This window comes from Theobroma cacao, chromosome 10 (genome assembly GCF_053813885.1).
Source record: "Theobroma cacao isolate CCN51 chromosome 10, ASM5381388v1, whole genome shotgun sequence".
In the NCBI taxonomy this organism is placed as follows: Eukaryota; Viridiplantae; Streptophyta; class Magnoliopsida; order Malvales; family Malvaceae; genus Theobroma; species Theobroma cacao.
Window position 1 is genome coordinate 20411249 of NC_142648.1, and position 72089 is coordinate 20483337.

General features: G+C 33.3%; 2 protein-coding genes across 2 annotated transcripts; both read left to right on the plus strand.

The window, feature by feature from the left end:
• The first annotated feature begins 12916 nt into the window (after positions 1-12916).
• Positions 12917-14014, plus strand: OFP13 (ovate family protein 13). Its single transcript, XM_018128667.2, has one exon. It carries the CDS (start codon positions 12929-12931, stop codon positions 13772-13774), a length of 846 nt encoding a protein of 281 aa, XP_017984156.2. The 5' UTR covers positions 12917-12928; the 3' UTR covers positions 13775-14014.
• Positions 14015-37037: 23023 nt separating this feature from the next.
• On the plus strand, positions 37038-39310 carry LOC148760407 (uncharacterized). Its single transcript, XM_088810483.1, has 3 exons — positions 37038-37088; positions 38611-39186; positions 39245-39310. The coding sequence occupies exons 1-3, from the start codon at positions 37038-37040 to the stop codon at positions 39308-39310; spliced, it is 693 nt and encodes a 230-aa protein (XP_088666609.1).
• Positions 39311-72089: the final 32779 nt, after the last annotated feature.

The following is a 72089-nucleotide window of genomic DNA, read 5'->3' on the forward strand; positions in this document are numbered from 1 at the left end:
TTGTGGAATGTCCGAACTTTCCAATATTCTCCTCTATCAGGTAACTTCGTTGCACGAACATTGAACTTGCATGCCTTGTCCTTGCAACCAACCTCATAACGAGCTTTACATGACCTTTTTACTCTTATCGCAAACTTCTCTTTTATAACCAACATGTTTAAAGCTCGTTTCAACTCAACCTTCGACAAAAACATTCTTCCTTTGTATAAGTGATCTTCGGCACATGTCGACTCCTCAGTGGTAATTGTTTGGAAGGAGAACCTTTCTGCACCTGCAATTACCCACGTACGAGATATCCCTGCATTTCCCCTTTCTTGATCAATGTCATCGAGCAATGTATCAAGGCAACGAATCCCGTTCTCACCAGCAATGGGGTTATTGTATATGGGGTCATCACACTGAACATCTCCTTCATCAACACCTCCAACAAGTTTCGTTTCGCCTTCAACATTATTGCAAATTGGAATGTCACTATCATAAAGGCAGTTATCGTCTGAACTGTCATCTTGCGATTGTTCAAGCCCATCATCTGAAGTGTGATCAAATCTACCTTCACCGACAGCGAACAAATCCTCATTTCCTTCATCAAATGCAGTATTATACTCCAGCATCGCAGTGTCACCCTCAAACCTCACATTGTTGTCCTCAATGGTCGTATTCTCATTTGACAATGGCATTACACACTCTACAGTTTCACCCGATCGTTGCATTTGTTCAAGAGAATCAAGAAATTGGTTTGATGCACATTCTGATCGGAATTGTGCAGCCAACTGTTCTGTGAATGTCGTTTGTCTATCGGGCTGCACAAACTCTTGTGCATACCTCAATTGCCATTGCTGTGGGTTACGGACCAAATGCTGTGGTATATGTGAAGCATTGTAAATCTCATTTTGATTGAGTTGATTACCATGTTGTCCAACTTCTCCATGTGACATAACATTTGTTTGGCGTCCCTTAATGCTGACATACACAGCCAAAATATTCCTCTGTTCTAGCAAAATTAATGCAACATCCTCATCGTCCTTGATAATTGGCCGTGATAGCTTTCCGGGTGTACTGATTAATGCATGTAACTCAATCTCATCAATTTCTGAGTTTACCCTAACAACCTCTTCAACCAGCTTCATCAAGCCCACAAACGACAAATCACTCCTAACCCCGCGCATTCGTGACTCACCACCCTTGTAAATGCCATCCACCCACTGACCACTGTATCTTATCACAAGTCGCACAATTGGAACTCCACTGAAATTTTGAAAAAAAAATATTGTTAATCATTTTACACAATACATGTCGTGATCAAAAATTTGTTAGTCGTGTTGTTACACGCCATGCATATAATGTAAATGTTGTAACACGTCATGCATATCAAGTCAAATGTCGTGACACGCCATGCATCAGTATCATTACACGCCATGCATCACTGTCGTGACACACCAACAACCCAAATAACTAGTTAACCCACAACACGCTAGGAACAGTCGTGACACGCTAAAATAACTCTAACTCATGTTATAGATGCATGACGTGTAACAACTTTGGGCAATGTTTCTAATCGATCTTATCATTTACACCAAATGTTTCAGAAATTTAAGTGTGTTGCAGAAATAAACCCAATAACAGGTACCTTGATGTCATCTCTGCTATAGGGTGTGTTAATCTACGACAATGTGGTCAGATGCCGAGAGATTGACCATAGCCTGATGACGATGGTGCTCAACAGAGAGTTGACAGAGCTCATACAGTTCAGAGATTTGAGAAAGCTGACAATGATGGTGCTCAACAAAGACTTGCCAGAGTTGAGACAGAGAAAGATGACCGAGCCTAAACAGCTGCGCGCATTTATTTTTAATGTTTTTCATTTTCTCTCTAGCGGGAGGCAGATAGCTCAAACAACTGAGCATTTATTTGAAACGATGTTTTTAAGGGCATTTTGGTATACTCATGTTTATTTTTGGGTAAAAACAGATAACTTTATATGGGTGGTTATTTTTAAAATCACCTTATCACGAGGTCTTTTTCTCACAATTTCCTCTAAACTCAAACCAATAGATTGAAATACATTGTTACATAGCTAAAGCATATAAATTTCAAAAAAAAAAAAATTGAATAAGTTTTGATATTTTACTTAAATATGTATTCTTATTAAAAGTTATGATAAAATTTTCATCGATTAATATTATTTATCAAATTTTGGATGCATACAACATTTTCAATTAACTTTTTCCATGTTATTAATATTCTAATTAAATTCTATTAATCTATTGATTTTGATTTTCAAAATTAATTTTTATTTAATTGTTTTTATACAAGTTTTAACTCATTTCGTTTGAAAACTTGCATCCATCTGGGACACGGACTGCCACTAAAGAAGTACAAGCTACCCTCCTTTGAATTTAAATCATTTGTATTGTTATGGACATGTTTGATTTTCATAACGGATAGAAAGAGCTATTTCTTGAGAGTAATAATAGTTATTATGTGATTTGGTTAATGAAATTGAATTACCATTATGATATTATTTCAATGTTTTGTTGAAAAATTAGTTTTGAAATAATAAAACAATAAGTAATAAAAAGACATAAAATACCCTTTCTTATAATTTAAGGTTTTTAATTTAAAATATTTAGTTTTCTAATAATTTATTCAAAATATTAATAAATTTTGATTAAAAATTTTATACAATTATTTATTTTATTTTGTTTTATTTTTTTCTCTAATTTCATATTTTAAAAAATTAAAATTTTAAAAATCTATAATTAAAAATTTAATATAATTATTTATTGTTAATTTAATTTAATGTTTTCCTTTTAATGCATTTGTTAAATATATTAAAATATTAAAATTTTATAATTTTTTAAAATTTAATTCTTTATAATTAAAACTTTAATATAATTTTTTAGTTTAATTTCATTTTATTTTGGCATAATATTTTCTAACCCTTGAATTGCGCAGAAAAATTCAAATAAACCTTTATTCTTTTATTGTATTCGATAAAGTCCTTATATTTTTATTTTAGACTAAATAGGCTTTTCAAACTAATTAACTACCATTAGTCAAAATAACTGTAAAACCCGACCCTATAAATACATGTCATGATATACATGCATTGAGTAGCATGTTATTACGCTAGAAAAGCACCTAAAAATGGACGAAACCCGATATTGTACCTAACGGTACACTTAAATTGATTTAACCTCGAACTAGTTCAAATAGGAATTGTAGGATGAAATTTAATATTTTATAGTCCAGGAATGACTAAAAATGATTGTTCGGAGTTCGAGGGTTCATTTGGGGTAAAATTAGAAATTTTGATATTCAAGGGAAAAATCGTCATTTTGCCACCTAAGATAATAATTTGATCATGGAGTGAAATTTTTGACGAAGATTAACTATTTGGAGTATAATTTAATGATAGGAAGTGAAAAAGTTTAATTCTGGTGATTTTTGGAGTGTAGGGGCAAAATCGTAATGTTGCCACCCACGGACAAAATTTGAGATTTTGAGAGAATTTATATCAAATTTGACAAATTGGAGAATGGTATGAGTATAAGGGATGAAAAATATGTCTATGGGCAATTTTTCAATTTTTGGGGTAAAAATGTAATTTTTGACTTTTATGGGGGCAAAAGTGTAAATTTCAAAAATTACTCCACCTAGACTTTGGATGAGTCTGAGAATTTTATCTAAGCTATGAATATATGAGACAAGTGTATGGTGAAAATTTGGAAACAAATGGATGAAATTTTAAAAATGGGCCAATGGGAAAGTGACATGTGGCATTTTTTAATGATATAATATTATTTTAATGAAAAGTCAGCCCATTTAAACCCAAATTTTAAGTGCTGGCCGGCCATAAGGAAGAACAAGAGAGGAAATAGAGAGGAAAGGAAGAAAAAAAGAAAAACCAAAGAGAAACAAGAAAATTCAAAGGGAAATTCGCGGTTTTCGACCGTTTACGCGTCTAACGGTAAGATTTTTCGATTTTAGCTTGATTTCTACCTTTCCTATGCCTTTATTTCCATTTAGCATGCTTGAGGAGAGAGATTAAAAAGTGATATCAAGGGCTGGACGAAATTCTAGGGGAGAGAAATTGAAATTTTTAGGTTTTGATTTTTAGTTAAATTGATAGTTTTAGTTAGTTAAATGTGTTTAGAAATTAAATTGGGCAAGAAATCATTGAATTTTCACAATACCCACTCTTGGCTGGATGCTCAATGCTGTACAATGATGATGAATTGATTTTATTCTAAGGAAAATGAAGAGAAAATGATGAAAAACGATTAAACGTGATAGAAAAACAAAGTAGAAAATTAACCGACTTAATGTCCCATTTTTGGCCGAATTTTCCAAGGAAGGGAGTGAGCTGATTTTGTTGTTTTTAGAAGGTTATTGGCTGATATTTAATGGTTAGAAATGTTGGAGAGAGAATGGGATGATTTAGAGCTAAAATGGAGCGCGTTAGCAATTTATCGAGCAAAGTGCCAAAAATGGGTTAATACCGCGTTTAAGCCGTTTTAGGCTATTGCATTTCACACCATGTATTAGTATAGGATTTAAGTTAATTATATAGTGATTTAGCATCAATGTGATGAATTGTGTAAATTTTTGTAATGTGTCTAGGAGGAGAGTCTTTCTGAAAAGGCAAAGAAGTCGTACCCGACGAGTAGTGATCGGGGCACTTAGAAAGCTTTTAGTTTGTACAAATGGTGAGTAAACTTATTATTATTGTAAATTATCTAGAGTTTATTTTAAATACCCTTTATGTATTTTATGAAATGAGAACGAGATTAAAACGAGATTTTTGATGTTTTAGGAATAAATGTGACAAATAAAAATATATTGTATTGATTATGAAATTGAGTAATTGGAGGCTACAAATTGACTTGAAAAATATATATTTTCCTAGGAATGGCTTATGAGAAATGAGTATATGTGGCTATATTTTGTTAATGCATTGGGAAATTTATGTAAGTTGTTTTACTATGTAGGCTGGATAAATAAATAAAAGCCACGTTATACTGTCGAAATTTTATTAAAATTGGTGGGTTAGTCACTGCAGTGACGGGTTTCAGTGGATTACCTATTAGAGGGGCACGGTAAACTTAGTTATATAGTTACTCCGGTTGTAGAGGCGAGGAGGGTAACTCCTAGGGTAGTATTAGAGCTCACTTTACGTCGAACCCCCACGTGAATGTGTAACTCGCCCAACGCCAAGGAACGACTGGTTTTTAAAAATAAAAATGTGTTTCACGTGTGAATATTTTAACACCCTTGGTGGACTCGGTTAGATGCCTCGGTCAAGGTATCCCCGAGGATTAGTTTTGGCTTGAGCCTTGTTTTAATAAAAGACATAAGCCTTAACAATTGTTTTGGTAAATTACAAATATTTTATGGTTTAAGAAATAAATTGAAAACATTATGAAATGGGTTGAAATTTGTTGTTTAAACTTGCCTCCATTTTACTCACCTTTAGATATTTATGATAATGTCTGTTTACTCATTGGGATTTTATAATCTCACCACCCTCCTTTCCACCCATTTCAGGTTTAGTATAGACTGTAGATAGCTGATCTCATCGAGGACTACCATTGGATATGCATTTTCCAAACCGTAGGTTCACAGTCTTTTTTACTTTTGTTTATTCGGGGGCCCTCTTGTTATTGTAAATTAAATTAAATATTTTGGCTTACTGTATTTCAGTATGTATAAATTTATTTAGCTTTTACGCTATAAAAATTATTCACGTATAACTCTATAAATATTGTTTTATAAGAAAATAGAATATTTTCCTTAATATTTCTTTTATTTTCTTATTATATTCAAATAACCGTAATTTCGTTTTAAATGAAGATTTTAGACTTTTAAACTCATTTTGAATATGAATTATGTGTTTTGTACTTGTATATTACGTTTTAGCCAGTTTCAAAATTTTTGAGAAAAAAATGACCAAAATATCCCTGTGTGGCGAAAATTTTATTTTGATTGTTTTTGATCTAAAATAGTGTATATTCTCTAAAAACTAGATATTTAACAACGATTACTCACAGGAAAGGAAAGAAACTGATATATAAGCCTTGCGGGGTTCCGGTTGGCATTTCGGATAATGAGTGTCAATCAGGGACGTTGCGGCGATTGTCATGGGTCTGAGGGAGGTTCCGGGTCGTGACAATAACATATATCAATTATACCCATATAATGTTGACATGGCATGTTGACTTATTATAGTAGAAGGTAAGATTGTCACGCAACCATATCGTTATGTTACATCAACATGCCATGTCAACATCCACTATGACAAGTCAAAATAACATATTATGGTCACATGACCTAAAATAACAAATGTCATTTTCAATAGCAGGTGTTAGTCAAATGTTAGTTATAAAGGTTTATTTGATTCAAAATAAAAGTATAAGTGTCATGACCCGAAACTTCCATCTGGTCCATAACAACCGCCGCGACGTCCCGATAGGCACTCATTACCCGGAATGTCGATTGGAACCCTGCAAGGCTTAGCATCAGCTTCTGCATCTCCCCGGTGAGTGACAGTTATTAAATCTCGCATTTCAAGAAATCACAAGTCATTTCCAAATAAAAACAATACAATATTATTTTTTGGCTCATAGGGGCATTTTCGTTATTTTTTTTCAAAAATACCAAAACTTGCCAAAAACATGGTGTGTGGGTGAAAAACGCATGTTTCATAATTAAAAGTAAATTTAGATGTCTAAAATAATTATTTGAAATGAAATTATAATTGTTTGAATAAAATAATAATATTTAATAAAATATTTTATTTTCTAAAAAAAATATTTATAGAGAAATTCGTAAATAATTTCTGTAGTGTAAAAGCTAAGTATATTCAGACGTACTTTAAAGTAGAAAACTGAAGTATAAAATTTCGTTTACAGTGACACGTGGGCCCTCAACTAACCAATAAGGTACGAGTATGTGAACCTACAATTTTGTCGATGCAAGGCTAACTGAAGTCCTTGATGCAATCAGCTATCTACTAGCTATCTCGAGCCTGAAATATAGGGAATTGAGGGTGATGAGATTATGAAATCCCAATGAGTAAACAGATACCATCTAAACCATCTAAAATCGAGTAAATGGAGACAATTAAAATAAGTCATCATACTGTAATTTCATTACCTTACAACTCATTTCAACCAAATAAACAACTAGGCTTATGATTTCCTGAAAAGCTTGGCTTATGCCAAAAATCATTCTCATACTCAGTTATCAGGGATGCCTTGATAGAGGGCTATCCCAACCGAGTCCGCCAAGATTGTTAAAAAGGTCATGTACGTATAAATTATGTTTTTATTTTGAAAACATAGCCGTTTGTTGACATTGGCTGAGTTCACCCTCACGTGGTGGTTTGGCGTGAAGTAAACTTTAAAAGTGTTAGCCTCAAGAGTTATCCACCTGCGCCTCTCATATTGAGGTAAGATATAATGGGGTTTACCGTGCCCCTCTAATAGGTCGGTCCATGAAAACTTGCCCACTGCAGTAAGCTCATCATTATCCCACCAATCAATAAAATTCAATAACATGATATGGCAATTTTATCATTATCTAGCCTATCAAGGCAAACAACAGTTTATACATTTAAACACAAATACCAATTCAGCCATTCATGCCAATATTGTCATAAGCCATTCAATTCAAATCATGAATTTACAACATATGAAAACAGTCTCCAATTACTTTATTTTTCAAACCGTCAATTCATTTCAAGACAATTTACAAAATCATTTTATTAAATCACATTTTAATTACAAATCACAAGGATTTACCATTTAACTCATTTTTCATAAAATTCACAAAATCGAATAAAAACCTCTCTAGATAATTAAGACGATAGTAAGGTTACTCACAGTATCAGGAGTAGAAATACTCCTAGTCCCGGTCTTTGGTGTAATCTCTTTATCCTTATCAAATAGCTCACCACCTATACATCACACATGACACAAAATTCAATAATTTGTGTCAATTTGTTATAAAATATTTCAGGCTCTCTAAATCTAAATGAATGCATGCGATGGGATGCAAAATGTTCGATTAATCGCTTAAATGTGATATTCGACCTAAGTCACACTATACTCGGTCTAATCGGCTAAAATCTTCAATTTAACTCCAAATCAATTCTTCTCACTTTCTACACTCCAATTATACCTAAATTACCTCAGTGATTGTGAATGAGATTCAATTTATCAGTCTCGGGTCAATAATCACACATGTCTATACGTTGAGCAAAAATTCAGATTTTCAAACCAAAATTTCCCATTTAATTTCTAACCTCACCAAACATCAAATATCACCAACATATCATGAAATATCATCAATTTCAGCCTCAATATTCTCCCTAGAAAATTCGGCCTCTTATGGGTAACGGGAGAAAATGAATTTTTCTTGTTGGCTTTTCTTGCTACACATCACTAACTAACTAAAAACACTAACATAACTTGAAATCAAATCAATCCAATATCATTCTCTCTCCATACCTATTCGACCAGCCATGAATTTACCATGAAAACATAAAATTTAACCATGGAAAATAAGGAAAAATGCATGGGAAAGGTAGATCACAAGTCAAAATCAAGAAATTTTACCTTTGATTGCTTGATTACTTAAAATCCACCAATTTTCCCTTGAATTTTCCCACCTAGGGTTCTTGTTCTTCTTTTCTTCCTTTGTTCTTCCTTTTGTTTTCCTTTGGCCGGCCATATGAAGAAAATGGGCTGATTTTGTGCTAAATTTAAAGTTAAATAATAAATGGTTATAAACTTGACACATGTCATCTTATTATTGGTCCATTTGTAATTTCTTAACTATCAAGCTTTCTCTCTCCACTATATAAATTTCTTCAATTATCCATGATAATATTGGGTAAAATTCATGTGCTGGACAAGTGTTGGTGGTGTAAAATTAAAATTTTACCACTAGGGTGGCAAAATTATCATTTTACCCCTATGCTATGAAAAAATGTCGGAATTAAAATTTTTCACTTCTCAACCTCAAATCATACTCCAATAAGTCAAATGTGATCAAAATCTTTCAAAAAAATTCTCATTTTGTCCTCGAGTGGCAAAATTACCATTTTACGCTTGGATAGTGAAATTTCCGGTTTGACTCCAAATTAATCCTCGAACTCCAAATCACCATTTTAAATCATTCCTGGACTGTAAAATTTTCAATTTCACCCTATAATCTCTATTTGATCTAGTTCGAGGCTTAAATCAACTTTGTTGTACCTCTAGGTACAATACCGATTTTTGTAAATTTTTCGAGACTCTCTTAGCATGCAAACATGTTATCCATCACATGTATGTCCTGTCAAGCATTTTATAAGGTCGGGCTTTACAATAAGGATTTGATCAAACACAATAAAAAAAAGAGCTTATTTGAATTTTTCTAAATAGTTCAAGGCTTTTTTAAGTATTATGGCTTTTTTTTTCTTTTTTTTCTTTCCACTCTGTTGACCGATCATCCGAGATATGGTTGACATAATGAAGCACCGATATGGTGCTCCCTGTGGCTGATATTATGGATCCGTTGAAAGACAACGACGATAGATGAAATTTAAAGAGACAAGTGGAGTGGCGGACAAAGTAGAGAGAGAAAGAAAAAGAGGAAAATGAAGAGGTTTTAAATGCTAGTGTTAGGTTTTATTATATATAAGGTAGTGATTTGACAAAATGGTTAAGAATATTTTTGTCCTAAAATTTTTAATTTTGTTCCATGGCTTGTGGAATAGTTGTTACCGAGGGGATTAATAATAGTTACTCTAACTTCTTTTGGAATGACCATTTTATGAACCAAACAAAAGAATAAGGAAGGAATAAAGAATAGGATGGAATGAAATAATCATTCTTCAACTTTCATGAAAAAGGAAAAAAGAAAAGAGGGGTTTGCGCCAACTGTTGACAATATTTGAATGGTGTTTTGATTACGTCAAATTATGCAAAAAAATGTAATTAAGGATCGAGGAGTCTCTTAAATCTCAATCAGTAAATAAATGGGATACAAATCTAATGGTCAAAAGGGAGTAAATTAATTTGACGATTCTCAATTTTTGAGTCGCATATCATTTTAGTCTCTATAATTAGAAAAAAAACTTATTACTCCTTGTATTTTTAATATTGTAACGCGATGATTTTTAATAACTCTAAATAACTATGTAATATATATATATATATATATATATATATATATATATATATATATATTAATAAGAGGATTATTTCGTTATAACATTGGAAGTGCATAAAATCAATAAAATACTTTTTAAATTCTAAAAACCAAAATGATATGCACGAGTGAATGTAAATTACTTTTCGAAGGTTAAAGAAGGAATGGGTTAAAGGAGCAGGAATGGTTCGTGCTATGCTTTTTGGGTCGTTTTGCAGAATATTTAATAGGCATGAGTCATGGGACAGAATAAGGGGGAACATGGACGAAGCAAAGCAAACCTCATAAATGAGACTATCTTTCAATGTCTCAATCTTCTCCCTCTTAATTTATGAGAAAGGACAAGTGTGTGTGATTCAACCGTTGCTCTTTCAACAACTCACATGAATAATATCTTCGATTGATTTTCCCATTTTTTTCCACAACCATTGAATTGTTCGAAATACCCATTATGTCCTTTCTAAAGTAGTGTAATAACCAAAACGGGTCTAAAGTCTAAAGCCATTTTACACTTGCAAAACTATGCTCTTAATAAACACATTGCCTTATATCTAATAAAGGAAATTATAAGGAATAACCTTTCTTGATAAGCGCATTTAAAAAATAACCATCAAAATAAATTTAATTATTTTTAGTTATATTTAGCTATGATTTGACAAAAATACTTTTGAAACTATTTTAAATAAATTAAACCATTTATCACAATTTCTCCCTATTTGTGCTTCCGATTTTTCTCTCTCATCATCCCACTTTCTCTAATTTTATCGATTTTTCTCTTTGGCATTCGTTTGTTATGTTCTTGATTTCTCTCTCCCGTATTTTCAGATTTCTTTCTCCTGCATTTTCAGATTTATCTTTTCTGCGCTTTCAAGACACTAAGCGATGGTTTTGATGTGCTTGGGTGAATGGTTATTTGAAGAATTTGATTTTTAGGTATTTTGGATTAAATTAAAATGGTAGAAATGATCACAGATGTTTGAAATAACTTTTAATTAAATCAATTCGAGATCTAAACACTAATAAACTCAAAAATTTGAAATTTATAAATCTAGGTTTTCAAAAGAAATTTTTTTTTATTTTTAATTGAAATAAGTGTTTTAGATAAGAAAATTTATGTTTTAATTTATGAAAATATGTTAGAAACACTTTAATTAGTGTCAAATTGTCAAAAAAAAAAAAAAGAAATGAAGAGAGTTGAGAAGATTTGAAGTTTTGGTTCGTAATTAATAACAACATTTTAGGCATTAAAGTATAACAAAATATTTTTGAATATGACATGTAACAATAATATTTTTTCTACATAACGTGAAGTAACAATAATTTTTTTTTCAATATGGCATGTAACAACCTAACCATGGTGTGTCACATGTTTTTGTATATGACGTGTAACAACCTAATCATGACTTGCCACATATTTTTGTAAATGGTGTATAACAACGTAACCATGACGTGTCATATGTTTTTGTATATGACATATAACATGTTTTTGTACATGGTGTATAACAATCTAACCATGACGTGTCATATATTTTTGTATATGGCATATAACATGTTTTTGTACATGATGTGTAACAATCTAACCATGGCGTGTTACATATTTTTATACATGACATGAAACAACCTAATCATGATGTGTCACATATTTTTTTATATGGAACATAACATCATAGCGTGTAATTTCATTAAGAGTAATTTTGTCCAACTTGATTAAAAATAATTAAAATTATAAAAATGATTATTTTTGAAAATATTTTATCTATAAGGGTTACTTTTAAAAATACCCCTATCTAATATGAAGGGTTGACAAAGTTATTATGCTTGTATCGCCTTTCACCTCGCAACATAAGAACCGTCATTTTAGTTTTAAATGGCTTGTGTGGAGATAATCACTGCAAAAAATATGTTAGCGTTTTTTGTTTCGATTGATTTTTTTTTTTTTTAGGTTTTGTCTGTTGTAAGGGCACTTATGAAGGTGGGTTTATATAAAAACTCATATATTTTATTGTCTAGTCAATTTTTTATTTATATATGTAAATATTTATTACAATGTATTTATTCATAATTAATTAACATGTAATTTATATTTAAAATGTTTTTTTTCACCAAAATTATATTAAAATCATTCATTAAAATAAATTTCGTGTCGAGTAGAATTTGATGCTAAGTTATAAATATTTCTCTCGACTTGAGATTGAATATTAAATCATAGAGTGGAGTTAGGTTTTGAGTGAGTAAAAAATTACCCCACCGTTATCATTCCTATCGATTACACATCCTCAGATCCTTTTGAAAAGACTATTACCAACCATCAGAAATAGTCAAAAAATATTTTAATTAACTAAATATCTTAAAAATAATTTTTTATTCATTATATAAACCAAAGTATAAAATAATTATTTTCTCTCTATTGTAACGCTCCATATTTTTTTTATTTCATTTCCCAAACCAAAAATACACTGAATGTTTTATAACAAGCCAAGCCAGTATCTTTTCTACCATGTAGGTTAGACTTCTAATTAATCCTTTTTATAATATGGTATGTGCCCTTCAGTTACAACATAAAGGAAACAGCTAAAGTATATAAATTATCAGTTATTTTTATAATTAGCATAAAAAATGAGTTGAACAAAATATAAAACTGAAGTTGACAAAAATACTGTTATATTTTGTTATTCTGAGGGTGGACATTAAATGCTATTGAATTCTACAAACATGAATATTTAATACACACATGATAGGTCCTACCTGCAAACCATTTCCTTTCCATCTTCCCTTTCATCTTCTCACCTCTCCTCTAAAACTCAGTCCTTCAATTCTATCGGCTCCCATTAATGCCCCAACCTCAAAGGCACAGCTACTCACAAACCAAACCAAGAAAAAGAAAAGAAAACCCATTTTAATGGGCAAGAAAATGAAGCTCCCTGCTCTATTCAAGCACAAAGAAGCAAGGGAGCCTTGGCAATGGCCCTCATGCAAGCACCCCAAGACCCTTTCCTTCCGAGCAGGAGATGATGTGTTCAAGACTGTCAACTCAGTGTTCTTTGAACCCATCGACGGGGTTGAAACGCCGGAGTCATGGTTCACAAAGTCTCCGGAGTCGGCAAGCTTTTCCACAGAGTCAGATCAGGAGTTCGATGGGGAGTCATTGGAGATGGTTGTACGAGGCGCGCGATCAGAGAGGCTGTTCTTCGAGCCTGGTAGTGACACTAGTTCGATCTTGGAAGAGGCCAAAACCGGAGGGCTTCCATTCAAAGAAAGTGTAGTTCTAGCCATGGAGTCCGCTGATCCGTATGTTGACTTTAGGAAGTCCATGGAAGAGATGGTGGAGACGCATGGGCTGAAAGATTGGAAGATCTTGGAAGAATTGTTGGGGTGGTATTTGCAGGTGAATGGCAAGACCAATCATGGATTCATAATCGGTGCCTTTATCGATCTGCTTGTTGGTCTCAATGCTACTTCTTGTTCTGATTCCACTAGTTATTCTTCTGCTGTTTCTTCTTTACCTTCATCTCCTTTGTGCTCAACTCAAGGAGATGATAATGAGATTGAAGAGGAAGAAAACGTTCGTTTGCCTTAGCTTTTCTTTCGTAGTATCATTCCTTTATGTATATTGTTGCTAGTAGTACTAGGTCATCAAAAACTATATAGTATATAAACAAAAAGAGATAGCACAGCACTTCATCCCCTCCCTTTTTCTCCTAATTTCCAATCCATTTTAGGCTGCATTTTGTAGGAACTGATTGGATTATGGTGATTACGTGAGATGTAAAATCATTTATGTTGCAGCTGAAAAATATTTCCAACTGTCTTTGAGGAACTGTTCTTGGAACATGGCAAGGACCTTGTTGGGATTAGATTTTCCTGATAACCAGGTATATGTGTGGGGATATCAGGAATGGTTGTTCTCTATCTTCTGCTGACTATTACTAATTCTCTCTGTTAACCAATTGGCAATTTTGCAAATGCAATTTAAGAGGAATAACCTCTGTTTTTGTGTATCATATCCTCCATGGATAGGTAGCAATCTTTTAAAGAAGAAAAAAAAAACCTCTGTTTTTATGACTTATTCCCACAAAACTAATTAGTCAATCTACCCCTTTTTTTATCGTTTCCAATGTTTCTCCTAAAGGCAAAGATTAAGTCAGTGCACTGTTAACTTAATGTAATAAATTAAGAATAATTATTGGAATATGATGTCATTTGTAAATTGTAAATTTCATCCTTGAGATATATTTTCACATTTATGCATGTTTATATATATAGGATTTATATAATTTGATACGGTCAAAATACTTGGGAGATCCCAGTATCCATGTCTCTACTCCAATTTGAAACAATTTTGTCCCTCAATTTTGAAAATTGCTCTAATTTAATCTTTTCTCTAATAGCATCCAATTTAACTGTTAAATATAATGACATTAGTACCATGTCAGCACTGATGTGGTACATTTTTGCTGACGTGGTGATGTGGGATAATGGCATGTTGATGTGGCACTGCCACGTCATCTTTTTAAGCATGTTGGAGCCATGTGGCATGTTAATAGGCTACCACATGGCCTGCCAAGAGATTGACACGTCACTCTCCTTTTCTCCAAAATATGATATGCTCTTGTTAAGGTTCAAACCAAGACTTCTAGCAAAAACACCATAATACCTAAGGCCTTACTTTTGTTAATTTTTATTTTTGTTTTTGTTTTTTTTCTTTTTCTTTCTTAAACCCATGTTGTTTTTGAGCTTTCTTACACTACCCAAATCTCTAGCTATAAAAGCATCTTTTTGTTATGAAAAATAACTTAAAAGAACAAATAAAGATAACTTGAAAGAATAATTAAAGAGAAGAAAGAAAGTATTTAGAGGGAGAAAAGAGATCTTATTGAAGTGTGTGTTTACAAATGAACTGAGGGAGCCTATTTATAGACAAATAACCCCCTTATCTTGATAGAATTTACAAGATGAAGATAACACTTAGAGATTAGATGGATTAAATTCTAATCCAATCTAATTTACATCAAATCTAGATATAGATAGAATAAATGGATATTCACAAAAATATTCATAACACTCCCCCTTGAATATCCATTGTATTAAGAATATGCCTCGTTAAAACCTTACAAGGAAAAAACCTCATGGGAAAAAATTCGAGTGAAGGAAAAAGAGTACATAATTCTTTTCAAGAATACGCTTATGAAATACTACCTCATTAAAAACCTTATCAAGAAAAACCTAGTGGGAAAAACCTTGATAAAGGAAAATAGTACAGTGCGTATTTTACTCTCCCTAATGACTGCATTATAGAGATCTTTAAAATGATACATTCCAACTTTTCAAATGTTGCAATTAGAAGGGCTTTGGTGAACAAATCTGCTAGATTGTCACTTGATTGAATTTGTTGAACAATAATTTCACCCTTTTCTTGGAGATCACGAGTAAAGAATTTTGGTGAACTATGTGTTTTGTTCGATCGCCTTTAATATATCTTTCCTTTAGTTGTGCTATGCAAGCAGTATTATCCTCATATAATGTTGTTGCAATTTTCTTCTTGGTTGACATGCCACACGTTTCTCTAATATGTTATGTTACAGAACTTAACCAAACGCATTCATAACTTGCTCATGAGTTGCTAACATTTTTACATAGCTAGAAGAAGTAGCAACTATAGTTTGTTTTATAAAATGCCATAAAATAGCCATACCTCCATATGTGAACAAATAACCTGTCTGGAATCAAGCTTTGTGTGGATCAGATGAATATTTTGCATCTGCATAACTAATTAAATTTTATTTTGATGCATTTAAATTATATAAGCCATATCCATTGTTCCTCGGAGATATCAAAGTATATGTTTAATTCCATTCTAATTTCTTCGAGTTGAAAAGAACTATATCTTGCTAATAAATTCACAGCAATTGCTTTATCAAGTCATGTATTGCTAGCAAGATACATTAATGCTCCAATTTCAATAAGATATGGTACTTCAGGACCATGAAGTTCTTTATTATCCTCACGAGATCAAAAAATGTCTTTTTTCACATTTAATGACCTTACAACCATTGGTGAACTCAATGGATATGCTTTCTCCATATAAAATCGTTTTAGCACTTTTTGCTATAAAATTAGATTAACGGACAAATATTCCATTTGTCAAGTGTTTAATCTAAAGACTCAAACAAAATTTTGTTTTTCCATGATCTTTCATATCAAATTCTCTCTTTAAATAATCTACGGCTTTTAATAACTCTTCAAAAGTTCCAATAATGTTCAAGCCATCAATATAAACAACAATTATAATAAATTCATATCTAAACCCTTTTTATAAAATACATGGGCATATAGGATTATTACTATAGCCTTCTTTCAACAAATTTGCACTAAGGCGATTATACCACATGTGTCTGGATTACTTTAATCCATATAAAGATTTTTATAATTTAATCAAGTAAATTTCTCGATAGTTCAAATTTTATGCTTCAGGCAACTTAAATCCTTCAGGGCTTTTCATATAGATATCGATATCAAATGAGCCATATGAATAGGCTGTAGCTATACTCATTAGACGTATTTTCATTTTCTCATTTATGCCAGACTAGTTAATATAGAATTGTAATTGTATCCACCACAAAGAATATATCTCTTTTCATATTTAATACCAAATCTTTGGGTAAAACATTGTGTGATAAGCCGTGCTTTATATCTCATAATCTCATTTTTCTCATTTCGTATTCACACAAATACCCATTTATATCTCACTGGTTTTACACCATTGGCGTACGGTGAAATACCCCATACTTTGATATGGTGATAAATAAAGTTGATCGAATACAAATTGAGGTCAATTAAAATGTTTAGAAGTGATAAAAGACGAAAGGAGTAGTTTAGGATAAAATATTTCGCAAGTGAGAAAATAATAATAAAATAATAATAATTTTATTGAAGGAGAATTTGTGAGATAAAAGGCGATTTGGAAGTCAAGTGAGGCATATTAAGGTATTTTGGGTACCAAGGAGACAAGATAAAATTTTTAGAATAAAATAATATTTTGTTAATGAAATAATATTAAAATATTAATATTTAGCCAGATGTCGAAATCAATCAAGAAGAAGGATCATATGGTTGATCCAAGTGGGGGAGAAGATGACAAGCCCCACTCTATAAAAATATTTGTCATGACATAAATGTGATGGATAGCATGTTTGCATGCTAGGAGAGTCTCGAAAAAATTTACAAAAGTCGGTACTGTACCTAGAGGTACAACAAAGTTGATTTAAGCCTCGAACTAGATCAAATAGAGAATTTACGATGAAATTAAGAATTTTAAAGTCCCAGAATGGTTTAATATGGTGATTTGGAGTTCGAGGATCAATTTGAAGTCAAACCGAAATTTTCTCTATCTAGGGGCAAAATGGTCATTTGCCACCTAGGGACAAAATGGGAATTTTAGAAAAGATTTTTTTGGTCCCATTTGACTTATTGGAGTAAGATTTGAGGTTTAGAAGTGAAAAATTTTAATTTCGGTATAATTTGGAGTAAAAGGGTAAAATGGTAATTTTACCATCGTAGGGGCAAAATTGTAATTTTCCACCACCAGGACATTTTTCCAGCACATGGTCTTCCTTTATCCTCATTTTGACCATTGACTAATTGTGTGGTGGAGATAAAAAGGATTAAAATTTTAAAATTTTAAAAATGGACCAATAAGAAAATGCCATGTGTCATACCTTTATTATTTTATTGTTTCTTTATAAAAAGGTATAAAATCAGCCCATTTTCTTCATATGGCCGGCCAAGCAAGGAAGAGAGAGAAAGAGAGGAAGAACAAAGGGAAAAGCATGAAAACCTAGGTGAAAATCCAAAGAAAAAGTGAAAAAATCAAGGAAACAAGCTAGGTAAGTTAGAATTTCTTTAGTTCTCCTTGATACCTAGCTTACCCATGTTTTTGTTCTTGATTTTCATGGTTGAATATTGAGTTATTATGATGAATTCAATTCTGCAAAATGGGTTAGGAGAGAGAAAATTGTTAGATTAATTTGATTTTAAGTTATGTTGTGTTTTAAGTTAGTTGAGCATATTTAGGAATAAAATAACAAGAAAAGAATTTATTTTCCTCCATTACCATTATTGGCCGAATTTTCTAGGGAAATATTGGCTGATAATCTTGATGTCTATTTGAGGAATTATGATGAATAATGATGAACTATGAGCCTAGAAAAATAATGAGAATTTTTGGAGCAAAAATACGATTTTTTACCCACTAAGGGTATTTTCGAAATTTGCTATCGAGACTGATAAATTGAATCTCATTCATAGTAACTAAGGTAATTTAAGTATAATTGGAGTGTAGAAAGTGAGAAGAATTGATTTGGAGTTAAATTGGAGATAATAGGCCGAATTAGGTTAGCACCGCATTTAAACGGTAGTCTGATAAGTTGTATATCATATTATGTATATATACCGAGCTTGAATTGATTTTATAATACTCAAGCATTGATGTGATGAATTATGTATTGTACATTGTGGATAGGTGGTGAGCAAAGTACACTGGTAAAAGTACATAAATTGTGCTTGGAGACTGGGATTAGGAGTATATCTACTCTTAGAACTGTGAGTGAACTTATTATCGTCTTAATTATCTAGAGTGGTTTTATACAATTGTGTGATTTTATGGAAAATAGGTTTAAATGGTAAATTGCTATGTTTTAAGAGAAATTGTGATTTTATAAAATAATTTTATAAATTTTCTGAAAAATTGAATACTGATTTTGAAATAGAGTAATTGGAGACTGCCTGCTTGTGTTGCAAATTTATGATTTTGAATTGAATGGCTTATGACAATAAATGAGCATGAATGGCTAAATTAATTTTGGTGTTAGAATTATTTAAACTGTGTATTCAGCCTTGAGAGGCTAGGTTGCGATAAATTGCCATGTTATGCTAGAATGAATTTTATCGATTGATGGATTATATATTAATTATTCACTGCAGACGAGGTTCCGTGGACCAGCCTATTAGAGGGGCACGGTAAACTCCATTATATTATTACCTCGAACGGAGAGGCGCGTAGGGTATCTCCTGGGGTAAAGCTTAGGGTTCACTTCACGCCAAACCACCACATGAAGGGGAACTCAGCTAACGTCAATGAACGACTGTATTTTTCTCAAACTAAAAATATATTTTAAGTGTATACAAAAATTTTAACAGCCTTGGCGGACTCGGTTGGATGACCTGTGCAAGGTATCACCGAGTATAAGTTTTGGCACGAGCCAAAGTTTTAAGAAATTCATAAGCGAAGTCGATTACTCGATTTTTATGGATTGATTTTATTTGGTTGAAATGAGTTGAAAGGTAATGAAATCACAGTATGATGATTTATTTTAATTGTCTCCATTTACTCGACTTTAGATAGTTTAGATGGTATCTGTTTACTCACTAGGATTTTATAATCTCACCACCCTCATTTCCTCAAATTTTAGGCTCGGGAAATTCCATAGTTAGCTAACTTTGACAAGGACTTTCATTTGAACTCGAATCGGTAAAAGCTGTAGGTTTTCAACTTTCGATGCATTTTGGTTAGAGGTGGGCCCATGTGTCACTGTAAAAGAAATTTTATGCTTTGGTTATTTGCTTTATAGTATATATGAATATAATTAACTTTTATGCTATAAGAATTATGTATCGATAGTTTTATGAAAATTATTTTACAAGAAAATAGTTTATTTTATTGAATATTTTTATTATATTCAAATGGTCAAATTTTCACTTCAAATGAACGTTTTAGATACTTAATTTGTTTTTAAATCATTATATATATATATATATATATATATTTTCGACTTACCTACTACATTTTTAGCAAGTTTTGAGGTTTTTGACAAAAATGACGAAAATGCCCTTGTGAGCCAAAAAAAAATAATATGTTATGTTATGATTTGAAAATAATTTGTAATCCTTCGTATTTTGATATTTGATAACTATTGCTCACCGGGGACGTGCGAAAGCTGATACGAGAGCCTTGCGAGGTTTCGATCGATATTCGGGGTGAAGAATGTTTGTCGAGGCTTTGAGACGGTTGTCACGGGCTCGATGGGGAGTTCCGGGTCTTGACAATTTAGATTGGTATCAGAGCATGGTTTAAAGATCAAAGATTTTGGTTTTAAAGCTTTGGATTTTAAAGTTTTTGATTTTAGGGTTGTTTTAAGAAATCCACACTGACACTGCATGGCCCCAAGTCCAGTTAAGTTAGGTTAGATTGAATAGAATGCATGCATCTACATATAGAAACCTACCTACTTTTGGGATACATGAATGATTAAGTAATTACTACTTGGTTGCGTATAGGTTTTGAGGTGCGCTGGTGACACACACACCATGTCTAGGAGAGACGGTAGTCCCGACGCCTCTCATAGTATTAGCGAGGGATCGCTAGATTCTACTACTAAGAGCTGATGGCAGCCCGAACCGAGTAGTCCAAAAAGTACAGATAGTAATAATATTAATGTAAACATAAGAGGTTCCCTTTTGAGAGAATCTAAGGAATATGCTAAAGAAAGGGAGAAATTAAGGATAGCCGAAGGAGGTATTCGTTCTAGGAAGAGCGTAACAGTAGTCCGACACTTTCCACCAGGTTGTGGGAGAAATGTAAGGGAACAACCAGAAAAGAATAAAGAGAAATTAACAGTGGTAAGTAAACCCCGTAGGGGGGTGAACGTTGTATGACATTTTCCTCCTAGTTGTGGAAGAAATGCTGCATCGATAAGTGATGAGGAACGTAGGAGAATGCAACAAGCCTGGATTGAAGAACAAAGGAGAAAAGCTCAGGAGGAAGAGGATCCATTGATGTGCCCGGATCAAGACAATGAGGAACCTAAAGAAGTTTAATACTTTAGTTGAAGTTGTATTATCATAAATCTAGGCAAGTGTCGTTTAAGGGAAAATGTGGTAGTTACCTGTATAAAGGAGTTAGGGGTGGCTTTTATTTTGTATGACTCGAACGAAATGTAAAATAGCTGTTTAAATAATTAGATATGTATGGGAATCTTTTAGTATAACAGAGATAAATTGATAATATAATTATTGAGGAAGGTTATAGAAGGAAGCAATAAGATTATAAATGACATTCGAAATGGGTAACATGATTAAGTTGATGATTGTAATTTAAGCATGAAAGGGATTACTCAGTGATGCCATGATACTATGAGGTAATAATTGGGCACAAATATACCCCAATGAAGTTAAATTACGGAATATGAGGAATATAAAATTTTGATTCAGTAAGGATTGTGGGAATAAAGTTAAGAGAAAGCTGGGCTGTTTTTGTAGTTAATTATACCGAAAGTCAATAAAATTATTGGCGTATAAGACAAAGAAGATAATTGGATAGGGATGACAATAAATTTGAGGAAAGTTGTAGATAGTAAGCAACTTATGTGTGGAGTGGTATATGTATCATGAATTTATTACACTGTATGGAAAGGATGTTTTGAGGTGGAATTTTATGAATGTTGATAAAAGTCTAAAGATGACATAAGATGAAAGTATTAATCTGGCTTAGTGTGTAGGACAAGAAAATAGAAGGTACCTATACTTATGGAACTCATGATATATATCTAGAAGGGAAACCACTGGTTGAGAATGATTGATGTGGTGACTTTGAATGCAGACAAATAGCTTTGATGAGAAAATTTCCAACAGCTACAGTACTTTAGCATTGACTGTTCAACGTTGTAATGCTTCGAATACCTCACGCTTATGATGCATGAGCAAGATGGGAATGACATGATAATGAGCTTACAAATTGAATTTTGGTTATTGGTCATTGTGTTTTGTTATCTGGGAGTGTTGAATATTCTGGAGAATGTTTACCCAAATGAATTGAAAAACTTCTTTATTGCCTTGTATATAGGCATATAATTAAAAGAAAAAAATTGAAAGATTTTTGAAGTGACTATATTGAGATGAGATACCAAATAATGAAAGTGTGAAGGAAGAATTACGAGACTGGTATAGGAAATCAGTTTATATAGAATATCATTACGAGAATTTGTAATATCTGTTTTGATACAGTAAAATGACAAGAGTTAGGAACAACATGAGGCTAATTGTGTGACACCCTAGAAACCTATGAAGATGAGTTAGGGATGGAATGGATGAGTATGTATTTATATACCTTTAAGATTAAGTGTTTTAGGAATACATAAACATCTTTGAGAAGAGATTCTAATCATACACAACAAGTATGAAACATAAAATTTTTAAAACTCGCTGAGAAGCCTAACGGCTAAATCACAAGTTAAGGGATCACATGCTGTGAGACATAAGTTTAAGATAGATATTCCCAAGGAAATACTCAAGAGAAGTTTTACTCTGGATCTCGTTAAAGCAAGCACTAAATTATGTGATTATAAAAAGGAAGCTGTAAGTTGAGAGCGATCTTAGTATTAATATTGAAAAATACTTAAGGAGAATCTAGTTTTAAGTTTTACAATTTCAAGTACAATTTACAAATTGGTTAAGGAAGAATGATGTTATGTTCATATGAAGGAGTGGAACAAAGGATGATAAAGTTGACCCTAAAAATGAAGTCAGATAATGAAACTTTCCTAATATATATTATGAAAATTGGAATTCGAAAATGCTTGAGGTATACATGATTCAAATGAGTTTGAGTCTTAAGTGACAAATCAATATCGTAATGCAAGAAAGATACAAGGTAATATAGAGGCATGAAAGATGATTAAGGACAAAAGGATGACTCTTAGGAATTGTGGTATTGCATGAGATGCAATGATCAAGTTGAGATAAATCTTTGAGGCATCAATAGGATTATAAAGCATACAAGCATAATAGATTATAATTCAATGGAGATGACATTGTGATGAATGATATATAGTATAAGGAAACTCAAACATATGGTTGGAAATGATATGAATGATATGAAGTTATACACAAGTATAATAAGAAGGTTGACATGCACTATAAGAATTATTATATTGAAACTAGATTGGGATACGGATGAATAAAAGGGGAATGTAGTCTAAGGCATGTGAACACATGGATTCCTATATATAAAGAGAGATGTTGACATTTGAAAATGCATGTATATATGTATATATGAAATTGATAATTTTACTAACTAAAGTGAAGAATGGTTCTCGGTAATTGGGAGATTTTGAAATAGTGTCCAGATAGGTTAGTGAGCTAAAGTGTTAACGGACATGTAATGAACGATTAAAGTTATGAATGACTTTGAAAGTAAACCTTGAATTGTTTAAGTTCTTAATGGAACTCTATTAAAGGAAGGGTATGGACCAGTATAAGATGGATGAATCAAGGTTAAGAAATTTGGTATGGAGCAAATTAATAAAACGATGAATAGGTATACATAAGTAAGTATGATATGTGATCGAAATCGGTATAATTGAGATGAAGTTATGGTTCAAATTTAATAATGGTGATAAAGGCATGCTTAGTATCTCGATATAAGAGATCATGGTTGTGAAAAGTATTACTGATCCGGTTCCAAAGGATGATAATTGCCATAAATAAAGCATTTAATTGAACTGAAGGTGAACGAGGTAAATAAATTGAATGTCCCCATAGAAGGAACAAGGAGTAGGATCATAAAAGGAGATTGATAACGCAACATCGACGGGAATTCGAGGACGAATTCTATTTAAGTGTGGGAGATTGAAATACCCCATATTTTGATATGGTGATAAATAAAGTTGATCGAATGTAAATTGAGGTCAATTAAAATGTTTAGAAGTGATAAAAGACGAAAGGAGTAGTTTAGGATAAAATATTTCGCAAGTGAGAAAATAATAATAAAATAATAATAATTTTATCAAAGGAGAATTTGTGAGATAAAAGGCAATTTGGAAGTCAAGTGAGGCATAATAAGGTATTTTGGGTACCAAGGAGACAAGATAAAATTTTAAGAATTAAATAATATTTTATTAATGAAATAATATTAAAATATTAATATTTAGCCGGATGTCGAAATTAGTCAAGAAGAAGAATCATATGAGTGATCCAAGTGGGGGAGAAGATGACAAGCCCGACTCTATAAAAATATTTGTCATGACATACATGTGATGGATAGCATGTTTGCATGCTAGGAGAGTCTCGAAAAAATTTACAAAAGTCGGTATTGTACTTAGAGGTACAACAAAGTTGATTTAAGTCTCAAACTAAATCAAATAGAGAATTTACGATGAAATTAAGAATTTTAAAGTCTCAGAATGGTTTAATATGGTGATTCAGAGTTCGAGGATCAATTTGGAGTCAAACCGAAATTTTCGCTATCCAGGGGCAAAATGGTCATTTACCACTTAAGGACAAAATGAGAATTTTAGAAAAGATGTTTTTGGCCCCATTTGACTTATTGGAGTATAATTTGACTTATTGGAGTAAGATTTGAGGTTTAGAAGTGAAAAATTTTAATTTCGGTATAATTTGGAGTAAAAGGGTAAAATGGTAATTTTGCCACTCCAGGGGCAAAATTGTAATTTTCCACCAGCAGGATATTTTTCCAGCACATGGTCTTCCTTTATCCTCATTTTGACTATTGACTAATTGTGTGGTGGAGATAAAAAGGATTAAAATTTTAAAATTTTAAAAATGGACCAATAAGAAAATACCATGTGTCATACCTTTATTATTTTATTGTTTCTTTATAAAAAGGTATAACATCAGCCCATTTTCTTCATATGGCCGGCCAAGCAAGGAAGGGAGAGAAAGAGAGGAAGAACAAAGGAAAAAACAAGAAAACCTAGGTGAAAATCCAAAGAAAAAGTGAAAAAATCAAGGAAACAAGCTAGGTAAGTTAGAATTTCTTTAGTTCTCCTTGATACCTAGCTTACCCATGCTTTTGTTCTTGATTTCCATGGTTGAATATTGAGTTATTATGATGAATTCAATTTTGAAAAATGGGTTAGGAGAGAGAAAATTGTTAGATTAATTTGATTTTAAGTTATGTTAGTGTTTTAAGTTAGTTTAGCATATTTAGGAATAAAACAATAAGAAAAGAATTTATTTTCCTCCATTACCATTATTGGCCAAATTTTCTAGGGGAATATTGGCTGATAATCTTGATGTTTATTTGAGGAATTATGATGAATAATGATGAATTATGAGCCTAGAAAAATAATGGGAATTTTCGGAGAAAAAATACGAATTTTTAGCCACTAGGGGTATTTTCATAATTTACTACCGGGACTGATAAATTGAATCTCATTCACAGTCACTAAGGTAATTTAAGTATAATTGGAGTGTACAAAGTGAGAAGAATTGATTTGGAATTAAATTAGAGATAATAGGCCGAATTAGGTCAGCACCGCATTTAAATGGTAGTCTGATAAGTTGTATATCATATCATGTATATATACCGAGCTTGAATTGATTTTATAATGATCAAGTATTGATGTGATGAATTATGTATTGTACATTGTGGACAGGTGGTGAGCAAAGTACACTGGTAAAAGTACATAAATTATGCTTGGAGACTGCGATTAGGAGTATATCGACTCTTAAAACTGTGAGTGAACTTATTATCGTCTTAATTATCTAGAGTAGTTTTATACAATTGTGTGATTTTATGGAAAATGAGTTTAAATGGTAAATTGCTATGTTTTAAGAGAAATTGTGATTTTATAAAATGATTTTATAAATTTTCTAAAAAATTGAATACTGGTTTTGAAATAGAGTAATTGGAGACTGCCTGCTTGTGTTGCAAATTTATGGTTTTGAATTGAATGGCTTATGACAATAAATGAACATGAATGGCTAAACTAATTTTGGTGTTAGAATTATTTATACTGTGTATTCAGCCTTGAGAGGCTAGGTTGCGATAAATTGCCATGTCATGCTAGAATGAATTTTATGGATTGGTGGATTATATATTAATTATTCACTGCAGAGGGGGTTCCGTGGACCAGCCTATTTGAGGGGCACGGTAAAGTCCATTATATTCTTACCTCGAACAGAGAGGCGCGTAGGGTATCTCCTGGGGTAAAGCTTAGGGTTCACTTCATGCCAAACCACCACGTGAAGGGGAACTCAGCCAACACCAAGGAACGACTGTATTTTTCTCAAACTAAAAATATATTTTAATTGTATACAAAAATTTTAACAGCCTTGGCGGACTCGGTTGGATGCCCTGTGCAAGGTATCACCGAGTATGAGTTTTGGCACGAGCCAAAGTTTTAAGAAATTCATAAGTCAAGTCGATTACTCGATTTTTATGGATTGATTTTATTTGGTTGAAATGAGTTGAAAGGTAATGAAGTCACAGTATGATGATTTATTTTAATTGTCTCTATTTACTCGACTTTAGATAGTTTAGATGGTATTTGTTTACTCACTGGGATTTTATAATCTCACCACCCTCATTTCCTCACATTTCAAGCTCTGGGAATTCCATAGTTAGCTGACTTTGACAAGGACTTTCATTTGGACTCGAATCGGTAAAAGTTATAGGTTTTCAACTTCCGATGCATTTTGGTTAGAGGTGGGGCCATGTGTCACTGTAAAAGAAATTTTAGACTTTGGTTATTTACTTTATAGTATATTTGAATATAATTAGCTTTTATGCTATAAGAATTATGTACCGATAGTTTTATGAAAATTATTTTACAAGAAAATAGTTTATTTTATTGAATATTTTTATTATATTCAAATGGTCAAATTTTCACTTCAAATGAACGTTTTAGATACTTAATTTGTTTTTAAATCATTAAATATATATATTTTCGACTTACCTACTACAATTTTAGTAAGTTTTGAGGTTTTTGACAAAAATGACAAAAATGCTCTTGTGAGCCAAAAAAAAAAAACAATATGTTATGTTATGATTTGAAAATGATTTGTAATCCTTCGTATTTTGATATTTGATAACTATTGCTCACCGGGGAAGTGCGAAAGCTGATACGAGAGCCTTACGAGGTTTCGATCAATATTCGGGGTGAAGAATGTTTGTCGAGGCTTCGCGACGGTTGTCACGGGCTCGATGGGGAGTTCCGGGTCGTGACATACGGACTGCAGGTCCAAAAACTTCACATTTTGCAATTGAATTCAATTCCATTTTGATTGTGTCTTTCCACATTGGCCAATCATTTATATGTCTACATTCTTCAATAAATATAAGTTCAAGATTCTCGTTTTTCTTTCATAATATTGAGCTTTATACAAAATTTTGTCGACGTTTATTTACCGGTTCCATCTTTTCCCATCATGACATAATTTATTGTGATATCTTTATTTTCACTGATTTCAGGTACCTGAATTTCTTCTGAAATATTTCTCAATTATGTCAGGGGTCTCTTCTAGAGTTTCTACTTCCTTTTTCTAACCATCTTAAATATTTGCTCCTTTTCTTTTTTGAGGATTTTATTTTAGAACCGATTGATTTCCACGCTTCTGGCGTGCCTTGTCCTACACGGACATCAATGCTAATAAGAGCATTCGCAACTGGTATATAAGATATAGTTATTCCCTTTAGGTCAGTAAATACGTTTGACAACTGATTTACTATATTTTGCAAAGTAATTATCTTTTAAACTTCAAGTTCATATTGTTTTTTGCGAGGATCAAAACTAGATAATGATAATTTACTCTAAGAAATTTCCTCTTTCAGCTGCTTATTTTCTCCCCTTAATGTTGGAAAAATTGTTTCATCAAAATAACAATTGACAAACTTTATCATAAATAAATCTCCTATCGATAGTTCTAAATATTTAATTACAAATGGAGATTTGTATCCAACATATATTCCTAACCTCCTTTGAGGACCCATATTTGTGCGTTGTGGTGGGACAATTGAAACATATGCCGCACATCAAAAAAATTTTTAGATGGGAAATATTTGGTTCTTGACCATAAACCAATTGTATAGGGAGAATTTATAATAACTCGTTTGGCCTGATGCATACAAATGCTGCTGCATCCAAAATGGCATACCCCCAAGTCAACATTGGGAGTTTGAATTTCATAAGCTTGCAATCAGTTGGAAGCATTTAATAAATAATTCTGCTAAACCATTTATGTATAAGCATAAGCAACAGGCTGTTCAATAGTTATTCCAACTAATATGCAATATTAAAGGCTTGAGATATAAATCCACTAGCATTGTCAAGACAAATAATCTTAATTACATAACCAAGAAAATCTGCTTGCAAATGAATGGTTGCAAATGCCAAATTGCAAGCTATAATAAGCACACATGTGACCATCTAGTCGATGCATCGACTAAAGCTATAAAATATCTAAATGGTTCACATGGTGGATGTATCAATCCACATATAACCTTGAATATTATTAAAAAACGTAAGAAATTCAGTCTCAACTTTAGCTAGTGATAGCTTTATAATTTATTTGCCTTCAGAGCAAGCAACACATAAAATTCATTAGATTGAAAAATCTTCTGATTTTTCAACGAATGATCATATAAATTTTAAATCATTTTCTTTTGCACCATTATTGATCCGGGATGGTCCAACTAGTCATGCTAAACATCAAAATCATTAGTAAACTTTTGGTTTACTATGAGTTTCAATTATTCTAATATTTGTATAGTTTAATTCTAAGAACAGAGCGAGTAATTTTTTTTAACACACACTTTCTACTTGAGATAACAGATGTAATATAGAGGTATTAAGTGTCTCTTTCATTCGTTGTCTCAATATGACATCTATTCAGACGAATATCTTTAAAACTTAATAAACGTCTTTGAGACTTAATAAAAAATAATACATCCTCTATTACTTTATTCCTCAAGGTAGTAAAATATTAGCTCTTTTAGAGCCTTCAATTAATCTTGTACTGCCAGATATTGAATTGACATTGATTTTTTTTTGTCAAGTAGGAAAAAATTTCTTATTTTTAAATATAGTGTGTGTTATAGCAATGTCTACTAGACATATATTTACATCATATACCTTAGATCCAACAATATGAATATCCATAAATATATACAATAAGAAACTTACAAGTTAACATAAAAGAATATTAAATATAGAATTTAAACATATAATAAGAACATATCATTTAAACATCGAACAACATCTTCATAATATAGTCATACTAAATATAACAATTACTATTAAGTTCATTTTCAAATATTTTTATTACCAATCGAATGATCAATTCCTTTTTCATGACAAGAAAATCAATAATAGATATTTTATTACCAATCATGTAATCAATTCCTCTTTCAAGATGGACAAATGTCACGACCCGGAACTCCCATCGAGCCCGTGACAATCGTCGCGTCGTCCCGATAGGCACTCGTTACCCCGAATGTCGATCAAAACCCCGTAAGGCTTAGCATCAGCTTCCGCATCTCCCCGGTGAGCGACAGTTATTAAATCTCACATTTCAAGAAATTATAAGTCATTTCCAAATCAAAACAATAAAATATTACTTTCGGCTCACAGGGGCATTTTCGTCATTTTTCTTCAAAAATACCGAAACTCGTCAAAAATATGGTATAAAAGCTAAATATATTCATACATACTTTAAATCAAATAACTGAAGAATAAAATTACTTTTACAGTGACACGTGGGCCCCAACTGACTAAGAAGATGTAGGGCTACGAAGCCTTACTTTCTAGGATGCAACTCCGAGATTAATTCTCGTCTTAATCAACTATCAACAAACTGTCCTGAGCTTGAAAAATGGATAGGAAGAGGGGTGAGATTATGATTACATAATCCCAGTGAGTAAACAGATACCATCTAAAGTATCTAAAGCCGAGTAAATGGAGACAATAAAATATCCCATCCCAATATGCATTTCATAACTTAGAGATTTATTCCATCCCATGAAAACAATCATAATTCAATTAAAATGATTTTCAAGGCTTATGTTTCTCATAAAATTTGGCTCATGCCAAAACTCATCCTCAGGGATACTTGATCGTCATCAAAGCATCCATTCGAGTCCGCCAAGGCTATTAAAACGACTTATTCATATAAAACAGTCGTCCCTTGGCGTTGGCTGAATCTCACTTTCACGTGGTGGTAAAACGTGAAGTGGACTCAAACCCCTCCACAAGAGTTACCCTACACTCCTCTCCCATAGAGGTAAAATAAATTAGTCGGGTTTACCGAGCCCCTCTAATAGGATGGTCCATGGAAACCCGCCACTGTAGTGTAGGTCAGCCCCACCATAATCATAAAATAGTTTAACAGCATAACAAGGTAATTTTTTTATAATAACTAATTTGCATGGCAAACCACAATTCATGTAATTTCAATACAATAAACCAGCCAAGCATGCTCACACTATCATAAGCCATTTGAATTAAAAATACAATTCATACTTAACAACCACAGTCTCCATGTACTCTATTTAAAACAAATAACATTCATCATTAATTTCAAACAATTTATAAAACTATTTTATAAAAACACATTTATTTATAAAACACGAAATTTATCCTTTTTAAATCCATTTTTCATAAAATTTATAAAATTTCATAAAAACTACCTTAGATAAATTAAATGATAATAAGTTTACTCACAGTATTAGGAGTAAAAATACTCCTATCCTCCGCCCTCGGGTGCAGTCTCTTACCCGAAACAATTGACTCACCACCTATCCATAATCCATGACACAAAATTCAATAAATTGTGTCAATTTATCATAAATTATTTCAGGCTCTTATCCATGCGTATGCACTAGATAGGGTTTGAAATGTTTGGACAATTGCTGAATTGCGATGTTCTACGTAACTTGCCTATACACGGTGTAAATTCCTAAAATCACCAATTCAACTCCAATTCCATCCATTTCAATTTCAATTATCCAATTATATCCACAATACCTCAATGATTGTGAATTTGGTCCAATTTATCAGTCCGGACTATAAATTACGCTTTTACCCCTAGTGGGTAAAAATTTCAATTTATTGCACCGAAAATTCCCATTTATTTTCCAATCTCATAATTCATCATTTTTCCACCCAATTCTCTTAAAATAAAGTCAACCTTATCCTCACATACCATTGGCTAGATTCGGCCTAGAGAAATTCATGGAGAAAATAAATATTTTTCTTGTTGTTTTACTCATAAACATGCTAAACTAACACTAAACACTAACATAGCTCAAAATCAAATTTATCTAACAACTTTCTCTCTCTAAACCCATATGACCAGAATTGAAATTATCCTCAAATCACATGATTCAACCATGGAAAATGATGGGAAATGCATGGGAAAGGTAAAGCACAAGACAAATTTAAGAAATGTTACCTTTTTTTTCACTTGATTTTTGAATTTCCACCAATTTTCCCTTTAAATTTCTTGGCTAGGGTTTTATTTTCTCCTTTCTCTCTCTTGTTTCTTGCTTGGCCGAATGTTGAAGAAGAAGAATGGGTTATGGGCTGATTTTTTTATACCTTTTTATTAGTTTAATGAAATAATATTATTTTATTCATATTTTGAATATTTTATTAATTCATTTTTTTTTCTAGCCATCCACTTGTCCTACTTTTTCCACCACTCATTCCTTTTGACTTATCCAAGTCTTAAGTGAAATTTTCAGATTTTTCCAAAGTTTTGGTAGAGTAAATTTTTCAAAATTACACTTTTGCCTCCGAACTTTTCAAAAATTACATTTTTGCCCCAAAAATTGAAAATTTGCCATAATGCATAATTTTCACTCCTCATACTCATTTCACACTTCAAATAATTAAATTTGATCAAAATCCTTTCAAAAATTAAATTTTCGATTTCGGATGGTAAAATTACCATTTTGCCCCTATACTTTAAAAATACTGGAAACTCTTATTTTTCACTGCTAAATCTTCCAATTGTACTTCAATACTCATATCATACTCAAACATGTCAAATGGGGTTAAGAAAATCTTTTCTAAAAAATTTCATTTTGTCGTCAAATTGTAAAATGACCATTTTGCCCCTAACCGGTCAATTTTTCGGATTGACTCCAAATTGGACCTCGAACTCCGAATTACCATTTTGAGTCATCCCTGAACTATGAAACTCTTAATTTCACCTTAAAATTCCTATTTGAACTAGTTCGAGGCTTAATCGACTCAATGGTACCATTAGGGGCAATATCGTCTTTTAACGATTCTTCAAACTTATTAAATATGCAAATATTCTATTGAGCATGTAAATGATGTTGTAATTATTTTATAGAATAGGGTTTGACAACAAATATCTTGACGTGCTATGTCAACTTGATCATAATTAAAATCATCACAAGATATTTTAATTTTCAGTGATACTTGATAAAATTTAAGACGTACAACAAGTACGTGACCAATGATCTTTCATGCCTCATCAATGACAATATGTTTTCTATATTTCTCCCTTTTTTTTCTTCTATTTTTGTATTTTCATTATTCATCCACTTTTGGTGGGTTAAAAGTATTCATCCACTTCTAGTGGGTTGAAAGTATTCATCCACATCTGGTGGGTTGAAATTATCCATCCGCATTTGGCGGGTTGAAATTATCCATCCACATCTAATGGGTTGAAATTATCCATCCACTTCTGGTGGGTTGAAATTATCCATCCACTTATGTTGGCAAAATTATCCATCCACTTCTAATGGTAAAATTATTCTTAGATTCTGATGGTAAAATTATTATCCACTTCTTTCATATCCATGATCATAATTATTAAATGATGTGGCATTCACTTTAGGGAATAGATGGATTCATGAAGATGACCATGACCATAATTATTAAATGATGTCGCATTCACTTCAGAGAATGGACAAATTTATAAATTTTTTTTATTAGTAGCTCGTTTGTCACATTCACTTCAGGGAATGGACAAATTTATAATTTTTTTTATTAGTAGCTCGTTTGTCACATTCACTTCAGGGAATGGACATTATGATTTTTCATTAATAGCTATATAATAGCAAATTCACTTTCCAATCAAGGGACAGAATTTAATATATACTATATGATAGTAAAATTTATATTAAAGTTGATTTTTAGAGAATGAAAATATTCAAAAGATATCAAGTCACTTACTTGATTTATTACAACCAAAATAATTAAAGATCAACCATTGAAATTCTTTCAAAGCTTGGAGATGATGAAAACAAAATAATAGTAGCACTTACTTGATTTGCTAAAACTATAAATCAAAACTGAATCGTTGAAATCCTTTTGAAGCTTGAAGATGATGCAAACAAAATAATTCCAAAACTTGAGAGATCAGAGAATCGTGCTGATAACGTGTTATGAAAAAGAACTTAAAAGAACAAATAAAGATAACTTGAAAGAATAATTAAAGAGAACAAAGAAAGTATTTAGGGGGAGAAAAGAGATCTTATTGAAGTGTGTGTTTATAAATGAACTGAGGGAGCCTATTTATAGGCAAATAACCCCCTTATCTTGATAGAATTTACAAGATGAAGATAACACTTAGAGATTAGATGGATTACATTCTAATCCAATCTAATTTACATCAAATCTAGATATAGATAGAATAAATGGATATTCACAAAAATATTCATAACACTTTTCTCATTTTTTTCCTTCCCTTCTCTTTTTCTAGCTCTTTTTTTTTTCTCTCTCTTCTATAATTAGAGTTTTATAGTTAGGGATTTAAGTAATGTAAGAACGCATTAAAATAACGTAATTTTAGGAAAAAAATAAGAAATAAAAAAGTAAAAATTATTAAAAGTAAGGCTTTAGACATGATGGTAAAGAGTTTAATATTCTTACAAGAGGTTTTGGATTCGAACCTTTTTGGAAAATAAGAGAGTGAAGTGTTAATTTCATGGCGGTGCCATATCAGCAACCCAAATCTCAATGTTGATGTGGCATTGCCACGTTAGCATGACAGCTTATTAACATGCTAGGTGCCTTTATCCCACATTGCCACATCAGCAAAAATACCTTAGCAAGTGTTGGGATGGGCTCTGTAGCCAATTGGGATTGGTTAAGGCTTGATTCTAATCATGCAACAACATCATTCATGTTGAGTGGTTAAAGGTTTTCCTTCATCACTAGGACATCAATTATAACAAGTTATAAGTCTAATTGGATGAAGTCCATGAGATTAATATGCCTTGCAAGGGAACTATAATGGGTTGCAGTTATGAGATCCTTATGCATCAAAGCGTAATCTCAAAATGTTCCTGGTCAATATATCATTGAGACTGGACATTAATGATACTTAGAGACTGGTACATTTTATGTTTTTTACTTGAGAAGTAAGCAACCGATCTCATAGGTTGAAGTATACAGATACTTAGAATTAGAATGTAGGTGCTTGCCTAAGAGAGCAAGTTCACTGAACATGACCCGCCATGAGAAGTGCATTTGGTATTTCACTCAAGTGTCTATGCAATACTTCTCATGTGTCAGTTGTGTAAATACTCCTTAGCTTTGAGACACCAAGTTGTCTTATGTGTGGAGTGCTATACTTTGATTTCATCCCTACGGGTGCCTAACCAAGGATGCCAAAACAGGATGCTTTTGGGTATAGCATGAAGCATGTGAAGGCAAATGAGTGGTCAAGATAGGAATCATCATTCCAAGTGATGCAGGGGACATATCCTAGCTGTTCTTGGTTGATATCAGCTTATTGAAGTCCTTGGCCGAGGCGACTTGAAGATTATGGAAGGAGTTTCATAAGTCTTTATAAAGCAGATGATCAAACTTTAAGAACGAATATGGAGATCAATAAGAGTAGACACTACACCATGCTCTTATCATCTCTTAGATATATGATGAGGGAATGAATTACATTGAAAGGCTGATCACTGAAAGGTTGAGTCAAACCATCTTGACTCTTCTAACATTTGGGTGGCCATGATGGATTGCTAGATCCCAATCTTGGTCTATGAACTCTAGGTAGTTAGCTTGATTAATGATAAATTTAAAGTAGTTTAAATTTATCTAATTCTAAGTTTAACTTAAGAATTATATGTTGAGTTCATTGCCAACATATTAGAAGCTTAATGGGTCACACACCTAAAATGAATTTTGAAAATAAAATGGGAGAGGTGATTAAGTTGGACTTAATCAAATTAGAAGTTATGAGCTTCTCAAGCACCTAATTAATTAAATTGTTTAATTAAGTTATTGGGCCTAATTGATTAAATTAAACAATTAAGTTAATTGGGCTTCTAAAGGACTTAATTAAATTGTTTGTTCAAATTATTAGATTAATTGGTAATTACAAAATAGTTTTGTAATTAGGGTTTAAAATTAATCCAAGGTATAAATACCTTGCTATAGCCTCCAAACAAATAGAGTGGAAACAGCTGAAAAAAAAAAGAGTGGAAACGGCTGGAAAAAAAAAAGGGAGTGAACGGCACATTAGAAATTCTTTTGTCTTGCCGTTCATTGTGTGAAGAAAAATAGTTTTTCATTCACTTCATTTTTTTTGTGTGTTCAACTCCACAATTTTATGTGGATTATGAGTTTATGAAACTCATCTTTGCTAGTACATTGTCAAGGCATAGCACTCCCAATCCTTAAAGAAGGATTTTCTCATTCATTGGTGTGGATCACCATTAGAGGCTGCACAAAGATTCCTTGGACAGCTTTGGTTTGCAACAATCGAGCTGAGGTGGTTGAGCTTTTTGAAGGCTGACTTTGTGGTTTAACAAAGGATTCATCAACCTTTGTTATTTAGGTAAAGTGATATGATCATATACTTTTATTTTAATTTAATTTTGTACTTAATTTGACATGCAAAAGATCTTAGGAAGGTGAGGCGTAATTTAATTTTTTAAATTTATTTTCGCTGCATTTTATTTGCATTTGATGTATGATTAGCCCTCACCCAACAGTGGTATCAGAGCCCCTTTCATGCCATTTGAGTGCTTGTTCATGTTCAATGGATGCTTGATTAACAAATAATTGTTTTGTATTTTGATTTGGTCCGATTTTGCTAAAATCGATTTTTCAAAAAAAATCTGCTTTGCCAATTTCATTTAATTCTGTCCAGCAACCTTTGTCCCCCCTTTGATCTTATTTTAACTTATTTGAATCATATATATAGACTTAACTAATGTGTGTTTTACATTGTGCGAAGGAAGCACAAGAAAAAGGGACACCATATGGCACGGTTTTGGAGGCTGTCTTGCAAGGCAGCAGACACACGATTTTAGGTGCAGAATTCTGCTTCTATTTGTGCTTAATTTCCAGCAAATAAATGTGTAATTGTTACACATTTATTGCTGGATATGTGGACAGCAAAATCATGAAATGTTCATGATTGAATAGGCTGATTTTAAGCAAGAAATTGGAGCAAAGAGTGAAAGCAGTCCAGCTCACTGTTATGACATGAATTTCAGTTTTAATTAAGAAGAAAGTCTTGGAAATTAATTCTGAAAAATTCCAAGAAAATTATCTTTATTAAAATGTTCAATAAGGATTATTTCTGGAAAATATCATGGTCAAACATGCTGATTTCGAGCAAGAAAATTGGTGCAAATATAAATCTGTCGAGCTCACTGTTTTGGCATGAATTTCAGTTTTAATTGACAAGAAACTCTTGAAAATTAATTCTGAAAAATTCCAGAAAAATTATCGTTATTAAAATGTCCAATGAAGATTAGTTCTGGAAATTTTCATGGCCAAACAAGCTGATTTAAGCTATTAATTATTGAATGTTTGAAAACAGTTCAGAGAATAATTATAGCTTGGAAATCGGTTTTGAATGGAAAGATAATCTTGCAAAATTAATTCTGAAAATTTCAGAATATTATCCTCATTTGAAAGGTTCAATTAAAGGATAAAATTTTGAATTTGAATTAATTTTTGAGTGGCTGGACACTTAACTAAATTAAGGAATGTCCTTTACATGTGAAACGGCACTCATGACAAAGGTTGTGCATGGTGCTGCCACACATGGATGCTGCACCTCCTATTGCCATGGATGCAACTGCTTTATGGAAAGAGGTTGTTTGCTAGAGAAATTGGAGACTCAATGATCAAGAAGGATTCTTTCCTTAGCTGATCATTGACTCCTAAATGTTAGGGATACATGGCTAAAATTAAGGAGTTTGAATCCTTGGTGGAATCAATCAATTTTAAATTGATTGATATTGAATATCCAAAAATATTAAGTCTTCCTCATTTGATGAGGACTCCCTAAATTAAGGGATTATGATTTAAATTTATCCACATCTAATTAGATTAGATAATTTTAATTAAAATTGAAAGTCAACTCGAGTTGATGACATCCTAATCCGATTAGGATAGATTTTAATTAAGATAAATTTACTAATAAATTAGGACTTCTAATAATGATTAGAACTCTACAATTAGTGAATGGATAATACAAGATTAAAAGGTGGATAAGGACCTTCCTAAAATATTTAGGCCACATGATTTGGATCATGAAACCTTTTAAAATGGTTTATGATAGATACTCAAATTAGGAAGTTTCCTAAATTGGTTTAGGTTTCTAATTAAAGAAGTTTAATTAGAAAGAACTTACTAATAGAATTAATTCAAATATGATTTGAGCTAGCTAAAGGCCTTGATATGATCAATTCCTTTACTAAGTAATTTAAAAAAAAAAATACTAAATCTTTTCAAACCTAAGCACCAAATGATTTGAACTATGATCCTCAATTGTTGAGTAACATTTTTCAAATGAAATGCAAGATCATCATCATATTGAGCATGTTTACTTTATATGTTCATAACTAGAGTAGAAAAGTCCATAACCATCTTAGTAGAACAACATGTGATAGATTTAATTGTATGCGATATATTAAATGCTATGCATGCTAATCAAATGAGACCTTAATAAAACGAAAAGGATAAAATCCCTCCGTAAATATTGAGTCACATACCACTTATGATTAAGTTGTCTCCCACCATATAGCAAGATAACCTGGTTGCTCTTTTAATTGGAGGCTTGTTGAGCACACTCAAAGCCACACTTTTACACAAGTATGTTTGAGCTATTGGTGGGTCTTACTCAACTAGTTTCATAAAATCCAGATGCTTGGAAACTTGATTATTATGGAAACTAGAGGCAAAGGCTAGGCGAAACATATATGATATGTTTAGGCAATGTGTTGTCACCTAGCTGATCTAGGAGTTGTATAGAGATACAATTGATAACTCAGTTACCTACCTAATCTACCTATCATGGTTTGTTGAGCACACTCAAGGCCATGACTATGTGGATGGGATCCTAGCCCACTAAGAGAATCCTAGTAGAGATCTCTCGAGTTGATATGGAGGGTTATCATCTTGTAGAAAATAGTGGGAGAACTATTTAAAATTTTAAAACCTTGTTTTAAATAGTTTATGCATAATGTTTACTTATTGCTTTGTTTTATCTATTTAGGCATAATTTATATGCATGGCTAATAATCTGTCATTGCGGAGCATCTTGGATGCAAATAAACTCACTAGCCCAAACTTCCTTGATTGGTTTCGGAACCTCAAGATCGTCTTGAAATAGGAGAAGAAATCCTATGTCATTGACACTCCTATTCCACCAGTCCCTGTTGCTGATGCTAGTGCTGAGGATAAGGAAGCATATCAGTGTCATAAAGATGACGATGATCAGGCAGCATGCATGATGCTAGCTAGTATGACTCTTGAGCTCCAAAAGCAACATGAGCATATGGATGTCCAATCCATGATTCTTCACCTTAGAGAATTGTTTGATAGGGAAGGGCGCATTGAGAGATATGAGATCTCTAAAGAACTATTCCGATGCAAGATGGCAGAAGGTAGTTCTGTTAGACCCCATGTGCTGAAGATGATTGGACTCATCGAGAGACTTAGACAATTGGGATTAGCAATGGATCATGAGCTAAGTATAGACTTAGTTCTACAATCTCTTCCTGACAGCTTTAGTCAGTTCATGTTGAACTTCCATATGAATCGATTGGAAGCCACTCTTCCTGAACTTTTGAATATGCTAGACACAGCAAAGAGGTCCATCAGGAAAGATAAGGGATCATTGCTTCTTCTTTCTTTTTCCAAGGCTCATACGAAGCAACAGAAAAAAAAAGCCCAAAAAGGGAAGAAGGTAAAATCCCAAAATGAAAAGGCCTTGAAGCCTAAGGGAGGTGTCAAAAAGGACAAAGAGACGGACATTTGCCATCATTGTGGCAAACTTGGGCATTGGAGGAGGAACTGCAAGGAGTACCTAGCTACTGTGAGCAAGAAAAAGAAGCTTATTGAAGTTTCTGATTCAGGTACCATTTGCTAAATAATTCTACTTTATATATTAAAGGTATATGATACCTCAAAGTTGGTTTTCATATGTTTGACATATTGCAGGGACCAAAGATAAAGATGAGTAGGATCTTGGCTGAGGAGGTGACCACATGGATGGACTACCTAAAGCATTAGATGCTACATTGGATGGTTACACTTCTATTTATCTCAACATGTTGGATAATTTATTTGGATGTTTTTGAAACATTAATTATGTGATTGCCATGGGAATGGCTGGCGAAACATTTGTCTTTAGTATTTGGATGTGGAAGTTTATATGTTTCAAGTTTGAATAATTATTTAGAATAATTATGTCATATTTAATTATCCATGTTTCATGTTTATCCTTTTAATGATATTTGATCAATTATGAATTATGTTCAATTAATCAAAAGCTATTGATCAAAAGGTTGAATATTGATTCATATAAAATGGAACTTTCTTAAGAGCAAAACATAGAGATGAATGTTCAAGAAAGAAAGCAACTTCATATTGCAATATGATTTGGTCCATATCTCTCCAACATAAAAGCCCATTATGATATTCCAAACCAATATGATTCCAAGCATACATTGAGATGTATATATATCATGGAATATTCAAAAAAGTTTGAATATTACTCTCACAAAGGATCTTGGATTTAGTGGGAGCCCAATGACAATAAAAGTTTAAAAGGGCTAGATGGCATAACATAAAGTGACGCATGCATATGATGCATGCAACATAGTCTAGTTGGAATGGTCCCAAGGAGTAAAAGGGATTATACATGTATATAAATAAAGTCATATACATCCTATTATAAAGGGCTCAAATAGGAAGATATTTAGATCGTTAGTTCATGGAACTAATAAAGGGTTCTGAACATTGTTAATGTAACAATGGAGCCATAATAGTAGAACCCGAGTCTCATTAGATCTAGATATAGTAATATGACATGATGTAATGCATAGACATTTCAAAGATAGATAAAAGCAATTAACCACATTGAAGGGCACAAACGAGTTTACTTGGAGACACGATTGCTAGATGGATTTGAATCCACATACGATGAGGTAGCAATTGACTTTGTGCTAGTGGGAGATGTTGGGATGAGCTCTACAGCCAATTGGGATTGGTTAAGGCTTGATTCCAATCATGCAACAACATCATTCATGTTGAATGGTTAAAGGTTTTCCTTCATCAATAAGACATCAATTATAACAATTATAAGTCTAATTGGATGAAGTCCATGAGATTAATATGCCTTGCAAGGGAATTGTAATGGGTTGCAGTTATGAGATCCTTATGTATCAAAGCGTAATCTCAAAATGTTTCTGGTCAATGTATCATTGAGATTGGACATCAATGATACTTAGAGATTGGTACATTCTATGTTTCTTACTTGAGAAGTAAGTAACTGATCTCATAGGTTGAAGTGTAGAGATACTTAGAACTAGAATGTAAGTGCTTGCCTAGGAGAGCAAGTTCACTGAACATGACCCGCCATGAGAAGTGCATTTGGTATTTCACTCCAGTGTCTATGCAATACTTCTCATGTGTCAGTTCTGTAAATATTCCTTAAACTTGAGACACCAGGTTGTCTTATGTGTGGAGTGCTATGCTTTGATTTCATCCCTACAGGTGCCTAGCCAAGGATGCCAAAACAGGATGTTTTTGGGTATAGCATGAAACATGTGAAGGCAAATGAGTGGTCAAGATATGAATCATCACCCCAAGTGATGGAAGGGACACATCCTAGTTGTTCTTGGTTGATATCAGCTTATTGAAGTCCTTGGCCGAGGCGACTTGAAGATTATGGAAGGAGTTTCATAAGTCTTTATAAAGCTGATGATCAAACTTTAAGAACGAATATGGAGATCAATAAGAGTAGACACTGCACCATACTCTTATCATCTCCGGGATATATGATGAGGGAATGCATTACACTAAAAGGCTGATCACTGAAAGGTTGAGTCAAACCATCTTGACTCTTCTAACATTTGGGTGGCCATGATGGATTTCTAGATCCCAATCTTGGTCTATGAACTCTAGGTAGTTAGCTTGATTAATGATAAATTTAAAGTAGTTTAAATTTATCTAATTCTAAGTTTAACTTAAGAATTATATGTTGAGTTCATTGCCAACATGTTAGAAGCTTAATGGGTCACACACCTAAAATGAATGTTGAAAATAAAATGGGAGAGGTGATTAAGTTGGACTTAATCAAATTAGAAGTTATGAGCTTCTCAAGCACCTAATTAATTAAATTGTTTAATTAAGTTATTGGGCCTAATTGATTAAATTAAACAATTAAGTTAATTGAGCTTCTAAAGGACTTAATTAAATTGTTTATTCAAATTATTGGATTAATTGGCAATTACAAAATAGTTTTGTAATTAGGGTTTAAAATTAATCCAAGGTATAAATACCTTGTTATAGCCTCTAAACAAATAGAGTGGAAATGACTGAAAAAAAAAAGAGAGTGGAAACGGCTAAAAAAAAAAAAAAAGAGTGAACGGCACATTAGAAATTCTTTTGTCTTGCCGTTCATTGTGTGAAGAAAAATAGATTTTCATTCACTTCATTTTTTTTTTTGTGTGTTCAGCTCCACAATTTTGTGTGGATTATGAGTTTATGAAACTCATCTTTGCTAGCACATTGTCAAGGCATAGCACTCTCAATTCTTAAAGAAGGATTTTCTCATTCATTGGTGCGGATCACCATTAGAGGCTACACAAGGATTCCTTGGACAGCTTTGGTTTGCAATAACCGGGCTGAGGTGGTTGAGCTTTTTGAAGGCTGATTTGGTGGTTTAACAAAGGATTCATCAACCTTTATTATTTAGGTAAAGTGATATGATCATATACTTTTATTTTAATTTAATTTTGTACTCAATTTGACATGTAAGAGATCTTAGGAAGGTGAGGCGTAATTTAATGTTTTAAATTTATTTTCACTGTATTTTATTTGCATTTGATGCATGATCAGCGCTCACCCAACAACAAGAGCATATCATATTTTGAAAAAGAAGAGAGTGAGGTGTCAATCTCGTGGCGGTGCCACATCAGCAACTTGAGTCTCAATGTTGACGTGGCATTTCCATGTTAGCTTAACAGCTTATTAACATGTTGTTGTTGATTTCTGAAGTAAGTGCACATGTCGTTAGCAAGTAATATAATAATAAGTAGAATTCATTCTCACAGGGAATTGAATTAAATCCTAATTGCTAACTATTAAAATTTTAGCACCATAATCTTATCCAAACAACCTAATTATGAAAAAGAAAAATTGAAACTAATTAATTACAACTAATCTAAAATCTATCAACAAAATTATTTTATTAAATTCGAATGACTACTAGTGAAATGCCCCATACTTTGATATGGTGATAAATAAAGATTATCAGATGTTAATTGAGGCCAATTATAATGTTTAAATGTGATGAAAGATGAAAGGAGTAGTTTAGGATAAAATATTTCGCATGCGAGAAAATAACAATAAAATAATAATAATTTTATCGGAAGAGAATTTGTGAGATAAAAGGTGATTTGGAAGTCAAGTGAGGCATAATAAGGTATGTTAGGTACCAAGGAGACAAAATAAAATTTTTAGAATAAAATAATATTAAAATATTAATATTTAGTCGGATGTCGAAATTAGTCATGAAGAAGGATCATATGGTCGATCCAAGTGGGGGAGAAGAAATACAAGTAAATTTTTGTAAAAATAAGCGATAAAAGTGAAATATGCATGTTATGTTAAGTCGAACTAACGCGGATAAGTAAATATTTAAATATTGTGGTAATACCGCGTTAAGGTGCAATTTTTATATTTTGGTGGCACATGCATCGAGAAAGGAAGTTAGATGAAAATTGGAATTTTTTGACGTATTAAAAGGATCGAAATTGAAATATAAAGATTTAAAGGATATGTAGTGAAATTAATAAGAAAAATAAAATGAACATAGAGTAAAATAATAATAATAATAATAATAATAAATATATTAGAGGACCAACATGGGCAGCCGCCCATGTGGTCAATAAAAGAGTCAAAGACTCTTTTCTTGGTGAATTGGAGGGGGGGGGGGGGGGGGGGCGGCCATGTGAAGCAACAAGTGAAGGAAGAAAACAAAATTGTGATATGGCCGGCCATGATGGAATAATGTAGAAGTTTGTGAAACATTCAAGAAAAATATATATTTATATAATTGACCAAACTAAGTGAAGAAGACCAAGAAGAATAGAAAGGTCGGTTGAGGGAGTGTAAAAGAGAAACCAAAGAACAAAGAAGAAACGGAGAGAAAGAAAAACAAAGAGAAAACCGTGCGTGAGAAAAAAAGTGAGAGGAGGGAAAAAGCTGAGTTGAGGGGTTGTTTTTACTACCATTCAAGAAGGAAAAGAGAGCTATTTAAGGACTAGTTTTGGAGGCTGAAAAGTGCCCTTTTTTTGCTGATTCTGGAGGCCAAAAAGTGCCATTTTTCTATTGATTTTGGAGGCCAAAAAGTGTAGATTTTTGCAACAGAATTTGAAGATTTTGAGGTGCTATTTTGGGTGGTTAATTGTTGTTGTTTTGGCTGCCAATTCTTGGAGGGAAAAGTGCAGCTTAGCTGCTGAATTTTTGAGGAAAAACATAGCAGCATAGCTGCAGATTTTGAAGCAAAAATAAGCAACCTTAGTTGCTGAAAAATTAAAAGTTTAAAGGCAAGAAAGGGTGACCGGTGGTGAGAGGGAGAGAGAGGAAGAGAGTAGGACAATTTGTGCATGTGAAGAGAAGAAAAAGAAAGACAAATAAGGCTGCTGGACGGTGGGGGAGAAAGAAATAAAGAAAAGAAAGGAAAAGAAAAGAAGGGAAAAGAAAACAACAAGATAGAAAATGGGCATGACCCAACAAGATAGAAAATTGGACATGGCCCAACAAAGGAAGAATGGGCATGGCCCAATTAAAAAGAAATGGGAGAAGTTCATGAATAAGAGTCCAAAAATACCAAAGGAAGAAAAATCCAAAAGAAAAGGAAGGTGGAGATTTGGGCCAACCTAAGTTAATTAGGTAAAATTCTTTACTATTCTCCATGATTTATTATGAAATTGGACTATATGGAGGCTAGCTTATTTTATTTAATTATGCATTGGTTAGTTGGTGATATGAAGTAAATTTAAGTTGCTTCAAAAGGTTGAAATGGGCACTTAATACCGTAAATAAGTTACTGGTGTTAATAATCTAAAGAATTACGTGAACGAAGGATACAATTAATTATAGTAAAATTATATTAAGATATGAATTAGGTGAGTGGATTTATAATAGAATGAGAGGAAGGGAAGTGGAATTAATGTACGAAATAAAGTGGATTTAAATTGTGCTAGGAAAGTTAATGTGGAAGCGTGTCGAGCAAAGTATATGATTGGCAATTAGGAGTAATTGTACGCGTATATGAAGCAATAACGACATAGAAATCCTGCTATTGTGAGGTGAGTAACCTTACTATCATTTTAATTATCTAAAGTATGTTTTTATTTGGTTTTGGTGAAATTTTATGAAAAGGAGTTTAAATGGTAAATCTTTGTGTTTTACAAACAAAATGTATTTACATGAAAAGATTTTATAAATTGTCTTGAAATCGAATAATGATTTTGAAAAATAGAGTAATTGGAGACCACTTATTATATTGTAAATTTATGATTTGAAATCGAATGACTTATAACAATATTTTCATGAATGGCTGAATTGATATTTGTGTTGAAATGTATGGAATATGTATTTAGCCTTGAAAGGCTGTGAATTACAATAATTGCCATATCATGTTATTGAATTTTATTATATGGTGGGTTTAGCTTGCTGCAGTTGGCGGATTCTGTGGACCAGCCTATTAGAGGGGCACAGAATTCGGATATATATATATATATATATATGTACCTCGATCGGAGAGGCGCGTAGGGTAGCTCCTGAGGTATGGATAGAGTTCACGTCACGCTAAACCACCTCGTGATGATGAACTTCACTAACGCCAAGGAACGGCTGTGTTTTTCTCAAACTAAAAATAAGTTTTACGTGTATACGAAATTTTAACAGCCTTGGTGGGCTCGAGTATACGCCTTTGATCAAGGTGTCATCGAGTACTATTTGATGGCATGAGCCAAATGTTTATGGAAGTCATAAGCCTTAATGAGAAATTAAATGAAATACAACCGTTTGAATGGGTTGGGATAAATTTTCAAATTGTGAAATACTTAAAAATGATCGGATATTTTAATTATCTCATTTTACTCAGCTTTAGTTGATTTAAATGATGTTTGTTTACTCACTGAGATTTTATAATCTCACCACCCTTTTTCCACCCATTTCAAGCTCAGAGTAGGCTATAGATAGTTTGTTCCATTGGATTTGCGTCTTCCAAACTGTAGGTTCACAGCTTCTTTAATTTTGGTTATTGTGGGCCCATTTGATATTGTAAATTTAAATTAATTTAAATACTCTAGTTTATTACGTTACAATATGAATAAATTTATTTTGTTTTTACGTTATAAAAAGTATTTACGCATAACTCCAAAATTTATGTTTATAAGAGAATAAAATATTTTATTGAATATTTTGTTTTATCTTCTTATTATATTCAAATAATTATAATTTTATTTTAAATAAAGGTTTTAGATGCCTAACTTATTTTTAATTGTGAATTATGTGATTGGTACTTGTTTACTACATTTTTAACTGGTTTCGAAATTTTTAGTGAAAAATGACCAAAATGCCTATGTGAGTTCAAAATTTTTATTTTATCAGTTTTAAGTTGGAAATAGCTCAAAATCCTTTAGAACATAAAATTTGGCAATGGTTATTCAACGGGGGAAATGAGAAACTAATATTAAGCCTTGCGGGGTTTCGATTGGCATTTCGAGAGATGAATGCCCATTGGGGCACCGCGACGGTTGTCACAGGCTCGAGGGGAGTTCCGGGTCATGACAATTAGATTGGTATAAGAGCTTTTCGTTTTAAAGATCAAAACTTTTGGGTTGAAAGTTGGTTTAAAGTTGTTTTAAAGTTATTTTAAAATTTACAGTGTCAGTGTGGCTCCAAGTTAAGTTAGGTTAGGTTGAATAGAACGTGTACATCCACATATAGAAACCTACCTACTCGTGTGATGCAAAATTGATTAAGTAATTGCTACTTGGTTGCATATAGGTTTTGAGGTGCCCGGGTGACATATACACCATGTCTAGAGGAGGTGGTAGTCTCGATACCCCTCAAAATGCTAGCGAGGGATCTCTAGCTTCTACGGCTAGAAGCAAATGGTGCCTTGATCTGGGTGATTCAGGAAGTGGTCCATCTCAAATTCTTGATAATAGAATTCCTTCGAACTTATCAGAATGGGTTCATAATAAGGGGAGCTTCAAGAGCAGCGAAAATTTTTCAAGTGACAGTAGCTCCAATACTTCGAAAATTGAACAAGATTTCCTTTCGGAACAACCTGAAAAGCACCATAGAGAATGGACTAGGGAAGAAATTGCAAGGGGATATATTCATCCTAGGAAGAGTGTGACAGTTGTCCGACACTTTCCTCTCGGTTGTGGGATGAATGTAAATGAACAACAAGAAAAGAATAAGGAGAAAGTATGTCACGACCCGGTACTCTCCTCGAGCCCGTGACAACCGTCGCGGTGTCCCGGTAGACACTCATTGCCCGGAATGTCAACCCGAAATCCCGCAAGGCTTTACTATCAGTTTCTTTATTCCCTTGTGAGCAACCATTATCAAATATCGTGTTCTAAAAGATTTTAAGCCGTTTTCAACTTAAAACAAATAAACTATTAATTTTTATCTCACAGGGATATTTTGGTCATTTTTCTCAAAAACTTTGAAACTGGCTAAAATGTAACATACAAGTACAAAAGACATAATTCATAATCAAAATGAGTTTAAAAGTCCAAAATCTTCATTTAAAACGAAATTACGGTTATTTGAATATAATAAGAAAATAAAAGAATATTAAGTAAAATATTCTATTTTCTTATAAAACAATATTTATAGAGTTATGCGTGAATAATTTTTATAGCGTAAAAGCTAAATAAATTTATACATACTGAAAAACAGTAAGCCAAAATATTTAATTTAATTTACAATAATAAGAGGGCCCCCGAATAAACAAAAGTAAAGAGGACTGTGAACCTACGGTTTGGAAAATGCAGGTCCAACGGTAGTCCTCGATGAGATCAGTTATCTACAGCCTATACTGAATCTGAAATGGGTGGAAATGAGGGTGGTTAGATTATAAAATTCTAATGAGTAAACAGACATCATCATAAATATCTAGAGTTGAGTACATGGAGACAATAAAATAAATCATCGTAAACTGGGTCACAGCATAAGAATACATTTAATTTAAAATATGTAAAGAGGTTTATGAATTTCATAAAAACTAGACTTGTGTCATAAATCCATTCTCAGGGACACCTTGGTCGAGGCATCTTACCGAGATCGCCAAGGCTATTAAAATTCACATTTCACATAAATCATGTTTTTGTTTTGAAAACATAGCCGTTCCTTGGCGTTGACTGAGTTCCCCCTCACGTGGTGGTTTGGCGTGAAGTGAACCCTAAGCTTTACCCCAGGAGATACCCTACACGCTTCTCCATTCGAGGTAAGAATATAATGGGGTTTACTATGCCCCTCTAAAATGCTGGTCCACAGAAACCTCCTACTGCAGTGATTAATTAATATATATAATCCACCATACAATAAAACTCAATAACATGATATGGCAATTTTGAAATTCACAGTCTTTCAAGGAAATCAAACAATTCGCATTTCAATACAATTGCAAACTAGCCAATCATGCCCGATTTATCATAAGTCAATCAATTTAAACAATCAAATTGCCACCATTAACAGTCTCCGTGTACTCTATTTTTCAAAATAACTATTAATTTCAAAACAATTTATAATTTAATTTCATTGAAGTACATTTATTCATAAAACATGAAAATTTACCTTTTTAAATTCTTTTTTCCATAAAATTCATGAAATCATCTAGAACCACCCTAGATAATTAAAATGACAGTAAGTTTACTCACAATGTCTAGAATGCAGACTTTCGACGCACTCTGTCTACTGGTCCTCAGATGCAATTTCCTTGCCTTTATCGGAGGACTCATCATATTGACACAGTACAAAATCGAGAAATTCACTACATTGGTACTAAATTGAAATTAAACTAATTTAGACTATTAATGCATAATATGGAATGCAAAAATGCACTGGTAACTATCTAAACTCTGTATTGGCCTAATTCGTCTTATCACCTGATTAAATTACTAACGCGTCCAATTTAATCCCAAATTAAATTTTTTCAGTTTCTATACCTCAATTGCACCCAAATTGACTTAATGTCCCTTAGTGTGGTGAAAATTATCAATCTCGACAGCAAATTACGAAAATACCCCTAATGGGTAAAAATTCATATTTTTGCTCCGAAAATTCTCATTATTTTTCTAGGCTCATAATTCATCATTTCTTAACCAATTTTCCTAAAATAAAAATCAAACTCATCCTCACTCATAAATGGTAAATTCGGCCATTAATGGTTGTGGGAGAAATAATTTCTTTTCTTATTGTTTTGTTTCTAAATATGCTAAACTAACTAAAAACACTAACATAACTTAAAATCAAATTAATCTAACAACTTTCTCTCTCCTAACCCATTTTGATCAGCCAACAATTCATCATAAAAACATGTAATTTAAGCATGGAAAATAAGGAGAAATGCTTAAGGAAAATAGATTTCAAGCTTAAGTTGAAAAATCCTACCTTTTTCACTTGTTTTCCTTGATTTTCCACACTTTTTCTCTTGAAATTCCTCACCTAGGGTTTGTTCTTCCTTTCTTTCCCTCTCTTCCTTGCTTGGCCGAATATTTGGAGAGTAATGGGCTGATTTATGCTGATTTTTAAGTTAAATATTAAATTATCCTAAGCTTGACACATGGCATTTTCATATTGATCCATTTTTGAAATTTAAAAATTTAAACATTTTATCTCCACCACATGATTAGTCAAGGATCAAAGATGAAGATAAAGGAAGACCATGTGCTGGAAAAAATATCCTAGTGGTGGAGAATTACAATTTTGCCCCTAGAGTGGCAAAATTATCATTTTACCCCTATACTCCAAATTATACCGAAATTAAAATTTTTCACTTCTAAACCTCAAATCATACTCCAATAAGTCAAATTATACTCCAATAAGGCAAATGGGGACAAATAAATCTTTTCTAAAATTCTCATTTTGTCCCTAGGTAGCAAATGACCATTTTGCCCCTGGATAGTGAAAATTTTGATTCGACTCCAAATTAATCCTCAAACTCTGAATTACCATTTTGAGTCATCCTTGGACTGTGACAATCTTAATCTCACCTTAAAATTCCTATTTGATCTAGTTCGAGGATTAAATCAACTTTGTTGTACCTCTAGGTACAATACCGACTTTTGTAAATTTTTCGAGACTCTCTTAGCATACAATCATGCTATCATCACATGTACGTCATGAATAGTATTTTATAAGGTTGAGCTTTACAAAGTAACAGTGGCAAGTAAACCCCGTAAGGGGGTGAACGTTGTACGACATTTTCCTCCCGGTTGTGGAAGAAATGCTACACCGGTGAGTTATGAGGAATGTAGGAGGATACAAGAAGCTTGGATCGAGGAGCAAAGGAGAAAGTCATAGGAGGAGGAGAACCCGAAAGAGGATCTTAAGAAGGACTCGGAGTAGAATCTTTCGATAAAGTCAGATTAAGATGATGATCCTAATGACATGTAATATTTTTGTAGAATTTTTGAGCTACTTTAACTCTAAGTAAATGTAGTGTAAAGGAGATAATTGTTATCTGTACAAAGAAGTAAATAGTTTAGCTTTTAAAAGTATATGACTAGAATGTATTATAAAATGGTTGTTTAAGTAATTGAAGGTATATGGGAATCTTTTAGTATGACAGGGATAAATTGGTAATGTAATTATTGAGAAAGGTTATGAGGAAGCAATAAGGTTAAAAATGACATTCGGGATGGATAATGTGATTAAGTTAATGATTGTAATTTAAGCGTAAAAGGGATTATTAAGTGATGCCATGACACTATGAGGTAATAATTGAGCACAAATATAACCCAATGAAGTTAAATTATGGAATATAGGGAATATAAAATTTCGATTTAGTAAGGATTACAAGAATAAAGTGAGGAGGAAGCTGAGCTATTTTCATAGTTAATTATACTGAAAGTCAATAAAATTAATGGAGTACAAGACAAGAAGGATAATTAGATAGAGATGACAATAAATTTGAGGAAAGTTGTAGATAGTAAACAACTTATGTGTGGAGTGGTATATGTATCATGAATTTATTACACCGTATGGAAAGGATGTTTTGAGGCAAAATTTTATGAATGGTGATGAAAGTCAAAAGATGACATGAGTTAGAAGTATTAACTTGGCTTAGTGTGTATGATAAGAAAATAGAAGGTACCTATACTTATGGAACTCATGATATATATCTAGAAGGGAAACCACTGGTTGAGAATGATAGATGTGGTGACTTTGAATGCAAACAAATAGCTTTGATGAGAAGATTTCTAGTAGTTACAGTACTTTAGCACTGACTATTCAGCACTGTAATGCACCAAATACCTCACGCCTATGATGCATGAGTAAGAAGGGAGTGACACAATAATAAGCATAAAAAAAAATTTCTTGAGATGGCTACCTTGAGATAAGATACTAAGTGATTAAAGAGTGAGTGAAGAATTACGAGACTGGTATAGAAAACCAGCTTATATAAAGTATCATTACGAGAATTTGCAATATTTGTCTTGATTCAATTAAATGACAAGGGTTGGTAACGATATGAGGCCAATTGTGTGACACCCTAGAAACCTATGAAGATGAGTTAGGGATTGAATGGATGAGTACGTAGTTATATACATTTAAGATTAAGTGTTTTAGGAGTACATAAACATCTTTGAGAAAAGATTCTAATCATACACAGCAAGTATGAAATGTAAAATTTTAAAAACTTGCTGAGAAGCCTAACGGCTGAATCATAAGTTAAGGGATCACATGCTGTGAGACATAAGTTTAAGATAGATATTTCCAAGGAGATGCTCAAGAGGAGTTTTACTATGGATTTTGTGAAAGTTAGCATAAAGTTATGTGGCTATATATAAGAAGTAGTAAGCTGGAAGTGAAATTTGTGTTGACGTTAAAAAGTACTTATGTCACGACCCGGAACCTCCCTCAAGCCCATGACAATCGCCGCGACGTCCCGATTGACACTCATTATCCGGAATGCCAACCGAAACCCCGCAAGGCTTACATATCAGTTTCTTTCCTTTCCTGTGAGCAATCATTGTTAAATATCGAGTTTTTAGAGAATATATACTATTTTAGATCAAAAACAATCAAAATAAAATTTTCGCCACACAGGGGTATTTTGGTCATTTTTTTCTCAAAAATTTTGAAACTGGCTAAAACGTAATATACAAGTACAAAACACATAATTCATATTCAAAATGAGTTTAAAAGTCTAAAATCTTCATTTAAAATGAAATTACGGTTATTTGAATATAATAAGAAAATAAAAGAAATATTAAGGAAAATATTCTATTTTCTTATAAAACAATATTTATAGAGTTATACGTGAATAATTTTTATAGCGTAAAAGCTAAATAAATTTATACATACTGAAATACAGTAAGCCAAAATATTTAATTTAATTTACAATAACAAGAGGGCCCCCGAATAAACAAAAGTAAAGAGGACTGTGAACCTACGGTTTGGAAAATGCAGATCCAATGGTAGTCCTCGATGAGATCAGCTATCTACAGTCTATACTGAACCTGAAATGGGTGGAAAGGAGGGTGGTGAGATTATTAAATCCCAATGAGTAAACAGACATTATCATAAATATCTAAAGGCGAGTAAAATGGAGGCAAGTTTAAACAACAAATTTCAACCCATTTCATAATGTTTTCAATTTGTTTCTTAAACCATAAAATATTTGTAATTTACCAAAACAGTTGTTAAGGCTTATGTCTTTTATTAAAACAAGGCTCAAGCCAAAACTAATTCTCGGGGATACCTTGGCAGAGGCATCTAACCGAGTCTGCCAAGGGTGTTAAAATATTCACACGTGAAACACATTTTTATTTTTAAAACCAGCCGTTCCTTGACGTTGGTCGAGTTACACATTCACGTGGGGGTTCTGTAAAACCCGACCCTATAAATACATGTCATGACATACATGCACTGAGTAGTATGTTATTATGCTAGGAAAAGCACCTAAGAATATACGAAACTCGGTATTGTACCTAATGGTACACTTGAGTTGATTTAACCTCGAACTAGTTCAAATAGGAATTGTAGGATGAAATTTAATATTTTATAGTCCAAGAATGACTAAAAATGATTGTTCGGAGTTCGAGGGTTCATTTGGGGTAAAATTAGAAATTTTGATATTCAAGGGCAAAATCGTTATTTTACCACCTAAGATAATAATTTGATCATGGAGTGAAATTTTTGACCAAGATTAACTATTTGGAGTATAATTTAATGATAGGAAGTGAAAAAGTTTAATTCTGGTGATTTTTGGAGTGTAGGGGCAAAATCGTAATTTTGCCACCCACGGACAAAATTTGAGATTTTGAGAGAATTTAGATCAAATTTGACAAATTGGAGAATGGTATGAGTATAAGGGATGAAAAATATGTCTATGGGCAATTTTTCAATTTTTGGGGCAAAAATGTAATTTTTGACTTTTACGGGGGCAAAAGTGTAAATTTCAAAAATTACTCCACCGAGACTTTGGATGAGTCTGATAATTTTATCTAAGCTATGAATATATGAGACAAGTGTATGGTGAAAATTTGGAAACAAATGGATGAAATTTTAAAAATGGGCCAATGGGAAAGTGACATGTGGCATTTTTTTAATGATATAATATTATTTTAATGACAAGTCAGCCCATTTAAACCCAAATTTTAAGTGCTGGCCATCCATAAGGAAGAACAAGAGAGGAAATAGAGAGGAAATGAAGAAACAAAGAAAAACCAAAGAGAAACAAGAAAATTCAAAGGGAAATTCGCGTTTTTCGTCTAACGGTAAGATTTTTCGATTTTAGCTTGATTTCTACCTTTCCTATGCCTTTATTTCCATTTAGCATGCTTGAGGAGAGAGATCAAAAAGTGATATCAAGGTCTGGACGAAATTCTAGGGGAGAGAAATTTAAATTTTTAGGTTTTGATTTTTAGTTAAATTGATAGTTTTAGTTAGTTAAATGTGTTTAGAAATTAAATTGGGCAAGAAATCATTAAATTTTCACAATACCCACTCTTGGCTGGATGCTCAATGCTGTACAATGATGATGAATTGATTTTATTCTAAGGGAAATGAAGAGAAAATGATGAAAAATGATTAAACGTGATAGAAAAACAAAGTAGAAAATTAACAGAGTTAATGTCCCATTTTTGGCCGAATTTTCCAAGGAAGGGAGTGAGCTGATTTTGTTTTTTTTAGAAGGTTATTGGCTGATATTTAATGGTTAGAAATGTTGGAGAGAGAATGGGATGATTTAGAGCTAAAATGGAGTGCGTTAGCAATTTATCGCGCAAAGTGCCAAAAATAGGTTAATACCGCGTTTAAGCCGTTTTAGGCTATTGCGTTTCATACCATGCATTAGTATAGGATTTAAGTTAATTATATAGTGATTTAGCATCAATGTGATGAATTGTGTAAATTTTTGTAATGTGTCTAGGAGGAGAGCCTTCCGGAAAAGGCAAAGAAGTCGTACCCGACGAGTAGTGATCGGGGCGCTTAGAAAGCTTTTAGTTTGTACAAACAGTGAGTAAACTTATTATTATTGTAAATTATCTAGAGTTTATTTTTAAATGCCCTTTATGTATTTTATGAAATGAGAACGAGATTAAAACGGGATTTTTGATGTTTTAGGAATAAATGTGACAAATAAAAATATATTGTATTGATTATGAAATTGAGTAATTGGAGGCTTCAAATTGACTTGAAAAATATATATTTTCCTAGGAATGACTTATGAGAAATGAGTATATGTGGCTATATTTTGTGAATGCATTGGGAAATTTATGGAAGTTATTTTACTATGCAAGCTGGATAAATAAATAAAAGCCACGTTATACTGTCAAAATTTTATTAAAATTGGTGGGTTAGTCACTGCAGTGACGGGTTTCTGTGGACTGCCTATTAGAGGGGCACGGTAAACCCAGTTATATAGTTACTCCGGTTGTAGAGGCGAGGAGGGTAACTCCCGGGGTAGTATTAGAGCTCACTTCACGTCGAACCCCCACATGAATGTGTAACTCGGCCAACGCCAAGGAATGACTGGTTTTTAAAAATAAAAATGTGTTTCACGTGTGAATATTTTAACACCCTTGACGGACTCGGTCAGATGCTTCGGCCAAGGTATCCCCGAGGATTAGTTTTGGCTTGAGCCTTGTTTTAATAAAAGACATAAGCCTTAACAATTGTGTTGATAAATTACAAATATTTTATGGTTTAAGAAATAAATTGAAAACATTATGAAATGGGTTGAAATTTGTTGTTTAAACTTGCCTCCATTTATGATAATGTCTGTTTACTCATTGGGATTTTATAATCTCACCACCCTCCTTTCCACCCATTTCAGGTTCAGTATAGACTGTAGATAGCTGATCTCATCGAGGACTACCATTGGATCTGCATTTTCCAAATCGTAGGTTCACAGTCCTCTTTACTTTTGTTTATTCGAGGGCCCTCTTGTTATTGTAAATTAAATTAAATATTTTGGCTTACTGTATTTCAGTATGTATAAATTTATTTAGCTTTTACGCTATAAAAATTATTCACGTATAACTCTATAAATATTGTTTTATAAGAAAATAGAATATTTTCCTTAATAATTCTTTTATTTTCTTATTATATTCAAATAACCGTAATTTCGTTTTAAGTGAAGATTTTAGACTTTTAAACTCATTTTGAATATGAATTATGTGTTTTGTACTTGTATATTACGTTTTAGCCAGTTTCGAAATTTTTGAGAAAAAAATGACCAAAATACCCGTGTGGCGAAAAATTTATTTTGATTGTTTTTGATCTAAAATAGTGTATATTCTCTAAAAACTAGATATTTAACAACGATTGCTCACAGGAAAGGAATGAAACTGATATGTAAGCCTTGCGGGGTTCCGGTTGGCATTCCGGATAATGAGTGTCAATCAGGGACGTTGCGGCGATTGTCATGGGCCCGAGGGAGGTTCTGGGTCGTGACAATTCTATTGGTATCAGAGCTTTTGGTTTTAAAGATAAGAGTTTTTGGTTTTAAAGTGGTTTTAAAAAATTACAATATCAGTGTGGCCCCGGATTAAGTTAAGTTAGGTTGAATAGAATGCATGCATTTTCATATAGAGCCTAAGGTTCCCTAAGCTTGCTCGTTTTCTCTTATAGATTATTATGCCTCCTCGACGCGGACGCCCACTTCTCACTAGATCGGTTGGGAGGGGAAAAGGTCGTTCCCAACGTCGTCAGCTAGATGCAGTAGGGGAAGAATCGGCTGCGTCAACCATTAGGGCAGCACCTGCTGCTGAGCAGGCCGATAGTCCTCCACATCCTCCACCTCCTCCGCCACCTACAGGTATTCCCACCATGCCTACTGAGGCAGCACAGGCATTGGCAGCTTTCTTTACCGCAATGGTTGGTGGAGCTCCGACTGGTCAAGTTCCACCTATAGTACCACCAGTCACTCCTTTAGTTCCACCACCGGTACAAGATGTATCCATTTACAAGAAGCTAAAGGAGGCTAGACAGCTCGGTTCTGTGTCTTTCACGGGTGAGTTGGATGCCACTATGGCAAAAGACTGGATTAATCAGGTTTCAGAGACTCTCTCTGATATGAGATTAGACGACGACATGAAGCTGATGGTGGCTACGAGATTATTAGAGAAGAGGGCTCGTACTTGGTGGAATTCAGTGAAGTCCCGTTCCACTACTCCTCAGACGTGGTCCGATTTTCTCAGGGAATTCGATGGTCAGTATTTCACTTATTTTCATCAGAAAGAAAAGAAGAGAGAATTTTTGAGTTTGAAACAGGGGAATCTAACTGTAGAGGAGTACGAGACTCGTTTTAACGAGTTGATGTTATATGTGTCGGATTTGGTGAAATCTGAGCAGGATCAGGCCAGTTATTTCGAGGAAGGGCACCGTAATGAGATTAGAGAGCGGATGACAGTGACTGGTAGGGAGCCACATAAGGAGGTGGTACAGATGGCTTTATGAGCTGAGAAGCTCGCGACTGAGAATAGAAGGATTCGGATTGAGTTTGCAAAAAGGAGGAATCTTGGTATGTCTTCTAGTCAGCCAGTAAAAATAGGCAAGGACTCAGCGACTTCAGGGAGCACTACTTCTGTTTTCGTGACATCTCCTCGACCTCCATTTCCACCATCACAGCAGAGACCTTTGAGGTTTAGCAGATCTTCTATGACTGGTTCTGGGAAAAGTTTCGGAGGTTCTGACAGATGTAGAAATTGTGAGAATTATCATAGTGGGCTATGTAGAGGGCCAACAAGATGTTTCCAATGTGGACAGACGGGTCATATTAGGAGTAATTGCCCACGGTTAGGACGAGCCACGGTAGTTGCATCATCTTCACCAGCTAACACTGATATGCAGAGGAGAGATTCTTCTGGGTTGCCACCAAGACAGGGAGTAGCCATACGGTCCAGTGTGGAGAGTAATACCCCGGCACATCCACCTTCGAGACCACAGGCTCGTACCTCGACAAGAGTTTTTGCTGTGACGGAAGATGAGGCACGGGTTCGACCTGGAGCAGTGACAGGTACTATGTCTTTATTTGATAAAGATGCTTATGTTTTGATAGATTCTGGCTCAGATAGGTCTTATGTGAGCACCACATTTGCATCAATTGTTGATAGAAACCTGTCACCATTAGAGGAAGAAATTGTAATTCACACCCCTTTAGGAGAAAAGCTAGTTAGAAACAGTTGTTATAGAGATTGTGGGGTAAGGGTAGGCGAGGAAGAATTTAGGGGTGATTTAATTCCTCTAGAGATCCTGGATTTTGATCTAATATTGGGTATGTACTGGTTAACTGCACATCGGGCGAACGTGGATTGTTTCCGAAAGGAAGTTGTTCTTCGAAATTCGGAGGGAGTAGAGATTGTGTTTGTAGGGAAACGTCGAGTATTACCGTCTTGTGTAATCTCGGCCATCAAAGCTTCGAAATTAGTGCAGAAAGGGTATCCGGCTTATTTGGCATACGTGATTGATACTTCAAAGGGGGAACCTAAGTTAGAGGATGTCCCGATAGTAAGTGAGTTTCCTGATGTATTTCCTGATGATTTACCCGGACTGCCTCCTGATCGAGAGCTTGAGTTCCCTATTGATTTATTTTTGGGTACCGCACCTATTTCTATCCCTCCATATAGAATGGCTCCGGCAGAGTTGAAGGAGTTGAAAGTACAATTGCAAGAGTTGGGGGACAAGGGTTTTATACGCCCTAGTATATCTCCGTGGGGAGCACCGGTTTTATTTGTGAAAAAGAAAGACGGTACACTTCGGTTATGTATCGATTACCGACAGCTTAACAGAATGACCATTAAGAACAAGTATCCGTTACCGAGGATTGATGATCTTTTCGATCAATTACAGGGAGCTACAGTGTTTTCCAAGATTGATCTAAGGTCTGGGTATCATCAGTTGAGGATTAAAGAACAGGATGTACCCAAGACAGCGTTCAGGACTCGGTACGGTCATTATGAGTTCTTGGTCATGCCTTTTGGGTTAACTAACGCACCGACAGCTTTTATGGATCTCATGAATAGGGTGTTCCACCCTTACTTGGACAAGTTTGTTATTGTGTTCATTGATGACATACTGGTTTACTCGAGAGATAATGATGAGCACGCTGCCCACTTGCGTATAGTATTACAAACTTTGAGGGAAAGACAGTTGTATGCAAAGTTTTCGAAGTGTGAGTTTTGGTTACAGGAAGTGGTATTTTTGGGACACGTAGTATCGAGAACTGGAATATATGTTGATCCTAAGAAAGTAGAGGCAATTTTACAATGGGAGCAACCTAAGACAGTGACGGAGATTCGTAGTTTCCTCGGATTAGCCGGTTATTATCGAAGGTTTGTTCAGGGGTTTTCCTTAATAGCAGCTCATTTGACCCGTCTAACTCGTAAGGGAGTTAAGTTTGTGTGGGATGATGTTTGTGAGAATCGATTTCAGGAGCTAAAGAACCGGTTAACCTCCGCTCCCGTTTTAACACTTCCTGTTAATGGTAAGGGATTTGTAGTATATAGTGATGCCTCAAAGTTGGGGTTGGGGTGCGTATTGATGCAGGATGAAAAAGTTGTGGCTTATGCTTCTAGACAGCTAAAGAGGCATGAAGCAAATTACCCTACCCATGATTTAGAGTTAGCAGCAGTGGTGTTTGCTTTAAAAATTTGGAGGCATTACTTGTATGGTGAGCATTGTCGGATATTTACGGATCACAAGAGTTTAAAATATTTGCTCACCCAAAAGGAGCTTAATTTGAGGCAAAGGCGATGGTTGGAGTTGATAAAAGATTATGACTTGGTGATAGATTATCATCCGGGAAAGGCGAACGTTGTAGCTGATGCCTTAAGTCGTAAGTTTTCATCGTCTTTAGCAGTACTTCAGAGTTGTTATTTTTCAGCATTAATAGAGATGAAATCTCTTGGGGTCCAGTTGAGAAATGGTGAGGATGGATCCTTATTGGCAAACTTCATTGTGCAACCTTCGTTACTTAATCAGATCAAGGACATTCAGAGGTCTGATGATGAGTTAAGAAAAAAAATTCAAAAACTGACCGATGGGGGAGTTAGTGAGTTCAGATTTGGAGAGGATAACGTCTTGATGTTTAAAGATCGAGTTTGTGTTCCTGAGGGAAACCAGTTGAGACAGGCGATCATGGAAGAAGCCCATTCATCTGCTTATGCATTACATCTCGGAAGCACCAAGATGTATAGGACTATCAGGGAGAATTATTGGTGGTCGGGTATGAAGCGAGACGTAGCAGAATTCGTAGCAAAGTGTCTCGTATGTCAGCAAGTTAAGGCGACGCATCAGAGGCCAGCAGGTACACTTCAGTCTTTACCTGTTCTCGAGTGGAAATGGGAGCATGTAACTATGGATTTTGTTTTGGGATTGCCGCGGACATAGAGGGGAAATGATGCGATTTGGGTGATCGTAGATCGGTTGACTAAGTCCGCTCACTTTTTAGCTGTCCATAGTACATACTCTATTGAGAAGTTGGCTCAACTCTATATAGATGAGATTGTGAGGCTACATGGAGTTCCCGTTTCTATAGTGTCAGACCGAGATCCTCGATTCACATCTCGATTCTGGCCGAAATTTCAAGAAGCTCTCGGAACCAAATTGAAATTTAGCACTGCTTTTCACCCACAGACGGATGGTCAGTCAGAGAGGACTATCCAGACCTTGGAGGATATGTTACGAGCTTGTGTCATTGACTTTATTGGGAGTTAGGACAGACATTTGCCATTGGTGGAGTTCGCGTATAATAACAGTTTTCAGTCTAGTATTGGGATGGCACCGTACGAGGCTTTGTATGGAAGGAAGTGCCGAACTCCGCTCTGTTGGGATGAAGTAGGTGAAAGGAAGTTAGTGAGTGTGGAATTGATCGAGCTAACTAATGACAAGATCAAGGTTATACGAGAGAGGCTAAAGGTAGCCCAGGATAGGCAGAAGAGCTATGCAGATAAACGGAGAAAAGACTTGGAGTTTGAGATCGATGATAAAGTTTTTCTTAAGGTTTCTCCTTGGAAAGGTAATAATTTGAATACTTTGAAGTATTAAATCTTATTGATTATACTATCATGATAAATTATGGTGTTTTATTGGATAATGAAAGGTGTGATTCGATTTGCGAAGAGGGGAAAGCTCAACCCGAGATATATTGGACCATTCCGAATCATTGAAAGGATTGGACCAGTGGCTTATCGGTTAGAATTACCTCCGGAGTTAGATCGGATCCACAACGTTTTCCATGTCTCCATGCTTAAGAAATATGTACCAGATCCCTCTCACGTCCTCGAAGCACCTCCGATAGAGTTGCATGACGATTTGAAGTTTGAGGTACAACCTGTGAGTATCTTGGATTGAAAGGATCGAGTACTGAGAAACAAGAGTATTTCAATGGTCAAAGTGTTGTGGAAAAGTGCTCGAATGGAGGAAATGACATGGGAAGTAGAGCATCAGATGAGGAACCAATACCCGCATCTATTTGTCGAATTTGGTAAGTGAAATTTTGAGGTCAAAATTTTATTTTAAGGGGGGTAGAATTGTAAAACCCGACCCTATAAATACATGTCATGACATACATGCACTGAGTAGTATGTTATTATGCTAGGAAAAGCACCTAAGAATAGACGAAACTCGGTATTGTACCTAATGGTACACTTGAGTTGATTTATCCTCGAACTAGTTCAAATAGGAATTGTAGGATGAAATTTAATATTTTATAGTCCAGGAATGACTAAAAATGATTGTTCGGAGTTCGAGGGTTCATTTGGGGTAAAATTAGAAATTTTGATATTCAAGGGTAAAATCGTTATTTTACCACCTAAGATAATAATTTGATCATGGAGTGAAATTTTTGACTAAGATTAACTATTTGGAGTATAATTTAATGATAGGAAGTGAAAAAGTTTAATTCTGGTGATTTTTGGAGTGTAGGGGCAAAATCGTAATTTTACCACCCACGGACAAAATTTGAGATTTTGAGAGAATTTAGATCAAATTTGACAAATTGGTGAATGGTATGAGTATAAGGGATGAAAAATATGTCTATGGGCAATTTTTCAATTTTTTGGGCAAAAATATAATTTTGACTTTTACGGGGGCAAAAGTGTAAATTTCAAAAATTACTCCACCGAGACTTTGGATGAGTCTGAGAATTTTATCTAAGCTATGAATATATGAGACAAGTGTATGGTGAAAATTTGGAAACAAATGGATGAAATTTTAAAAATGGGCCAATGGGAAAGTGACATGTGGCATTTTTTTAATGATATAATATTATTTTAATGACAAGTCAGCCCATTTAAACCCAAATTTTAAGTGCTGGCCGGCCATAAGGAAGAACAAGGGAGGAAATAGAGAGGAAAGGAAGAAAAAAAGAAAAACCAAAGAGAAACAAGAAAATTCAAAGGGAAATTCGCGTTTTTCGCCCGTTTACGCGTCTAACAGTAAGATTTTTCGATTTTAGCTTGATTTCTACCTTTCCTATGCCTTTATTTCCATTTAGCATACTTGAGGAGAGAGATCAAAAAGTGATATCAAGGTCTGGACGAAATTCTAGGGGAGAGAAATTGAAATTTTTCGGTTTTGATTTTTAGTTAAATTGATAGTTTTAGTTAGTTAAATGTGTTTAGAAATTAAATTGGGCAAGAAATCATTAAATTTTCACAATACCCACTCTTGGCTGGATGCTCAATGCTGTACAATGATGATGAATTGATTTTATTCTAAGGGAAATGAAGAGAAAATGATGAAAAACGATTAAACGTGATAGAAAAACAAAATAGAAAATTTACCGAGTTAATGTCTCATTTTTGGCCGAATTTTCCAAGGAAGGGAGTGAGCTGATTTTGTTGTTTTTAAAAGGTTATTGGCTGATATTTAATGGTTAGAAATGTTGGAGAGAGAATGGGATGATTTAGAGCTAAAATGGAGCGCGTTAGCAATTTATCGGGCAAAGTGCCAAAAATAGGTTAATACCGCGTTTAAGCCGTTTTAGGCTATTGCATTTCATACCATGCATTAGTATAGGATTTAAGTTAATTATATAGTGATTTAGCATCAATGTGATGAATTGTGTAAATTTTTGTAATGTGTCTAGGAGGAGAGCCTTTCGGAAAAGGCAAAGAAGTCGTACCCGACGAGTAGTGATCGGGGAGCTTAGAAAGCTTTTAGTTTGTACAAACGGTGAGTAAACTTATTATTATTGTAAATTATCTAGAGTTTATTTAAATGCCCTTTATGTATTTTATGAAATGAGAACGAGATTAAAACGGGATTTTTGATGTTTTAGGAATAAATGTGACAAATAAAAATATATTGTATTGATTATGAAATTGAGTAATTGGAGGCTACAAATTGACTTGAAAAATATATATTTTCCTAGGAATGGCTTATGAGAAATGAGTATATGTGGCTATATTTTGTGAATACATTGGGAAATTTATGTAAGTTGTTTTACTATGCAGGCTGGATAAATAAATAAAAGCCACGTTATACTGTCGAAATTTTATTAAAATTGGTGGGTTAGTCACTGCAGTGACGGGTTTCCGTGGACTGCCTATTAGAGGGGCACGGTAAACTCAGTTATATAGTTACTCCGGTTGCAGAGGCGAAGAGGGTAACTCCTGGGGTAGTATTAGAGCTCACTTCACGTCGAACCCCCACGTGAATGTGTAACTCAGCCAACGCCAAGGAACGGCTGGTTTTTAAAAATAAAAATGTGTTTCACGTGTGAATATTTTAACACCCTTGGCGGACTCGGTTAGATGCCTCGGCCAAGGTATCCCCGAGGATTAGTTTTGGCTTGAGCCTTGTTTTAATAAAAGACATAAGCCTTAACAATTGTTTTGGTAAATTACAAATATTTTATGGTTTAAGAAATAAATTGAAAACATTATGAAATGGGTTGAAATTTATTGTTTAAACTTGCCTCCATTTTACTCGCCTTTAGATATTTATGATAATGTCTGTTTACTCATTGGGATTGCAAAATCTCACCCAACTCCTTTCCACCTATTTCAAGTTCAGTATAGACTGTAGATAGCTGATCTCATCGAGGACTACCATTGGATCTGCATTTTCCAAATCGTAGGTTCACAGTCCTCTTTACTTTTGTTTATTCGGGGGCCCTCTTGTTATTGTAAGTTAAATTAAATATTTTGGCTTGCTGTATTTCAGTATGTATAAACTTATTTAGCTTTTACGCTATAAAAATTATTCACGTATAACTCTATAAATATTGTTTTATAAGAAAATAGAATATTTTCCTTAATATTTCTTTTATTTTCTTATTATATTCAAATAACCGTAATTTCGTTTTAAATGAAGATTTTAGACTTTTAAACTCATTTTGAATATGAATTATGTGTTTTGTACTTGTTTATTACGTTTTAGCCAGTTTCAAAATTTTTGAAAAAAAAATGACCAAAATACCCCTGTGTGGTGAAAATTTTATTTTGATTGTTTTTTATCTAAAATAGTATATATTCTCTAAAAACTAGATATTTAACAATGATTGCTCACAGGAAAGGAAAGAAACTGATATGTAAGCCTTTCGGGGTTCCGGTTGGCATTTCGGATAATGAGTGTCAATCGGGACGTCGTGGCGATTGTCATGGGCCTGAGGGAGGTTCCGGGTCATGACAGGTTCGACTTGAAGTGAGCTCTAATACTACCCCAAGAGTTACCCTCCTCGCCTCTACAACCGGAGTAACTATATAACTGGGTTTACCGTGCCCCTCTAATAGGCAGTCCACGGAAACCCGTCACTGCAGTGACTAACCCACCAATTTTAATACAATTTCGACAGTATAACGTGGCTTTTATTTATTTATCCAGCCTACATAGTAAAACAACTTACATAAATTTCCCAATGCATTCACAAAATATAGCCACATATACTCATTTCTCATAAGCCATTCCTAGGAAAATATATATTTTTCAAGTCAATTTGCAGCCTCCAATTACTCAATTTCATAATCAATACAATATATTTTTATTTATCACATTTATTCCTAAAACATCAAAAATCCCGTTTTCATTCCATAAAATACATAAAGGGCATTTAAAAATAAACTCTAGATAATTTACAATAATAATAAGTTTACTCACCGTTTGTACAAACTAAAAGCTTTCTAAGCGCCCCGATCACTACTCGTCGGGTACGACTTCTTTGCCTTTTCCGGAAGGCTCTCCTCCTAGACACATTACAAAAATTTACACAATTCATCACATTGATGCTAAATCACTATATAATTAACTTAAATCCTATACTAATGCATGGTATGAAATGCAATAGCCTAAAACGGCTTAAACGCGGTATTAACCTATTTTTGGCACTTTGCCCGATAAATTGCTAACGCGCTCCATTTTAGCTCTAAATCATCCCATTCTCTCTCCAACATTTCTAACCATTAAATATCAGCCAATAACCTTCTAAAAACAACAAAATCAGCTCACTCCCTTCCTTGGAAAATTCGGCCAAAAATGGGACATTAACTCGGTTAATTTTCTACTTTGTTTTTCTATCACGTTTAATCGTTTTTCATAATTTTCTCTTCATTTCCCTTAGAATAAAATCAATTCATCATCATTGTACAGCATTGAGCATCCAGCCAAGAGTGGGTATTGTGAAAATTTAATGATTTCTTGCCCAATTTAATTTCTAAACACATTTAACTAACTAAAACTATCAATTTAACTAAAAATCAAAACCTAAAAATTTCAATTTCTCTCCCCTAGAATTTTGTCCAGCCCTTGATATTACTTTTTGATCTCTCTCCTCAAGCATGCTAAATGGAAATAAAGGCATAGGAAAGGTAGAAATCAAGATAAAATCAAAAAATCTTACCGTTAGACGCGTAAACGGTCAAAAACCGCGAATTTCCCTTTGAATTTTCTTGTTTCTCTTTGGTTTTTCTTTTTTTCTTCCTTTCCTCTCTATTTCCTCTCTTGTTCTTCCTTATGGCCGGCCAGCACTTAAAATTTGAGTTTAAATTGGCTGATTTTTCATTAAAATAATATTATATCATTAAAAAATACCACATGTCACGTGTGAATATTTTAACACCCTTAGCGGACTCGGTTATATGCCTCGGCCAAGGTATCCCCGAGGATTAGTTTTGGCTTGAGCCTTGTTTTAATAAAAGACATAAGCCTTAACAACTGTTTTGGTAAATTACAAATATTTTATGGTTTAAGAAATAAATTGGAAACATTATGAAATGGGTTGAAATTTGTTGTTTAAACATGCCTCCATTTTACTCGCCTTTAGATATTTATGATAATATCTGTTTACTCATTGGGATTTTATAATCTCACCACCCTCCTTTCCACCCATTTCAGGTTCAGTATAGACTGTAGATAGCTGATCTCATTGAGGACTACCATTGGATCTGCATTTTCCAAACCGTAGGTTCACAGTCCTCTTTACTTTTGTTTATTCGGGGGCCCTCTTGTTATTGTAAATTAAATTAAATATTTTGGCTTATTGTATTTCAGTATGTATAAATTTATTTAGCTTTTACGCTATAAAAATTATTCACGTATAACTCTATAAATATTGTTTTATAAGAAAATAGAATATTTTCCTTAATAATTCTTTTATTTTCTTATTATATTCAAATAACCGTAATTTCGTTTTAAATGAAGATTTTAGACTTTTAAACTCATTTTGAATATGAATTATGTGTTTTGTTCTTGTATATTACGTTTTAGCCAGTTTCGAAATTTTTAAGAAAAAAATGACCAAAATACCCTTGTGTGACGAAAATTTTATTTTGATTGTTTTTTATCTAAAATAGTATATATTCTCTAAAAACTTGATATTTAACAATGATTGCTCACAGGAAAGGAAAGAAACTGATATGTAAGCCTTGCGGGTTTTCGGTTGGCATTTCGGATAATGAGTGTCAATCGGGACGTCGCGGCGATTGTCATGGGCCTGAGGGAGGTTCCAGGTCATGACATAAATTGTTCTAGGAAAGTTAATGTGGAAGCGTGTCGAGCAAAGTATATGATTGGCAATTAGGAGTAATTGTACGCGTATATGATGCAATAGGGACGTAAAAATCCCGCTATTGTGAGGTGAGTAACCTTACTATCATTTTAATTATCTAAAGTATGTTTTTATTCAGTTTTGGGGAAATTTTATGAAAAGGAGTTTAAATGGTAAATTTTTGTGTTTTACAAACAAAATGTATTTACATGAAAGGATTTTATAAATTGTCTTGAAATCGAATAATTAGTTTGAAAAATAGAGTAATTGGAGACCACTTGTTATATTGTAAATTTATGATTTGAAATTGAATGACTTATGACAATATTTGCATGAATGACTGAATTTATATTTGTGTTGAAATGTATGAAATATGTATTTAGCCTTGAAAGGCTGTGAATTACAATAATTGCTATGTCATGTTATTGAATTTTATTGTATGGTGGGTTTAGCTTGCTGTAGTGGGCGGATTCTGTGGACCAGCCTATTAGAGGGGCACAGAATCCGGATATATATATGTATATATGTCCCTCGATCGGAGAGGCGCGTAAGGTATCTCTTGAGGTATGGATAGAGTTCACGTCATGCCGAACCACCTCGTGATGATGAACTTCGCTAATGCCAAGGAACGACTATGTTTTTCTCAAACTAAAAATGTGTTTTACGTGTATACGAAATTTTAATAGTGAAATACCCCATACTTTGATATGGTGATAAATAAAATTGAACGAATGCATATTGAGGTCAATTAAAATATTTAGAAGTGATAAAAGACGAAAGGAGTAGTTTAGGATAAAATGTTTCGCAAGTGAGAAAATAATAATAAAATAATAATAATTTTATCAGAGGAGAATTTGTGAGATAAAAGGCGATTTGGAAGTCAAGTGAGGCATAATAAGGTATTTTGGGTACCAAAGAGACAAGATAAAATTTTTAGAATAAAATAATATTTTATTAATAAAATATTATTAAAATATTAATATTTAGTCGGATGTCGAAGTCAATCAAGAAGAAAGATCATATGGTTGATCCAAGTGGGGGAGAAGATGACAAGCTCGACTCTATAAAAATGTTTGTCATGACATACATGTGATGGATAGTACGTTTGCATGCTAGGAGAGTTTCGAAAAATTTACAAAAGTCGGTATTGTACCTAGAGGTACAATAAAGTTGATTTAAGCCTCAAACTAGATCAAATAGAGAATTTACAATGAAATTAAGAATTTTAAAGTCCCAGAATGGGTTAATATGGTGATTCGGAGTTTGAGGATCAATTTGGAGTCAAATTGGAATTTTCGTTATCTAGGGGCAAAATGGTCATTTGCCACCTGGGGACAAATGAAAATTTTTAGAAAAGATTTTTGGCCCCATTTCACTTATTGGAGTAAGATTTGAGGTTTAGAAGTGAAAAATTTTAATTTCGGTATAATTTGGAGTAAAAGGGTAAAATGGTAATTTTACCATTCGGAATCGAAAATTTAATTTTTTGAAAGGATTTTGATCAAATTTAATTATTTGGAGTGTGAAATGAGTATGAGGAGTGAAAATTATGCATTATGGAAAATTTTCAATTTTTGGGGTAAAAATGTAATTTTTGAAAAGTTCGGGGGCAAAAGTGTAATTTTGAAAAATTTGCTCCACCAAAACTTTGGAAAAATCTGGAAATTTCACTTAAGACTTGGATAAGTCAAAGGGAATGCATGGTGAAAAAAATAGGACAAGTGGATGGCTAGAAAAAAAAAATGAATTAATAAAATATTTAAAATATGAATAAAATAATATTATTTCATTAAACAATAAAAAGGCATAAAAAAAATCAGCCCACCCATTCTTCTTCTTCAACATTCGGCCAAGCAAGAAACAAGAGAGAGAAAGGAGAAAACAAAACCCTAGAGAGAGAAAATCAAAGAAAAAGTGTGAATTTTCAAGGAAATTAAGTGAAAAAGGTGAGATTTTTTCTATTAAGCTTGAGTTTTCTTATTCCCAAGCATTTCTCTTTATTTTCCATGATTAAATTACATGTTTTCATGATGAATTCAATTCTGAAAAAATGGGTTAGGAGAGAGAAAGTTGTTGGATTTATTTGATTTTAATTTATGTTAGTGTTTTTAGTTAGTTTAGCATATTTAGAAACAAAACAACAAGAAAAGAATTTATTTTCTCCCCCAACCATTAATGGCTGAATTTACCATGTAGTGAGTGAGGATGAGTTTGATTTTATTCTAGGAGAATTGGTTAAGGAATAATGAATTATGAGCCTAGAAAAATAATGGGAATTTTCGGAGCAAAAAAAATATACGAATTTTTACCCACTAGGGGTATTTTTGTAATTTGCTGTTGGGACTGATAATTTGCATCACACTGAGGGACATTAAGTTAATTTGGGTGTAATTGAGGTATAGAAACTGAAAAGAATTAAATTGGAGTTTAAACAAACCCGTTAGGAATTTAATTGGGTGATAAGACGAATTAGGCTAATACTGGATTTAGATAGTTACCAGTGCATTTTTGCATTCCATATCATGCATTGGTAGTCCAAATTAGTTTAATTTTGATTTAGTACCAACTTAGTGAAATTCTCGATTTTGTACTGTGTCAAGGTGGTGAGTCCTCCAATAAAGGCAAGGAAATTGCATCCGAGGACCAGTAGACAGAGTGCTTCGAAAGTCTGCATTCTAGACATTGTGAGTAAACTTATTATCGTCTTAATTATCTAGAGTAGTTTTATACAACTATGTGATTTTATGAAAAATGGGTTTAAATGGTAAATTGTTATGTTTTAAGGGAAATTGTGATTTTATAAAATGATTTTATAAATTTTCTGAAAAATCGAATATTGGTTTTGAAAATAGAGTAATTGGAGACTGCTAGTTTGTGTTGCAAATTTATGGTTCTGAATTGAATGGCTTATGACAATAAATGAGCATGAATGGCTAAACTGATTTTGGTGTTATAATTATTTATACTGTGTATTCAGCCTTGAGAGGCTAGGTTGTGATAAATTGCCATGACATGCTAGAATGAATTTTATTGATTGGTGGATTATATATTAATTATTTACTGCAGAGGGGGTTCCGTGGACCAGCCTATTAGAGGGGCACGGTAAACTCCATTATATTATTACCTCGAACGGAGAGGCGCGTAGGATATCTCCTGGGGTATAGCTTAGGGTTCACTTCACGCCAAACCACCACGTGAAGGGGAACTCAGCCAACGCCAAGGAACGGCTGTATTTTTCTCAAACAAAAATATATTTTAAGTGTATACAAAATTTTAACAGCCTTGGCGGACTCGGTTTGATGCCCTGCGCAAGGTATCACTGAGTATGAGTTTTGGCACGAGCTAAAGTTTTAAGAAATTCATAAGCCAAGTTGATTTCTCGATTTTTATGGATTGATTTTATTTGGTTGAAATGAGTTGAAAGGTAATGAAATTACAGTATGATGATTTATTTTAATTGTCTCCATTTACTCGACTTTAGATAGTTTAGATGGTATCTGTTTACTCACTGGGATTTTATAATCTCACCACCCTCATTTCCTCATATTTCAGGCTTAGGGAATTCCATAGTTAGCTGATTTTGACAAGGACTTTCATTTGGACTCGAATCGGTAAAAGCTGTAGGTTTCCAGCTTCCGATGCATTTTGGATAGATGTGGGCCCACGTGTCACTGTAAAAGAAATTTTATGCTTTGGTTATTTGTTTTATAGTATATATGTATATAATTATCTTTTACGCTATAAGAATTATGTATCGATAGTTTTATGAAAATTATTTTACAAGAAAATAGTTTATTTTATTGAATATTTTTATTATATTCAAATGGTCAAATTTTCACTTCAAATGAACGTTTTAGATACTTAATTTTTTTAAATCATTAAATATATATTTTCGACTTACCTACTACATTTTTAGCAAGTTTCGAGGTTTTCGACAAAAATGACAAAAATGCCCCTATGAGCAAAAAAAAAATATTATGTTATGATTTGGAAATGATTTGTAATCCTTCGTATTTTGATTATTTGATAACTATTGCTCACCGGGGAAGTGCGAAAGCTGATATGAGAGCCTTGCGAGGTTTCGATCGACATTCGGGGTGAAGAATGTTTGTCGAGGCTTCGCGGCGGTTGTCACGGGCTCGATGGGGAGTTCCGGGTCGTGACAAATAGCCTTGGCGGGCTCGAGTGTACGCCTCTGATCAAGGGGTCATCGAGTACTATTTGATGGCATGAGCCAAATGTTTATGGAAGTCATAAGCCTTAATGAGAAATTAAATGAAATACAACTATTTGCATGGGTTGGGATAAATTTTCAAATTGTGAAATACTTAAAAATGATCGGATATTTTAATTTTCTCATTTTACTCGGCTTTAGCTGATTTAAATGATGTTTGTTTACTCACTGGGATTTTATAATCTCACCACCCTCCTTTCCACCTATTTCAGGCTCAGAGTAGGCTATAGATAGCTGGTTCCATCGGGGATTTCCATTGGATTTGCGTCTTCCAAACTGTAGGTTCACAACTTCTTTAATTTTGGTTATTATGGGCCCACTTGATATTGTAAATTTAAATTAATTTAAATACTCTAGTTTATTGCGTTACAGTATGAATGAATTTATTTTGTTTTTACGTTACAAAAAGTATTCACACATAACTCCAAAATTTCTATTTATAAGAGAATAAAATATTTTATTGAATATTTTGTTTTATCTTCTTATTTTATTCAAATAATTATAATTTCATTTTAAATAAAGGTTTTAGATGCCTAACTTATTTTTAATTGTGAATTATGTGATTGGTACTTGTTTACTGTATTTTTAACTGGTTTCAAAATTTTTAGTGGAAAATGACCAAAATGCTCCTATGAGACAAAAATTTTTATTTTATCAGTTTTAAGTTGGAAATAGCTCAAAATCCTTTAGAACATAAAATTTGGCAACAGTTACTCACCAGGGGAAATGAGAAACTGATATTAAGCCTTGTGGGTTTCCGATTGGCATTTCGGGAGATGAGTGCCCATCAGGGCACCGCGACGGTTGTCACGGGCTCGAGGGGAGTTCCGGGTCGGGACAACCAAATTTAAGATTATGATATTGCTTAATACTTCATCTGAATATTGTCTCTTTCTGTTAACTTGATTTAATGGATTAAGTTGTTAACCTAGAATCCTAAATTATTTATGAGCCTCTGTCGAGTTTCTCATAAAATACCTCTCCCAATTAATTTACTATATATCTATGGAAACTAAATTGAAGAAATATTCATTAAGTTCATGTTCTAATTTATGCTACATATGGCTTATAGGTGTATGTCTACCCTATATGTAAATCAAATCACTTAATCAATTAAGTGTATTCGATCATACGCTATTCTATTCAAGTTCTACCTAAATCTCCTTTGTCAAGGTTTAACTTAGGCTTCCAATTCAATCTAATTGGTGATTAGACAATTAGAAGCATTAAGAACATAATAAAATAAACAACTTAAATCCATCAAATATAAGCAAAAGAGAGATAAATAAATCAGAAATATTGAGTTCCATCATAATCTTAAATAAACAATTTAGTTCCCCATCAAGTCACATATCATCATCAAATTAAAGTTAATCATTAAAAACAAAACCAACAAAATAAGAGAATAACAAGAGATAGAACAAACCAAGAATGGTAATCTTGATCTCCAAATCTTCTTGAATCCTTCAAATTCTTCTTAACTTCAATGACTTCGCGACTTGGATTTTAGCTGTCAATCTGATGTTTCGTTATATCCTAAAAGTCATCCGAAAGGTTGTTTTTATACGACTTTGAAATTAGGCCAAGTTGGATGAAGAAAGAAGTTAATTCCAATAAAGATTTCCTCATCAGACTGTGTAAGCCATGGCCTACCTCC

Coding starts and splice junctions, on each gene's coding strand:
- OFP13 (XM_018128667.2), top strand. CDS start 12,929: ATGATAGGTCCTACCTGCAAACCATTTCCTTTCCATCTTCCCTTTCAT.
- LOC148760407 (XM_088810483.1), top strand. CDS start 37,038: ATGGATGCTGCACCTCCTATTGCCATGGATGCAACTGCTTTATGGAAA. Junction 37,089..38,610: donor CAACTGCTTTATGGAAAGAG/GTTGTTTGCTAG, acceptor GTCTTGAAATAG/GAGAAGAAATCCTATGTCAT. Junction 39,187..39,244: donor AAGCCCAAAAAGGGAAGAAG/GTAAAATCCCAA, acceptor AAAAGGACAAAG/AGACGGACATTTGCCATCAT.